This window comes from Nicotiana sylvestris, chromosome 5 (genome assembly GCF_000393655.2).
Source record: "Nicotiana sylvestris chromosome 5, ASM39365v2, whole genome shotgun sequence".
In the NCBI taxonomy this organism is placed as follows: Eukaryota; Viridiplantae; Streptophyta; class Magnoliopsida; order Solanales; family Solanaceae; genus Nicotiana; species Nicotiana sylvestris.
Genome location: NC_091061.1, coordinates 43,241,545 through 43,313,633, shown reverse-complemented (window position 1 = coordinate 43,313,633; position 72,089 = coordinate 43,241,545). Strand labels below are relative to the sequence as shown.

General features: G+C 39.6%; 2 protein-coding genes across 3 annotated transcripts; one reads left to right on the top strand and one right to left on the bottom strand.

Moving 5' to 3' along the window:
* Positions 1–42,576: 42,576 nt before the first annotated feature.
* Positions 42,577–46,302, bottom strand: LOC104221744 (probable pectinesterase/pectinesterase inhibitor 12). Of its 2 annotated transcripts, XM_009772869.2 has the most exons (3): positions 45,314–46,302; positions 42,868–43,389; positions 42,577–42,762 (listed from the first exon to the last, which is right to left on the bottom strand). In XM_009772869.2, the coding sequence occupies exons 1-3, from the start codon at positions 46,266–46,268 to the stop codon at positions 42,701–42,703; spliced, it is 1,539 nt and encodes a 512-aa protein (XP_009771171.1). In that variant the 5' UTR covers positions 46,269–46,302; the 3' UTR covers positions 42,577–42,700. The 2 variants fall into 2 exon arrangements, with proteins under 2 accessions (XP_009771171.1, XP_009771170.1); XM_009772868.2 differs by having other exon boundaries at positions 42,577–43,389.
* A 12,963-nt stretch (positions 46,303–59,265) lies between these two features.
* LOC138868567 (uncharacterized) lies at positions 59,266–60,969 on the top strand. Its single transcript, XM_070146124.1, has 5 exons — positions 59,266–59,546; positions 59,690–59,937; positions 60,077–60,282; positions 60,412–60,468; positions 60,574–60,969. Exons 1-5 carry the CDS (start codon positions 59,266–59,268, stop codon positions 60,967–60,969), a joined length of 1,188 nt encoding a protein of 395 aa, XP_070002225.1.
* The last annotated feature ends 11,120 nt before the right edge of the window (positions 60,970–72,089 follow it).

The window sequence follows — 72,089 nt, the reverse complement described above, 5'->3', positions numbered from 1 at the left end:
TTTGTCGTTGAGTCCTTCCAGGTTTTAGAAAAGGCGGTTGGTTTGGTGAAAGTCTGGCCTCACATTCATACTTCACGAGGTCGAAAGGGAGTGTTCAATTACCTGTTGTTAAGTCAAGAGGTGGTACTCACACTTACTTCACAAGATAAAAGGGAAGCATAGAAATGTCTTCAGAAATTCCTTTGCCGACAGTTCCTGTTTCCGAGGAGAGTTCGATCTCGGCCGTCCTCACGCCCGAGTCCACAACTGCAGAGGAAAATACCTGCGGCTCCGCATGTTGGAAATGCTGGATGACTGGAATAATGGAAAAGAGCCACCAAGTGTTATCCCTGGATTACCTGAGTTGTTCTCCAGGACAAGCGGGACTTCTAACGTCCCCATAAGCTATCCGGCTGCCCCATTCGGGTACCCAGCCATTTCGGCCTTCTCCGCTGGATCGCCCTCTGATTCTTATCCCCGAACGTCAACAACAGATGTAGCTACAAACATCTTTACTGCACCTCCCTATCCAATTGTGGCACAACCCGCTACACACAAGCCAAATTTTGGCTCATCCTCATTCACATTCCAAGCACCATCTTTCTCATTGGAACCAACTCGGTTCGCCACCAGCACTCATCCTCCACAGCCTCAATGCGAGTTTGCACCTGGGCAGGATCAGAACCCCAAAATTGCTGAACAAGATGAGATGGCCAAAAGAATGAGAAGCCTTGAGCAGAGTTTGAAAAACATGCAAGGTTTGAGCGGACAGAAGAGCATCTCCTATACCGATCTATGCATGTTCCCTCACGTGCACCTACCCGTGGGTTTCACGACGGGCACGGCGACCCCATTGCTCATCTCAAGAAATATTGCAACCAACTGCGGGGAGCCGGCGGCAAAGAGGAATTGCTAATGGCATATTTTGGGGAAAGTCTGGTAGGAATAGCCTCAGAATGGTATATGGACCAAGATATATCTCGATGGCATATATGGAATGATCTCGCCAGAGATTTTGTGAGACAATTCCAGTATAACATCGACATTGTACCAGACCGAAATTCTCTGTCAAACTTGAAGAAGAAACCTTCATAAAGCTTCAGAGAATATGCTATTAAGCGGCGCGAGCAGGCATCGAGGGTAAAACCTCCCATGGACGAGATAGAAATGGTCACTACTTTTCTCCAGGCTCAAGAATCAGACTATTTCCAGAATATGATGTCAGCCATGGGAAAGCCTTTCGCAGAAGCAATTAAGATCGGGGAGATGGTGGAGAACGGTTTGAAAACGGGTAGAATCTTAAGTCAGGCAGCCATAAGGGCAATCTCCCAAGCCATCCAAAGCGGGTCCGGAGGAATGGCAAGAGGAAAGAAAAAGGAAGAAACGGCCATGGCAGCATCAGAAGCAAGGGAATATCGTAATCCCAGGCCCCATTTTTCAGAAAGAACCCCACAACACTACTACCCCCACAAAAATGTGACATATGTTCCTCAACCCTACATGGTCATGAACACCCAGCCTTATATTCATCCGCCGCAGCAAGCCAATCGAGGCCAAGCTCCACCTCCCAGAAATCAGCCTCCCTACCGCAACCACTATAATCCCCAGCCTCCTCAAAATAACTTCCGCCCTCAAGAACCACCTAGAAGACGGACTTTCACACCCATCGGTGAACCATACTCTACTTTGTTCCCGAAGCTAGTCCAGTTGGGTTTCCTGCAGCCAGTCCCTCAGACAAGGCACAATCCGGCATCACCTACTTACAAAGCCAGTGTTAGATGCGCCTATCATTCAGGAGCGGAAGGGCACGATACAAATGACTGCTGGGCTTTGAGAAGGGTAGTCGAGAATTTAATAGAGCATGGGAAAATAGTACTAAGGGACGAGGAGGTCCCAAATGTGACTAACAATCTGTTGTCTGCTCACAATAACGGACCGCTGATTGGAATGATCTACAAGGACAAAGAATTTGATCCTGCTTTAAAAGCTATAATCGCCATCGTCGATGCAGGGAAAAGGTCCAAAACCACCCCGAAGCTAGAGAAAGGGGAAAAGAAGGTCAGTACTGTCGAGGGAAAGCCCGAAGAAAAGGTGGAGAAAAAGACAGTAACGATGGTGCCCGTAAGGAATGAAGTTCTTTACGTTCCACGATGTAGAGCAGAGAAACCGCAGAGTTTCGAAGTCAGAAGGGCAAAACCAATGTACGTACCAAAAGGGGCCTATGTGGTCCGGGGAACGATTCAATCACCTCGGCTGAATGAGCCAGTGGTTATCGGACGCGTGCCACAGAAACCGATGACCAACCCATCCACAATGTCGTGGAACTATCAAAGAACGTTGGTTACGTACAAAGGTAGAGAAGTATCGGGAGAACTTCCGGAAAATACTTTCATTGGAAGGTATTCGAACACACAAGAGTTAAACAACGCCACACGGAGACGCTTCCCACCAAAGAAGCCTGTAAGCGTTGAAGAAGCGGAAGTTTTCTTCCAAAGGATGAAAATGCCAGACTACGAAGTGGTAGATGAACTACGCAAGTGCCCCGAGCAAGTGTCCATGCTATCTCTGCTGATGAGGTCGGCCGAACACCAAAAGATCTTGCTCAAGACCCTGAACGAAGCATACGTACCAGTTGAAACCTCAGTCGAACAACTGGAACGAATGATGGAGAGGTTTTTCGCCGTTAACCAGGTTTCTTTCAGCAAGAACGACTTACCCCCAGAGGGAGCGGCTCACAACAAAGCCTTGCATCTGACAGTTAAATGCGAAGACTACTACGTCAAGCGGGTAATGTTGGATGGAGGTTCAGGTGTTGACATCTGTCTGCTCTCTACGCTACAGAGAATGGAGATTGGGACCGGAAGAATCCGCCCCAATAATGTTTGCGTAAGGGCTTTTGATGGTGTCAAGAGGGACACCCTCGGGGAAATAGACTTGGTGTTGACTATAGGACCAGTGGAGTTTGAAATAACTTTCCAGGTGCTTGACATGGATACGTCCTACAATTTTCTCCTCGGCAGACCTTGGATTCATGCGGCAGGAGCTGTGCCTTCCACTCTTCACCAAATGGTGAAGTTTGAGTACGAAGACCGGGAAATTGTAGTCCATGGAGAAGACGAACAATCTATTTATCGGGACCCATCCATCCCATATCTTGAACCAAGGGAAGGGAGCGAGCACACAGTTTATCAGGCTTTCGAAGTTGTGCTAGCAAAGCAGTATGAAGAGGGAAGACCTTGCCCCCAACCTTTCTTGTCTAACGCTTCGATCATGGTGGCTAAAGAAATGATCCGACATGGATTCAGGCCAGGAGAAGGGCTCAGACGAACACTGCAAGGAATAACGGAACCCATCACCTTGCCTTCCACCAAGAAACTTTTTGGGATAGGTTTTCAACCCACTCCAAAAGATGATGAGTGGGCAAAGAAGAAGAAAAATGAGGGTTGGAAACTGCCTCGGCCATTGTCAGATTTATATGAAACTTTTGTCGGACCAAAATACACCGAAGAAGAAGACGATGAGGTTTTCACGGCCAAAGAGATCGAGGAGATATGTGGGGCAATGAGAGAAATGCTCTACGAAGCTCACACGGTTCAACCAGGATAAGGCACAAACACCGCTGAGATGCTATATGTGGGGCCAAACGCCAAGCTTCGAAACTGGGAGGCCACGCCATTCCCGACTAGACAGGAGTCCGGGTAGACCTGCCTTGCCACCTTTCCTGCATCACGAGTTATCCCCAGGATATAACTTGGATGTTTTTCCCTTCAATTATTGTTTTGAATTCCTGAGTTATAAACATTGTTATCTTCCAAATTCCAAGAAAATAAAAATCATTGTTTTCTCATTTTTCCTTTGTTCTGATTTTTGTTATTTTTTTCCTTTATCTTTTCTTTCAGTTATAATAATGCGACTTTAAATAATATGACATGCTTGCGGACTTCATGCCCAGATCACAACGAGCTATTCAATTGTGAAATAATGAACCAAGAACCAGAATATGATGAAGAAGAGGCTTTTAGGGAAATAAATCGAGAATTGGAACACTTTGAGAATAAACCTAATCCGAATCTGAATGACACCGAACCGGTTAATTTAGGAACTCCTGAAGAAATCCGAGAGACCAAAATAAGCATTCACACAGACGAGAAAACGCGAGACGCGATAATTCAACTCCTTTTTGAATTTAAAGATGTGTTTGCTTGGTCATACGATGACATGCCAGGACTAGGTGTTGATCTAGTGGTTCATAAATTGCCAATTCACCCTGATTGTCCTCCAGTTCAACAAAAGCAAAGAAAGTTCAAAACTGATGTCAGTGACAAAATCAAAGAAGAGATCACCAAGCAGCTAAAAACGGGAGTGATTCGGGTAGTCCAGTATACCACATGGTTGGCGAATGTAGTTCCAGTGCCGAAAAAAGATGGAAAGACTCGGGTATGTGTGGATTATCGAGACTTGAATAGGGCGAGTCCCAAAGACAATTTCCCATTGCTCAACATCCACATCCTTGTTGATAATTGCGCCAAACATGAGATACAGTCTTTCGTAGATTGTTACGCTGGGTATCATCAGGTGTGATGGATGAAGAAGACGCCGAGAAGACTGCCTTCACTACACCTTGGGGCACTTACTATTATCGGGTTATGCCATTTGGTCTGAAGAATGCTGGGGCAACTTACACGAGGGCCATGACTGCCATTTTTTATGACATGATGCATCAAGAAATAGAGGTGTATGTGGACGACGTGATAGTCAAGTCCAGGACGCAGGATAATCACATCCAAGACTTGAGGAAGTTCTTCGAGAGACTGAGGAAGTACGACTTGAAGCTAAACCCAGCCAAATGCGCTTTCGGAGTCCCATCAAGTAAGCTTTTGGGCTTCATAGTAAGCAGGAGAGGCATCGAATTAGATCCAACAAAGATAAAATCCATCAGAGATCTACCTCCCCCAAGAATGAAGAAAGACGTGATGAGTTTGTTGGGCAGGTTAAACTATATTAGTCGATTCATTGCCCAGCTGACGAGCACGTGTGAGCCCATATTTAAGCTATTGAGGAAAGATGCAGCGATCAAATGGACGGCTGAGTGTCAAGAAGCTTTTGACAAAATCAAAGAATATCTTTCAAATCCCCCAGTTTTGGTCCCGCCAGAGCCAGAGAGACCACTGTTCTTGTATCTGACAGTCTTGGAAAATTCTTTCGGTTGCGTCCTCGGGCAACATGACATAATCGGAAAGAAGGAACAAGCGATCTACTACTTGAGCAAGAAATTCACAAGCTACGAGGCCAAGTACACTCTGCTAGAAAGAACGTGTTGTGCTTTGACGTGGGTTGCTCAAAAGTTGAGACATTATCTCCAAGCTCACACTACTTACCTCATAAGCAGGCTGGATCCTTTGAAGTATATATTTCAGAAACCAATGCCTACTGGAAGACTGGCCAAGTGGCAAATCTTGCTTACTGAATTTGACATAGTCTATGTCACCCGCACGGCAATGAAAGCCCAGGCGTTAGCCGATCATTTGGCCGAAAACCCGGTTGATGAAGAATACCAACCATTGAGTACTTATTTTTCGGACGAAGAAATAAACACCGTAGAAGTAGTCTCGGAAAACGCTCATGTTTGGAAGATGTTCTTTGATGGGGCCGTAAATGCCAAAGGTGTAGGAATCGGGGCAATTTTGATCTCGCCCTCTGGTCAGCATTATCCTGCTACAGCTAGACTGTGTTTCTTTTGCATGAACAATACAACTGAGTATGAAGCCTGCATCATGGGCATGCATATGGCGATCGATCAGGATGTCGAAGATTTATTGATTATGGGAGATTTCGACCTGATTATCCGGCAAGCCCAAGGTGAATGGGAAACTCGGGATATCAAGCTTATTCCTTACCGACAGCACGTGGAGGACCTCGGCAAGCGTTTTAAATCAATAGAGTTCAGGTATATCCCGCGGTGTCACAATGAACTAGCGGATGCACTTGCTACCTTGGCTTCAATGCTACCCTACCAAGGCAACGCCCACGTCGATCCCTTGGAAATCCAAATCAGGGAGAGACACGGTTACTGTAACGTAATTGAGGCAGGATCGTGTACACAGCCATGGTACCATGATATCAAGAGGTTCTTGAAGACACAAGAATACCTCGAGCATGCTACTGGAGATCAAAAGAGAACCATTAGGCGGCATGCAAGTGGTTTCTTTTTGAGCGGCGAGTTGTTGTATAAGAGGACCCCGGACCTCAATCTACTAAGATGTGTTGACGCTGAGGAGGCGAGAAGGATCATGCACGAAGTACACGCAGGAGTGTGCGGGCCCCACATGAACGGGTATGTTTTGGCAAAGAAAATCCTTCGAGCAGGTTATTACTGGATGACCATGGAAAAGGACTGTTTTAGCTTCGTTCGAAAGTGTCATCAGTGTCAGGTGCACGGTGATTTGATTCATGCGCCCCCACAGAACTGCATCCCATGTCTGCACCTTGGCCATTCGTTGCTTGGGGTATGGACGTCATTGGTCCGATCGAGCCGAAGGCCTCAAACGGACACAGATTTATATTGGTTGCTATCGACTACTTCACAAAATGGGTAGAGGCTGTCACTCTCAAGTCGGTCACTAAAAAAGCTGTAGTGGATTTTGTACATTCAAATCTTATCTGTCGTTTCGGTATTCCTACAACTATCATCACAGATAACGCAGCGAACCTGAATAGTCACTTGATGGGAGATGTCTGCGAGCAGCTCAAAATAACGCATAGGAATTCCACTCATTATCGGCCCAAGGCCAATGGCGCTGTGGAAGCAGCAAATAAGAACATCAAGAAGATTTTGAGGAAGACGATCCAGAGTTCCCGATAGTGGCATGAGCAGTTACCCTTTGCATTATTAGGATATCGCACTACGGTACGCACGTCAGTAGGAGCAACCCCTTATCTGTTGGTTTATGGGATCGAGGCTGTAATACTAGCAGAGGTAGAAATTCCTTCGCTCCGAACCATTATCGAAGCAGAAATTGAAGATAGCGAGTGGGTTAAGACTCGATTGGAATAGGTGACTTTGATTGACGAGAAATGAATGGCTGCGAAGAATGGCCCGTGCTTACAACAAGAAAGTCCGACCCAGGAATTTCGAAGTGGGTCAACTGGTACTGAGGCGCATTCTGCCACATCACCAGGAAGCGAAAGGAAAATTTGCTCCAAATTGGAAAGTCCCATACATCATCAGGAAGATATTGCCGAGAGGAGCATTGTATCTAGGTGATATTGAAGGAAATGATCCTGAAACAACAGTGAATGCGGATGTAGTCAAAAGGTACTATGTCTGAGTTATACTCCAGTGGTCCTGACACATTTGAAATGATGAAGGTTTTATTCCCACTACCCCAAACACTATCAACTATCTCTACAAGCCCTTTGAGCCGGTTACATTTCTTTGGCTACCTATCAAAAAAAAAAAAGAGAAAAAAGAAGAAAACAAACAAAACAAAACAATGATTGAGCCTGAACTACATCTGACTTGATTCCGAAAGGATACGTAGGCAGCCTCTCTCTGAGGTTCAGTCACACCAACAATAAAATCCCATTTACCCTGAAATCGAAACCGGGGCACACCGAACGGCTTAGAAGTTGTAGTGTCATCCACCATTCTTTACCAAGCACAAGTCCTTCGGATCAATTACCAAAGGTAGGGGAGCCAAGAGATATCATGATTGAAGGCCGGTACATTCAGAATTGAGAGAAATAAAATGAGAGAGTCTTGTCGGTGAAAACCTTCGGGCACCGCGAGGTGACGGGAGTAGAGAGACCAAAATGAGAGAGTTTGTTTAGTAAAAACTCGCAAAGAGTACTATCAAGCGACGACAGGAAGAGAGATGAGAGAGGTCAACTAGCGAAAACCCGTAAGGGCGCTGTCGGCCGAGAGGATGGCTCCACCTCAGGAAGTCTCGGCAAAGTTCCACCGGTTTGGAAACATAGATCCATTTTGGTTCATGAGGAAATGCAAGCTCATTGAAGGTCAGGCGTCCAGTCCAAAAAGCATGTCATGTCAATTTAAAGTCAGCATGTTTCCATCAGATAAGTCCATCTTGTCCCGAAAGGGACACCTCTCTTCTAAATTTGCTTTCTCTGTTCTTCGTTTTACTTTTCTTAGAATCCCTTCCATTTTTAACTCCAAGTTCCAGATATACCAGGAAAGAATAGGTGGCGGGACTGGTTTCACGGAATTCCGTTTCATAAGAAGTAAAAAACCCTGCTTCAGTGGTACGTTTGTCCAAACCCGATAGATCATGATGTTGGCTGCATTCGAAGTAGAGCCACACCCATATATATATATATATATATATATATATATATATATATATATATATATATATATATATAAAAAGAGATAGACAGAGAGAGAGAGAGACAAATCCCCATAGGGTTTCCCTTTGTAAAATCTCCACAGAGCCTCCCTTTGTAAAAATTCCCCAAAGAGTCCGCCCCAGCAAATCCCCAGCGAGTCTGCTTTGTAAAAAAAAATCCCCACAGAGTTCCCTTTAGATAAATCCCCACAGAGCCTCCCCTTGTACAAATCCCCACAGAGTCTCCCCAATAAAAATCCCCACTGAAAATCCCCAAGCAGAACGGGATGATATAAAAAAAACCAAAGCCTTACAAGGCAAATCATCACAAAATCTGGAAACGCAAGTCTGAGCAGTCCAAAGGGTTTCGCCTGTGAATCCAATCAATGGCAAAGTTTCTCAAAAGAAATAAGGACTCAACAAAGCAACCGGAACAATCAAGGTCACCGAACTAACCGTCATTTCCGAACTAACAATTGTCCTTTGTTTGGAAATTAAAACAGGTGTGATCCAGAGCAACCGTACAAGAAGCAGGTTGCCACCCAAAAAGAAGAGAAATACATGAGCGCAATAAACGGCTCGGCAAAGGAGTCCGCTCAAAAGGGTAGTTTCCCCAAAATTCTCTTTTACATTTTACTAAAAGAAGAAAACTCAAAAAAGAGAGGGCCGGTTTAGAATCACCGGCATTTTCCATTTAGCCAGCATTAGGGCTTCAACCCTGAACTGAGCGTTTTTCTGTTAGCCAGCATTAGGGCTCCAACCCTGAACTGAGCATTTTCCATTTAGCCGGCATTAGGGCTCCAACCCTGAACCGAGCATTTTTTCTGTTAGCCAGCATTAGGGCTCCAACCTTGAACTGAGCATTGTCCTGTTAGCCAGCATTAGGGCTCCAACCCTGAACTGAGCATTTTTCTGTTAGCCAGCATTAGGGCTCCAACCCTGAACTAAGCATTTTCCATTTAGCCAGCATTAGGGCTCCAACCCTGAACTGAGCATTTTTCTGTTAGCCAGCATTAGGGCTCCAACCCTGAACTGAGCATTTTCCATTTAGCCAGCATTAGGGCTCCAACCCTGAACTGAGCATTTTTCTGTTAGCCAGCATTAGGGCTCCAACCCTGAACTGAGCATTTTCCATTTAGCCAGCATTAGGGCTCCAACCCTGAACTGAGCATTTTTCTGTTAGCCAGCCATAGGGCTCCAACCCTGAACTGAGCATTTTCCATTTAGCCGACATTAGGGCTCCAACCCTGAATTGAGCATTTTTCTGTTAGCCAGCATTAGGGCTCCAACCTTGAACTGAGCATTGTACTGTTAGCCAGTATTAGGGCTCCAACCCTGAACTGAGCATTTTTCTGTTAGCCAGCATTAGGGCTCCAACCCTGAACTGAGCATTTTTCTGTTAGCCAGCATTAGGGCTCCAATCCCTGAACTGAGCGTTTTTACCTTATGGCAACATTAGGAATCCAATCCCTGAGTTGCGTTTTATAGGATAGAGTTTTCCATTCCCCTCATCAATTCTGTAAGTTGTTATGGCGATTAATTCACGAAATTTTCCTAGTGAAACTGGGGCAGAAAAATTTCGTTTGTTGGTTTTGTTTGTCTCAGCAGGTCTGACCTCGAGGCGCATGGATCGAGACGACCTACGGGATGAGTCTCAATCCAGAATAAAGAAAAGAAGAAAAGGACAAAAAGAAGATGTTCCAAGATATTGGAACGAACAAAGGGCGGATCGCTCCAAATTTGATCAAGGTCCCGAGTTTCGCCAATCCCGTCTCACTCAATATCACAGAATAAACAGGCGCCTACAACTTGCAAGCATCAAGATTCAGATCGAAGTCTACAAGCAGAATCAACTAAGACCCAAGGTCAAGTTGCAAAAGAATTATAGATAGGAATCTTGTAACTAGCGATTGACAGGCATAAATAGTTAGTTCAGTTTCAATTTCCTTTGGTTGTAATAAGGCGGTCGGTAAGCAGTAGCGGCAACAGCAGCAGCAGTAACAGCAAACATTGTAATCCCATGGTAGTCCCAGCTACTAAAGTTTCCCGAACTACATTGACCTGATTCCTGTTTAGCCCAAGATATGTAGGAAATCTTTGAATCGAAGATTCGGTCAAATCTTTCAAAATGTGCTTCACACGGAGTATTCCAATAGGCAAAAATCGCTCATATCCGCTCACTTTATCTTTGCACGAAAACTCTTCATGTTTTCGAACAAAGAGGGGCAGCTATGAGCACGTGATTTTTGTTTACGCGACAATCACTCCAAAAGAAATCATAATAATAACAAATGGTCTCGCCGTACAATTTTTGGAATTTACGTGACATTTTTTGGTAGTTATTTGTGGTTCTGTCCATTCTTATTTAGTCTTATCAAACAAAAAATACAAAATATATATGTCGTGTGTAATTAAACCATAATTCGGTTATTAAAAGGAAAATCACAAAAAATATGCATCTTTTATTCTATTTGTCGCCATGGTGTGATTTTACCTATTTAAATATTTTAATATGTGTGTGATAATTGTGTTAAGTGCTAATTAATGGGTGTTTAATTTCATTTTTAATTAGGTTTTGTGTTTTAAAATTAGAAAATAAAAGAAAAGAGTACAAATTGGTTTAAAATCGGATTGGGCCTGTTTTCTTTTTAAAATTTGAGGCCCAAAAGCAGCCCAAGGCAGCCGGTCCAAGCAGCCCATCTCCCAGGCCACCAAAACGACATAGTTTGACACCAAAACTACGTCGTTTCAAGGACAATCCATCTCAGCCGTTCAAACCAGGTCGATCTGATGGCCCTCGTCCCATCTCCCTTACCCATTACTTAACCCGACCCAATGAAACCCGGTTCGATCCATTCCAGCATAAGACCAAACGACCCCGTTTCATATAGTTAAAGTAATCCAAACCGTTGATCTCATCAGATCCAACGGCTTGGACCCACTCACCTACCCCGTATATAAGCCCATCCCTCTTACCCCACGCCCCCAAGCCAGACCCTTCTGCCCTTAGGTCGTCCTCACCAGACCCAAACCCAACGGAACCCTAGCATCGCCCCCCTTTCCCCTCACCATAAACCCGGTGGCAAGGATGTCAGCGACCACCACCTTAACACCCTAGGACCACCTCGACCCCCTAAACACAGATCCACTAATCGTGGGTCTCGAATCCTCCCCCACCATCTCGAATCTTCATTTGAAGATTCGAGCCGGACCTCGACCTACACCAAACCACCCCAAATCCATGCCAGGCACTCCCCTGACCTCCCTCATGACCAAACCAGGTTTGGTTTGGTCCGAATCTAACCAAGACAACCTGAATCCCAAATCTGCCCTTAGGAACCCTAGAAGTCCTGAGTCCGATTTGTGTCCGTTTGAACCAGAAGATTAGGGTCTAATGGACCTTAATCGAAGTGTTCTCAGTTGAGAACACTTCGATTAAAGTCCGTTCAACCCCAAGAAAGGTCGATTCAAATCCGAGCTAGGGTTTTCTGATTTTTCAAGACTTTAAGGTATTTTGTTTTCCTTTTCTTTGTCAGTTCATTTTGTTTGTTATAGTTAAATGTCTGTTCATATGTCCAAATGTTTAGTTGATTTATTTTTGAATTTTTGTCGACTGTTCTGTCCACCTTGCCCGGACCTCTGTATTTGGTCAAGTCCTTCTTCATTTACTGATAGTGTATATGTGTATAAACTATACAATCGACTGAAATTGAATTTGGTCGATTAATTAGTTTCCAGGGCAACTTTTGTTTGGTCAGTACAATTTGAATCACATGATCAATACTGTTGGATTTTGGTCATTGGTTTCGATTGTATGTGTTGTGATTCGCGTAGTCGATTCGATATATGTCGTCAATTAGTCTTAGCCTTGAATGGTAATAATTTGACTCATGTTATTCATTTTCTGCTGAAGCTTTGTTTGAATCCAATTAAAGAATTGAGTATAGCTGCTTGTTAGTGTGTCTATTTGAATCAGAAATCACCTAAGGATTGATTAGCTGTTGGTGTTAGCAAGAATTACAGATTGTAGTTCAATTTAATAGCATGAGTGCTCACTATTGACTCTGGGCAGCATGTGTTTGGTCAGAAATTAGAGATTGGAATAATTGGACAGCATGTGCTGTCAGATTACATTCCTGTTGCCCATGCTTGGTTTAATTTAATAAAATGATAAAGCACTTTAATAATGAAAAGAGTTTGTTTGTCAGGGGAATCTCATGGGAGGGGTTTTATTTTTAAATGGTTGAGTGGAAAAATAGCAGGAAATGGGAGGGATTTTGAATGGTTTAACAGGCTGTAGATAGTCTGGGGGAAGTATATAAAAGAGAAGAGTTTTCCATTAGTGAGGGATATACAGACAGAAGCTAAAAAACTAGATAGAAAAATAGTTCTGAATTAAGAGGTTTTCCAGATATAAAAAACAGTCCTGAAAAGAGAGAAATTCAGTTTTTGATTGGCAACATAATTCCATCAGGCTTTGGTTTTGTTTGAAACCTCAGTAGTTAATACTGTTTCTTTTTGGTTTTGACTCCAATTCGTTGAAACTTCCTCTGCAATCTACTGCTCTAACCTTGGTTTGAGTTCGAGTCCATTTTGAGTTTTTGTATGCTGTTTGTTGCTACCTGGTTTTTCACAAATCTTTCGGGTTTCATTTGAGTTGTTCCTGGTGCACTTGGTTACTGTCACTACTGCTGTATTTATTGTTGTTGTTGCCTTTCCTGTTTGTTGCTGCTGCTGATTTCTCTGCCTTCTGTTTCTTCTGTTGTATTCAACATCCAGGTACACGCTTCTGAAATTATAGATTGATGTACGTTTGAATTGGAAGTTGAGTTGAAGTAAACAAAGAAATGAATCGTTCACCTACTTTCACAATACCTGTGTTTCAAATGTAGCAATAGGATTAAAATGATTCATTTGGTTCGTATTTGCTTGGACTCATTCTAATCGCATTTTTTGTATAAATTGGGGTGTACTTGAACCAATATGGACTGTTGAGTAGTATGTTGTTATATTGGTTAGACATATGTCCATGTGTTTTAGCAATTTAGTTTGGTTGATGATGATAACATAATACAGAATGTTAGCAGGCATTTGTATGTATCCCGTTGGATCTTTGAACTGTTTTGCCATGGCCCGATTCAGTTTGATTTCAGCGCATATGTCAAGCAAATTTCATATCACGTTAGTTAATGCCAATGGATTAACCATTAATGTCAACTCTCTCGTTTGAATTCCTTGTTTCCATATAGGTTTAATAGTGTTAGTTTAATAATTAATGTTAGCATCGGCTCAGCATGTAAATAAAGCGGCTATTAACTCTATAGAATCGGCAGGTTTTTACATATTAGGGAATACGAATCAATGGTGCGGGGTTAAGAGTTTTAATCTAATAGGCATGAATCTAGCAAGATGGCTAAAATTTAGATCTAATAAACTTTCGAATAAACACTAAGACTCGAGGTTGATGTTTATTTTGACTAGTAGTGTGTATTAGATACACTTTGAAAATGTTGAGTGTGTAATATAATTTTCGTCCGTAAAAAGTGTGTAACAGGGATTTGGTCCATAGTTTAGGAGGTAACTTATGTATTTTGCCTTTGTATAATAGTGTATATGAGTGTATAAACACATCTTATACACTATTTACACCTTTATACAAGCGTCTGTAGATGAACTTCTTCCACAATTTTCTGTTGCAATTCTTGTTCAAAACCAGTCCAAATCTCCATTAAATGACTTCAAATTTTATGTACAACCTCCTTATACTATTTCTAACAAGTCTAAATAACATCCACTCCAAAATTCTCACAAAATCAAATTCGAAATTCGAACCCACATGTTTAAGCTTATTAGAAATTTAATTTTCACCATTCAAATAGATTTGGTTTGTTGAACTAATATTTGAGTCACCGTTACTGGTTCGAAAATTAATTTAAAAGTTTTAGCAATCTTTTTTAAAAATTAAATAGTAATTTCTAGAACCTATTGGATTTGGATGTTGAATCTTAGCCTATTATTTTGGGCTAGTTGGTTGTACATTAAAATATGTGCTATAAAATTGAAAAGCATGGAGCTTAGTTGTTTTTATGTGAAATTTTCCTTTCTTTTATTTATATTTCCTCTTGTACCTTTTTGCCATTTCACTCTTTTCTTTTTTTATTCATTTTTTGAGTTTCAATGTCCCCCTAAAATATATAAATCTCATCTGATTCTTCTCTATGTCAGCAACACTTTCTAATAAAGGTTGCACTTTTTAAATTTTTTATCGTCTCTCTCCTTTTCTTTCTCTTTGTATTTTCTTTGATTTGTGAAGTGGGTTTTCTTCACATAGTAATGTTAACTTGTATGGCATAACTCCTAATTAACAATCACGTGTTATGGTAAGATAAATATGATATTTTAACCCTTAATTAGAGGTATCAGGTTCGAGCCTTGAAAATAAAAAAGATCCTGATAGAAAATGCTTCTCCTTTAAATTGACCTTACGACATCCGTCCAAATTAATCGGACCCAATACAAAAATTGAGCACCGGATAAAAACAAAACAAGAACTTACAATAGTACTACATTTTTAGTTTGGAAGCACAAACGATAAAAAAGAAAACAATAGGAGCATCTCAATTACCATAATTTAATCAAAACTGACGATTCGTCACGTATCATGTGATACAGTTGTGGACCTTCACATATAGGATACTTTGCTTTATATTATCTGCTACTAGAGATCTGATAGAAGGGAACAGAAGAGGATGAATTAACTGATATCATAATTTGTACGACTCTTTGCTTAATCGAATTACAAATTGGAGGAATCAAAATATGTCAAGTGACGATAAATCAAAAGAGATGCCTCTTCGACATTCTTCTTTTGAGACAAAAGCGTTTAAAAGAATACATTTACCAACAACAAAAAAAGCCTTACAAATATCATTCACAGAGGAGAAATAAAAACTCCAACCTCGAGTTGAGGGCTGACTCACTTGACGAGCTCCTACAATTGAGTTGGAAGGTTCAAACATCATTAGTAGCTTAGAATTCCCTTTCTTCACCCCCCCCCCCCCATATAATAAAAGAAATTTAAAAAAACTCAGTGTATACGGATAAAATCGGGCTTATCATTATTCCGAGAACTGCTTCGAGGGTCAGACCTGAACACGAAGACAAGGTGTCGAGTTCGGGGATCGAGGCACCCGTCGAGATCGAGGCCTCTGACGATCAAGATCGAATATGATCAGCTTCGAGCGGAACACAATAGCGGAAAGGCGAAATATTCGTAACCTGTCGGAGATCACGGTGGAAATCTCCGAACAGATCAAATCAAGGGCGGTTATTTGTATCAATCATGGGGTTTACTTCCGTAATTAGAATTGTACCTCAATTAGGATTCCTCTAGTATATAAAGAGGGATCCCCATCATTTGTAGGGACCTTACATTCATACAAATCAATGCAATATAATATTTCTTTCTTCTACTCATCAGCTTATACTGCTCTTTAATTATTGTTCTTCAACTGCTGTTCTTTAATTGTTCTTGCTTTATTACTCTCGAGGGTTCATCAGCTCGAGCACACTGTGTAAACGTCGGTTTGTTCTATATTCTTATCAATTTCATCACTTATCTCTAAATTAACCAATTGATATTAAGTGAAATCACGTATCATTAAAACCACATTACAAGTTTAATTGTTACTTGATTTTTAGGGTAAACAGTTTGGCGCACACTGTGGGGCTAAATCAAACTATGAGTCAGTACCCACTAACACCGATACCGGCCTTGGCTTTCACGGCGAAAATGAGCATATAATTGCCCCGAAAAACGGAGTACCTCAATCAATTCTGACGCACCACAGGTCGTGGATCCGGTTGATGTCAATTCTCATGTCACCATTCGTGGAGATTTAGGCGCCGACTCTGAAAATAGCGTCCACAGAGACACTCGAGCAGCTAATTGGAACACACAAAATGGTGAAGAAGGCGTAATTAGCCTTCGAATGATATTTAACTTGCTACAAACTCAGCAGACTGCAATAGCTCAACTCCAGAATCGGACATCAAGAAGAATCAAACTCGATACGTCATAGGAAGTTGTTCATAGGGTCGAGCCTGTACAGGAGAAATTGAACGATAATGGATCGGGAACTGACCCCGCCATCATGAGGATGCTTGAGGAGCTCACTAAACGGATAGAATCAGGTGAAAAGAAAATCGAGGCCAATGACAAAAAGGTAGAGACGTACAACTCATGGGTCGACCAAATACCGAGGGCACCCCCAATCCTAAAGGGTTTGGATTCGAAAAAGTTCGTGCAGAAGCTTTTTCCTCAAAGTGCAGCTCCGAAGCCCATTCCTAAGAAGTTCCGTATGCCGGACATACCTAAGTGCAACGGGACCACAGATCCTAATGAACACATCACTTCGTACACATGTGGAATAAAGGGAAATGACTTAGAAGATGATGAGATTGAGTCCGTTTTGTTGAAAAATTTTGGGGAAACTTTATTAAAGGGGCCAATGATATGGTACCACAATTTGCCGCCCAACTTCATCGATTCTTTCGTCATGCTCATTGATTCGTTCATAAAGGCGCACGCCGGAGCGATAAAGGTCGCAACCAAGAAGTCTAACCTCTTCAAAGTGAGACAGAAGGACAATGAAATGCTAAGGGAGTTCGTATCTCGATTTCAGATGGAACGCATGGACCTACCCCCGTTTACTGATGATTGGGTTGTCCAAGCTTTCACTCAAGCTTTAAATGAGCAAAGTTCGGTAGCATCACGTTAACTAAAGTAGAATTTAATTGAATATCTAGCGGTGAAATGGGACGATGTGCATAATCGGTACCAATCGAAGATCAGGGTCTAGGATGACCAGTTGGAAGCACCATCCGGTTCTGTTTACTCAAACAGGTCCGAAGGCAGGATTCAAAGGGACATCGACAGAGAGCGCGGATCGAACAGAAATCGATACCAACCATATAATGCAGATCGAAGGAATAACAGACCGGGACTTAATCTCATTCGAAATGATCGAAAGAGTGATTGAGGTCAAAGTTCTCGAGGGCTCATGAGTAAAAATGGCTTCGATAAACACGTCGAGCCTAAGGAAGCACCACGGTTATCAGAGTACAATTTCAGTATTGATGCTTCAGGTATTGTGTTAGCCATTGGACGGATCAAGGATATTAGATGGCCCAGGCCCCTGCAAACCGATCCAGCTCAAAGGAATCCGAATCAAATGTACCAGTACCATAAAACCCATGGTCACAGAACCGAGGACTGCAGGCAATTAAGAGTGGAGGTAGCCCATTTATTCAATGAGGGCCACCTTCGAGAATTCCTAAGTGATCGAGCCAAGAATCATTTTAGGGAAAGGGATGCCAACAGGAAAAATGAATAGCCACAACATGTAATTTATATGATCGTTGGAGGGTCGATATTCCACAAGGGCTAGTGTTCAAACATACTATGGTATAAATTACTAGGGAGAAACGAACCCGAGACTATGTGCCAAAAAGCACTGTATCATTCAACGATGAGGAAACAGAAGGAATTTCTCAGCCTCACAACGACGCCCTATTAAATTTTATCTTATTAAATAAAGTTCAAGTTAAGCGTGTTGTAGTGGATCAAAGTAGCTCGGCAAATATCATCCGATCAAGGGTCGTGGAGCAGCTCGGCCTGCAAGATAAGATTGTGCTCGCAGCTCAGGTCTTGAACGGTTTCAATATGGCCAGTGAAACAACTAAAGGAGAGATTATCCTGCCAGTGAACGTGGCAGAGACTATCCAAGATACCAAGTTTTATGTAATCAAGGGCGACATAAGGTATAACGCCTTGCTCGGGAGGCCCTGGATCCACAACATGAGGGCAGTCCCTTCGACTCTCTACCAAATGATGAAATTCCCAACGTCAGACGTGGTAAAAATAATGTACGAGGAGCACCATGCTGCAAAAGAAATGTTTGTGGTCGACGAGGTAATACCGATTTCGGTGCTATCAACATCAGAAGGGTCGTGCACCAAGGATAGATAGGAAGCCAAATAGCAATCACCGCCACCAGCCTCGACCGAATTGGAAAAGCAGGAAATGGAAGAGGAAGAGAAAGATCTCTTGACCCCTCGAACTTTTGTTGTTCCCGAAGATTTTGATGCCACCAAATCAACAGTCGAAGAGCTGGAACCTGTTATATTGATCGAGTACCTACCCGAGCGAAAGGTATACCTAGGAACGGGGTTAACCCCCGAACTCAGGAAAAAGCTTATTCAGTTTCTTATTGATAATATAGATTGTTTTGCATGGTCCCACTGAGACATGACAGGGATCCCGCTGGAGATAACAACACATCGACTAATCCTGGACCCAAAGTTCAGACCGGTGAAACAAAAGAGAAGGTCCCAGTCCGAGGTAAAACACACATTCATAAAGGACGAGGTAACTAAACTTCTCAAAATAGGGTCCATTCGGGAAATGAAGTATCCCGAATGGTTAGCCAATGTAGTCGTAGTTCCTAAAAAGGGTAATAAACTTAGGATGTGTATAGATTATAAGGATTTAAACAAAGCGTGTCCCAAAGATTTTTTTCCACTGCCTAACATCGATCGCATGATCGACGCCACTGCTGGCCATGAGATCCTTAGTTTTCTTGATGCCTATTCCGGGTACAATCAAATTCAAATGAACTCGGAAGACCAAGAAAAGACTTCATTTATCACCAAGTATGGATCATATTGTTATAATGTAATGCCCTTCGGGCTAAAAACTACAGGGGCTACCTACCAATGCCTAGTAAATAAAATGCTCGAATAACAGATAGGTAAGTCAATGGAAGTATATATTGATGACATGCTAGTTAAGTCCCTGCGTGCAGAGGACCATTTGACACATTTGCAGGAAACATTCAAGATACTGAGAAAATACAACATGAAGCTCAACCTCAAGAAATGCGTTTTTGGAATCGGTTCGGGCAAGTTCTTTGGCTTCATGGTGTCGAACCAGGGATCAAGATCAACCCTGATAAAATCAATTCTATCAAAGACATCACCTCGTGGATAGCATTAAAGCCGTGCAAAGGCTGAGGGAGGGATAACTGCTTTAGGTCGATTCATATCGAGATCATCGAATCGAAGTCATATATTCTACTCTCTACTCAAAAAGAAGAACGATTTTGCCTGGACCCTGGAATTCCAACAGGCGTTAGAAGAATTGAAGTGATACCTCTCGAGCCCACCATTGCTTCATACTCCAAAGGCAGATAAAAAACATTACTTGTACTTGACAGTCTCAGATATCACAGTAAGTGGTGTCCTGGTTCGAGAAGAGAAAGGTATGCAATTCACTGTTTATTATGTAACTTGAACTCTAGGAGAAGCAAAAACTAGATATCCGCACTTAGAGAAATTGGCACTTGCACTGATTAGCGCCTCTTGTAACGACCCAACCGGTCGTTTTGAGTAATTGCATCCAGTTTGAAAGTTTGAGGTCACGAGCAACTTCATATTATGTGTATCGACTTGCGTGCAAAGTTGAATTCAGTTAACGGATAATTCAGAGTCAAATTAGAAGAAGGAAACTAGTTTTGGAAGTTTAAACGGTGAGAGTTTGACTTGAATTGGACTTTTGAGTAAACGGCCCCAAAATGAGTCATGGGTGATCTCAACAGCTTCGTATGCTAATTTTGGACTTAGCCGCGCATCCGGATTCAGATTTGGACGTCCGTAGGGTGATTTGAGGTGTTTTGGCGAAAGTTGGAAAAGTTAACGTTTGGAAAATGGAGAGGTTTGACTCATAGTTGACTTTTGTGATATAGGGTTTGGAATGCAATTTCGAGAGTTGGAACATCTCCGTTATAACATTTTGGACTTGTCTGCAAAATTTGGCATCATTCCTGATTGATTTGATAGGTTCCGGCACGAGCTTTGAAAGTTGGAAGGTTTGAAAGTTCCTAAGTTCGATTCATGGTTTGATTCGTCGTTTTGGTGTTTATTGATGTGATTTGTGACCTCGAGCGAGTTCGTGTTAGGTTATATAACTTGTTTGTGTGTTTAGACGGGGTCCCGGGGGCCTCGGGTGGTGGGCTATGGGTCATTTTTCCATTGTTTGGACTGATGTATTCTGCTTCTAGTGTTCCTTCTTTGCATTGCGAACAGCCTATCGCGTTCACGATATGTTGTTTCTGGTTGCCTCTTTTTCCTTCATCACGTTCGCATAGAAACTCCCACGATCGTGAAGGTCTATTTTCCTCTGCTTCGCGTTCACATCCATTGCCCCGCGTTTGCGTAAGCTCCTGCTATTGTTCATCGCGTTCGCGTCCCTTTTTTCGTGATCGGGAAGGGTATTTCTTGAGAACTTTGATTCTCTTCTCCGTAATTGTGACCCAATCTCCGCGATCGCGATGCATAAATCCCTGGTCAGAATAAATAATACTCTATTCCGGGGGTTAGCCATTTTTAACATTTTTGGAGTTCTAGAGCTCAGTTTTGAGCGATTCTTTGTGGGTTTTTCAAGCAAAACGATTGGGTAAGTGTTCTTCACCTAGAATTGATTATATTCCATATATTTGTCTTCATTTTTATCATTTAATTTGTGATTTGGGTTGAGGAAAATGTTGGTTTTTGAAGAAAATTCCTAAAATGAAAAATCATGATTTGAGGGTCCAAATGGTATCGGAATTTAATAAATTTTGTATGGTTGAACTCATACTGGAATGAGTATTCTGATTTTGTAAAATTTGTCGGATTCCGAGGCACGGGCCCGGTTGAACCGATTTTTGAAATTTGTTAAAGATTGAGACTTTGTGATCCGAAATAGTTCCTTATGTGTTTTATTTGTGCTTTGAAGTTAATTTGGTTAGATTTGAGCTGTCCGGAGGTCATTTCACCAGAGAAGTGCATTTTAGAGTATCGGTTTGTCGTCTTTGAGGTAAGTATCTTGCCTAACCTTGTGTGGGAGACTTCCTCTTAGGATTTAAGTCTTCTATGCTAATTGTAGTCTGTGCATGCGAGGTGACGAGTGTATACTCAGACTTATTTGTGGAAAATTTGCTCTAGGGTTCTTAGGTCTTTATGTTCATTATATGGAAAGTATTCCATTATGATTGAGTTTTCTAATTGCTTAAATTGCCTCTATATGATCCATATAATGTTAGTAGCTTTCCTCTAATTCTACGTGTTACATTGACCATTAATTGCCTTAATTGAAGTGGTTTCCTTCCTTATTGTTTTGACACTCCTTGATTGTAATTCCTCTATGACTTCGTGCAAATATGTTATATGTCCAATTGTTGTGGTTACAGGTGTAGTTATCACATGCTTATTATGTCTTGTTGTTTTGTTGACGTTATCGTGCTTCTTGGTTTTTCCGTGACCCTTATTATGTATTGTTGATTCCCTTGCCAGGATGTTATTGTTTCTATTGTTGATTCCCTTACCGGGATGTTATTGTTTCTATTATTGATTCCCTTGCAGGGAAGTTATTGTTCTATTAATTGATTCCATTGCTGGGATATTTTTGTTTCTACTGTTTGGGTGAGAAAGAGTGATAAAGTACGAAGGGTGATGCCGTGCACATTTACATTTGTATTGATGCATATGGTGAGGAAAGAGAGATAAATCACGAAGGGTGATGTCGTTCACATTTATAATATTCATTTGGTGAGTAAGAGTGATAAGGCACGAAAGGTGAAATAGCATAATCCTTGTAATCTCCAAATAATCCTTTTCTTGGACTGATGTCAATTACCTTACGACAAATTCAACGTACAATACTATATGGTGCAAAATCGTCGTAATTTAATACTGCAAAGTGTAACATCATTGTAGTGTAATACTGCGGGATGAAATATCAACGTAATATTGCAGGGCGTAACACATCCGACATAGCCAACATCACTGTCTTTGCATGATAGTCCAAAATAGCACGACACAGAGATAACCAATCTATGCCTAATATCACATCAAAATCGACCATACAAAGCAACAGAAGGTCCACTCGGGCGTCCAAACCCCCAATAGTCACCATACACGACTAATATATGCGGTCCACAACAACAGTATCGCCCACAAGAGTAGATACACGAACAGATGAAACAAGAGACTCGCGGGGCGTATCCAAATAACGAGCGAAATATGATGACGCATATGAAAAAGTGGAACCAGGATCAAATAACACAGAGGCATTTCTGTGGCAAACTGAGACAATAACTGTAATCACAACATCTGAAGCAATAGCATCGGGTCTGGCTGAGAGTGCATAGAAACGGGCCTGACCACCACCTGATCGACCTCCCCCTCTGGGGCGACCTTTAGGTGAATGTCCTCCACCCCTAGCTGGGTGGGCGAGTGGTGAAGTAACTGGTGCTAAAGTCGATGACTGACTCCTCTGCTGAGATGAACTCCCAAGACGAAGAGGACAATGTCTCCACATATGCCCCAACTCTCCACACTCATAAAAAACCCCTGGTACTGGAGACGGGGACTGAAGGGAACCCCTAGCACCAGGATGACTAGTAAAAGAACCTGGCATGGAAGAGCCCTAAACAAATGGAGCACGGGATGAACTCTGGGCTGGAAGGGCACTAAGTGATGAATGAACCTGATGAGAACTATGAGAACCATGGCCCGATGATGCCCCACGATACCCTGGGCGAGCTGACTGAGCATGCCTGAATGGACGGCCTCTGTCGTGCTGAAACTAACCCCCATGATGAGCACCACTGAAACCTCCCTGACCACGAGGCCTCTTGGCCTCCCTCTCAACCCTCTCATGACCACGAACCATCTCAATATGTCGACAACCTCATCAAAGGTAGCACCAGCTACTCTCTCTCTGGTCATGAGCAACTGAAGCTGAAAACCGAGGCCATCTATAAACCTCATGATCCTCTCCCGGTCTGTGGGAACCAACTAAATCGCATGGCGAGCCAACTCGGAGAACCGCATCTCATACTATGTAACAGATCTATCACCCTGACAAAGCTTCTCGAACTGCCTGTGCAGCTCCTATCGGCGAGACTCAAGTACAAAATTCTCTAGAAAGAGAACGGAGAACTGCCAAGAAAGGGGCATTGCGCCAACCGGCCTACGCCTCTTGTAAGCCTCCCACCAAATAAGTGCATCCCCTGAGAACTGGAAAGTGGTGAATGAGTGTCACGACCCGGATTTCCCACCCTTGGGAGTTGTGATGGCACCTACTAATGGGAGCTAGGCAAGCCAAACCTTAACTACTTGCTACACTTTCATTTTTGCTTCTTTTTAACAAACACCAGTCGATAATATGATAAAAGCGGAATTTTAAATAAATAGCGGAAGTCAACAAGTATATATATTAAGGTTACGTCTATTACAACTTTTAAAATCTCAAATACCCAAAACCTGGTGTCACAGTGTCACAGACTATCTAAGAGTCACTACATACAAGGTCTGAAGAAATACAATAACTGTTTCTGAACAAAGAAAAAGAAACAGGAAATAGAGATAGAGGGAGACGCCAGGGCCTGCGGACGCCTACAGTCTATCTTGGGGTCTCTGGGTGGACTGAAAGAAGCACCCCAACTACTGTATGAAAGCTGCTCCTAGATCTTCACACAGTGCAGAGTGTAGTATCAGCACAACCGACCCCATGTGCTGTAAGTGTCTAGCCTAACCGCGGCGAAGTAGTGACGAGTCTAGGACCAGACCACTAAATAAACCTGTGCAGTTCATATATACATACAGCGGAAAAGAAATACAGAAATAACCAATCAATGTGGGAGGGGGAAACATGTTGTGGGGAAGATAATAATTCCGAATAGAAAGGCATCAAGTAAGGAAAGAAACAACATAACTAAAATATCAACAAGGAAGCAGAAATCAACAATTGCACGGCATCACCCTTCGTGCTTTTACTCTCAGCCTTACCAAAGCAGTTATATAATAAAAATGTGCACGACATCACCCTTCGTGCTTTTACTCTCTTTCCTCGCCATATAATCAATAGAATCGGCACGGAATGGTACGACGTGTGGCATGGCATCACCCTTTGTGCTTTACACTCTTTTCTTACAATAACAAACAATGCACGACATCACCCTTCATGTTTTATACTCTTTCCTCACAATAATAAACAATGCATGGCATCACCCTTCGTGCTTTAACTCTCTTTCCTCACCCAAACAACAATCACAAGCAAAGGGGCAAGAGAATAAAAAAAATAGTAATAGAGATCCCGGCAATGGAACAACAGTTAAACAATTAAATCCCGGCAAGGGAACAACAAATAAATCAGCAATAGCCCGGCAAGGGTGACAACATATTTATCTCTTCTCTTTCTCAATTTTACTTCACAATTCATTTCACAACTCGAGCCAATGCTCTAGAGGTTCGATTATCACTTATACTTTCACAATTCATTTTACAACTTGAGTCAATGCTCTAAAAGTTCAATTGTCACTTATACTTTCACAATTTCAATATACAACTTGAGCCAACATTCCTCAATATTCATAGGTCACAATTCTTTCCACAAACTTTATAAAACAATTAGAAATCTTCACCAAGGCATGAATAATACAACAAAATCATGAAAATCACAATATAAGACTCACGGTCATGCTTGACACCAACGTATAGATACTTGTCACCATGCCTATACGTCGTACTCGACAAGAAGCAAATAGAAAATATGATACAACTCCTAATCCCTCAAGCTAATGTTAGACCAAACACTTATCTCGATGCCACGAACACAACTCAAGGTTCAATTATAGCTTTACCCCTTGATTCCACCGCCAATTCGCTCGTATCTAGTCATAATTTACTTAATTACATCAATAAACGCTAAATGAATCAATTTCAAATGCATGAAAATGAGTTTTCCAAAGTTTTACCCAAAAAGTCAAAATTGCCCCCGGGCCCACATGGTCAAAACCCGAGGTTCGAACCAAAATCCGATTACCCATTCCCCCACAAGCTCAAATATGTAATTTGTTTTGAAATCGGACCTCAAATCGAGGTCCAAATCCCAAATTTTTGAAAAACCTAGGTTCTACCCAAAACACCCAATTTCCCCCATGAAAATAATTGATTTGAAGTTGAAATCATGTTAAAAGATGTTAATGATTGAAGAAAACTAGTTAAAAACGACTTACAATTGATTTGGAGAAGAAAAGTTGTTTGAAAAATCGCCTCTTATGTTTTTGGGGTTTTTGAAAAGTGCAAAATAACTGAAAATCTCGTCTATTTACACTCTTCCCAGACTCTCTCCGTGGACCGCATAAAAAAGACTACGATCGCGGAGCTCCACCGCGGACCGCATAAAATAGACTGCGACCGGGGAGCTCTACCGCGAACCGCAAGAAATCGAGCGCGGCCGCGAAGGCTTGGCCTTGCTCACCGCGGACCACACAAATCCCACCGCGGTCGCGGAGTCCCCACCACGGCCGCGAAGCTTCCACCACGAGCCGCGAGACCTGGCTTCAGAAACCTGCAACTTCTCTGAATCTGCAACTTTTTCCTAAGTGTAAAAATATCCCGAAACTCACCCGAGCCTCGAGGGCTCCAAACCAAATGTCATACTAACTCAAAAATATCATATGAACTTACTCGTGTAATCAAATCATCAAAATAACCTCATGAACATCAAATTAAATCTCGAGATCAATGAAATTTTCTCAAAACTTCTTTAAATATAAATTTTACAATTTAAGTCCGAATCACATCATGTGATATCCATTTTTGACCAAATTCCACAGAAATGTCTTAAATCATATATAAGACCTGTACCGGGCACTGGAACCAAAATACGGGCCCGATACCATTATGTTCTAATCAAATTTCTTTAAATAATTTCAGAAAACAATTTCTTTTAAAAATTCATTTCTCTGGCTTGGGACCTCGGAATTCGATTCCGGACATACGCCCGAGTCCCATATTTTCCTACGAACCCTCCAGGACCATCAAATCACGTGTCCGGGTCCGTTTACCCAAAATGTTGACCGAAGTCAAATTAGCTCATTTTATAATCAAAACTTATTATTTTTCATAGATTATCATATTTAAGCTTGCCGACTACGCGCCCGAACTGCACATGCAAATCGAGGTGACTCTAAATGAGGTTTTCAAGGCCTCAGAACACGGAAGTTTCGTTTTAAAACAAGTGATGACCTTTTGGGTCATCACGTTCTCCACCTTTAAAACAATTGTTCGTCTTCGAACGGACAGAAGAAGGAAGTACCTGAGACAGGGAAAAGATGGGGATAACAGCTCCGCATATCGGACTCAAACTCCCAGGTCGATGCCTCAGGAGGCTGACCTCCCCATTGAACATAAACAGAAGGAAAACTCTTCGACCTCAACTGATGAACCTGTCGGTCTAGAATAGCTACCAGCTCCTCCTCATAAGACAAGTCCTTGTCCAACTGGACAGTGCGAAAATCTAACACGTGGGATGGATCGCCGTGATATTTCTGGAGCATGGACACATGAAATACTAGATGCACAGATGATAAGCTCGGCGGTAACGCAAGTCTATAAGCCACTTCTCCCACTCGATCAAGAATATCAAATGGATCGATGAACCTAGGGCTAAGCTTACCCTTCTTCCCAAATCTCATCACGCCCTTCATAGGCGACACTCGGAGCAATACCCGCTCTCCAGCCATAAAAGCTATATTTCGAAAATTGCGGTCTGCATAACTCTTTTGCTTGGACTGAGCTGTACAAAGCCTATCCTGAATAATCCTAACCTTGTCCAAAACCCCCTGAACTAGATCCGTACCCAACAATCGAGCCTCTCCCGGCTCAAACCATCCAACCGGAGATCGACACTACCTAAAATATAAAACCTCATAAGGAGCCATCTGGATACTTGACTGGTAATTGTTGTTGTAGGCAAACTCTGTTAAAGGCAAAAACTGATCCCACGAGCCTTCAAAGTCAATGACACAAGCTCGAAGCATATCCTTCAAAATCTGAATAGTCCACTCGGACTGCCCGTCCGTCTGAGGATGAAATGTTGTACTCAACTCAACATGGGTGCCCAACTCTCATTGTACTGCACTCCAGAAATGCGAGGTAAACTGCGTACCTCGGTCTAAAATGATAGATACAGGCACACCATAAAGACGAACAATCTCCCGGATATAGATCTCAGCTAACCTCTCGGATGAATAGGAGATTGCCATAGGAATGAAATGTGCTGACTTGGTCAGCCTATCAACAATGACCTATACTGCATCAAACATCCTCCGAGTCTGCGGGAGTCCAACAACGAAATCTATAATGATCCGCTCCCACTTCCATTCGGGAAGCTCAATTCTCTAAAATAAACCACCAGGCCTCTGATGCTCGTACTTAACTTGCTGACAATTCAAACACCGAGCTACATATGCAATGATATCCTTCTTCATTCTCTGCCACCAATAATGCTCCCGCAAATCCTGATACATCTTCCCGACGCTCGAATGAATAGAGTACCGGGATCTATGGGCCTCCTCTAAAATCAACTCTCGGAGCCCATCTACATTAGGCACACAAACTCGACCCTGCAATCTCAAAACGCCATCATCATCTAAGGTAACCTGCTTGGCACCTTCGCACTGCACCGTGTCTCTAAGGGCACACAAATGGGGATCATCATACTACCGATCACGGATACGCTCCAATAAAGAAGAACGAGCGACCGTGCAAGCCAATACACAACTAGGCTTAGAAATATCCAACCTCACAAACTGATTGGCCAGAGCCTGAACGTCCAAAGCAAGCAGTCTCTCATCGACCGGAATATAAGCAAGACTGCCCATACTGGATGACTTCCTACTCAAGGCATCGGCCACCATATTTGCCTTTCCTGAGTGATATAAGATAGTGATATCATAATCCTTCAACAACTCCAACCACCTCATCTGCCTCAAATTCAGCTCATTTTGCTTGAACACATACTGAAGACTCTTGTGATCCGTGAACACCTCACATGCCACGCCATACAGATAATGCCTCCAAATCTTCAATGCGTGAACTATGGCTGCCAACTCTAAATCATGAACTAGATAGTTCTTCTCATGAATCTTCAACTGTCGTGAAGCATAGGCAATGACCTTGTCAGCCTGCATCAACACTTCACCAAGCCCAATACGGGAAGCATCACAATAAACTGTATAAGGCCCTGAACCTGTGGGCAAAACCAACACCGATGCCATAGTCAGAGCTGTCTTGAGCTTCTGAAAGCTTGCCTCACGCTCGTCCGACCATCTGAACTAGGCACCCTTCTGGGTCAACCTGGTCATCGGGGTTTTGATAGATGAAAATCCCTCCACGAACCGACGGTAGTAGCCTGCCAATCCTAAAAACTACGAATCTCTGTAGCTGATGTTGGTGCAGGCCAGTTCTTGACTGCCTCAATCTTCTTCAGATCAACCTGAATACCCTCTGCTAACACAACATGACCCAGGAATGCAACTGAACTCAACCAGAACTCACATTTCAAGAATTTAGCATATAATTGACTATCCCTCAAGGTCTGAAGAACCACTCTAAAGTGCTACTCGCGCTCCTACCGGTTGCGGGAATATATCAAAATATCATCAATGAAGACTATCACGAATGAGTCCAAATAAGGCCTGAACACTCGGTTCATCAAATCCATAAAAGCTGTTGGGGCATTGGTCAACCCAAATGACATGACTAGGAACTCATAATGCTCGTACCGAGTGTGAAAAGTTGTCTTAGGGGAATCGGATGCCCTAATCCTCAACTGATGGTAGCCAGATCTCAAATCAATCTTTGAAAACACCTTGGCACCCTGAAGCTGATCAAACAAATCATCAATCCGCGGCAATGGATACTTATTCTTGATTGTAACCTTGTTCAACTGTCGGTAATCAATACACATTCTCATCGATCCGTCCTTCTTCTTAACAAACAACACCGGCGCACCCCAAGACGAAACACTTGGCATAATAAAACCCTTCTCAAGCAAGTCTTGCAACTGCTCCTTCAACTCTTTCAATTTAGGCGAGGCCATACGATACGGCGGGATAGAAACGGGCTGAGTGCCCGAAGCCAAATCAATGCAAAAATCAATATCCCTGTCGGATGGTATACCCTGCAAGTCTGAAGGGAATACCTCAGGAAACTCACAAACAACGGGCACAAAATCAATAGAGGGAACCTCAGCACTAGAATCATGAACATATGTCAAATAGGCCAAACACCACTTCTCGACCATATGCCGAGCCTTCACATACGAGATAACACTGCGGGTAGAATGACCAGGAGTGCCTCTCCACTCTAAATAGGGCAAATTTGGTAAGGCTAAGGTGATCGTCTTGGCATGACAGTCCAAGATAGCATGGTAAGGTGATAACCAGTCCATCCCCAATATAACATTGAAATCGACCATGTCTAGAAGCAACAAATCCACATGGGTCTCAAGACTTCCAATCACCACAATACAATAATGATGGACTCGATCTACCACAATAGAATCACCCACCGGTGTAGACATATAAACATGAATACTCAATGAATCACTAGGCATGACCAGATACAATACAAAATAAGATGACACATACGAGTAGGTAGACCCTGGATCAAATAACACTGAAGCATCTCTATCACAAACCAGAATAGTACCTGTAATGACTGCATCTGAAGCCTCAGCCTCGGGCCTAGCTGGAAGGGCGTAACATCGGGGCTGGGCCCCACCACCCTGAACTACATCTCTAGGACGGCCTGCAGTTGGATGGTCTCCACCTCTGGCCACCTGAGCTCCACCTCTAGTACCTCTACCCCCACCTCTAGCTGGCTGGGCGGGCTGTGGAACACCTGGTACCTGTACCATAGCACGAGAACCCTGATGCTGAGAGCTACTCGGTGCTCGAGGGCAAAACATGGCAATGTGACCCGGATCACCGCACATGTAACAACCCCTCAGCTGCTGAGACTGCTAGCCCTGACGACCTGAATAACCACCCCAAAAACTCTAAAGCGGCGGTGCACTAATAGGAGCAGGCGGTGCACTATAGGACTGCTGATCGGAATACTGCATCTAGGGACCACGACCACTTGAAGTACCGTGATAAACCTGGAGCGCTGACTGAAAGGGCCTAGGAGAATGGCCTCTACATACGAATCTCGACCTCCGGATGAGGTACCACTGAATCGGCCTAAATGATGGGGCCTCTTGTCTGACCCATAACCGCCTCCTTATGACAGAACCATCTCAACTCGACGGGCTACATTGGCCGCTTCCTGAAAAGTAATCTCACTCCCAGCCTCTCTAGCCATCTAAAGATGAATCGGATGAATACGACCGTCAATAAACCTCCTCACCCTCTCTCTCTCGGTGGGGAGTATGATGAGAGCATGGCGAGCTAAGTCGATGAACCTAGTCTCATACTGGGTAACAGTCATGGAACCTTGCTGGAGGCACTCAAACTGCCTCCGATAGGCCTCTCTCTAAGTAACAGGGAGAAACTTCTCCGGGAATAACACTGTAAACTGCTCCCAAGTCAAGGCTGGCGATCCAGCTAGTCTCGTTAAGCAATAATCCCTCCACCAAGTCTTGGCGGATCCAGACAAGCGAAATGTAGCAAAATCGACCCCATTGGTCTCAAAAATGCCCATGCTCCTGAGAACCTCGTGGCAGCTGTCTAGAAAATCCTGGGGATCCTCAGTAGATGCACCACTGAAAGTAGAAGTGAAGAGCTTGGTGAACCTATCCAGTCTCCACAAAGCATCGACGGACATAGCCGCTCCATCAGCGGTTTGAGCTACCACACCCGGCTGTACTACTCCAACTGGCTGAACCACTAGAGTTTGAATCTGAGGAGCAACCTGTAGATATGTGATTTTTGACCCTCCCCGAGATTTCACCCATTTTAGCGTAAAATATTTAGTTTAGGTCTAATATCGATATTTCAATTAGTTTTGACTCTTTTACTTTATTTTATCAAAAATGAAAATTGCAAAAAAAAAAATATTTCTTCTTTTTAGTTGCTTTTAGTTTAAATACCTTTCGTAAAACTAAAAAAAATACAAAAAAATAGTACCTTTTTATTTTATTTTATTTTAATATGATATTTGAAAATACAAAAAAATAGGTTTGTCTTAACGATTAGTCTTATTTTAATAGTTATTTTTCCTTAAGTAAGTTTAATTAGTAAATAAAGTAGTATTTTAGTCTTGTTCACGGAAAACTATTTGGGCTCAAACAACCATTTTTAGGCCTAATTTTGGACCTAGCCCATAATTCTCAAGCCCATAATTCCTAAGGCCATATCCCTTAACCTAAAAAAACCCTACAAATAGCTAGACCCTAGACTACAAAAGGGGAGACCCTCTCCATCTCTTCAGCGGCACACAATTGGGAAAGGGGAAAGAAGAGGGGACTCGGACATTCTCAGAGAAAAGAGAACAAGCTTCAATCCCTAAAAATTTTGAAAAAGAACGCACACCATGGAAAAGAGGAGTCGCTGCTCATCTTCTTTTTCCTCAAAAATCAATCAAACTGACCCATAAAACTCCACTAATCTCACACTTAAGAGAAGCTAATTCCTCCATTTCTACGGTTTGGTTGAAAAGATTTGTATGGTTATAAGGATAGCAGCCATTTTTCAGCTCCACCGTAGGACAACCGCGATTCCGTCCCTTATACAAAAAACGAAAAAAAACATTCTGGTTTTCTTCTTTCATTTTCCGACTTTCGTTTCAAAACCAGAGGTGTTGTCCTTTGATATTTGTTCCAAAATGGAGGTAATTTGATTTCGTGTGTGGATTCGAAATTGATTGTGCTGATTCGAGGTTCCGTCGAGGTCCGAACTTTGGTGCGATAAAGTTTCTGTTTGGATATCTTGTACGTCGGCTCGGATTGATGAGAGGTTTTGTTTCCCTCTTCTTAATTTCTGTTGCTATTGCTTCCATAACAAATTTTGTCAATTTATGAATGTTTTCAGTTGAAATAATGTTCTTGCTGGTAGCTATTTGTTTAAGGACTCTGTTGTAGTTGATGGATAACAAATTTCCTAAGATCTGGACGTGAAGACTTTAAATTCCATAGCTATCTAGTTGATCTGATGATATTTATAACAATTTAGGATAATCAGTCTAAAAAGCTACCTTCTTACTCGTGAAGTATTTTGAAGATTGAAGTTTGCCAATGTTTTAAAAAAAATTTAACATTTGAGGATCGAGCTTTGATCCAAAAAAAAAAAGAAAAGGAAAATTAGTAAATATTTCTCTTCAGAAACTAGGTTTCTTAAACTTCAGTTCAAAACGATTTTCCTTAAAAAGCAAGTTTTATGAATGGCCAAACAAATAGATATTTCTAATTTGAGTTAGTGGCTTTTTCAGCTTTGACCATCTTAGCCTAATTTACTTTTTAATTGTTTAATTCTTTAAAGGTATGAATTACTAAGTCCAAGTCCTGGGTTCTTTGGCAATATTAATCTAGTTAATCAATTAGTAATATTATATGTATTTACTTGCCGTATATTAATTAACTTAGTATTTGCTAAATTTACCATCGTGATTGCGTACACATTCGCGTGACGTAATTACGATTCTAAAAACAAAACTGGAGTATGCGTTCGTGCAACTTCGGCCAAACTTTCTTAATAATAATAAAGCGTTACTAATTGTGGACACGTTCGCGTGACATGATTTTCGACGCGCCAAACAAATGGGTACACGTGCACGTGACCCGTTTCAAGATAATTTTCTTAATTTAAAAGCGGTAAAGGGTAAATGCACATAGGTTCTAAAATCAGTAATTAAACAATTTTTAATAAGCCAAGTATGATCAAAGCGACCGTGCTAGAACCACGGAACTCGGGAATGTCTAACACCTTCTCCCGGGTTAACAGAATTTCTTACTCAGATTTCTGTGTTCGCAGACCGTAAATAGAGTCAAACTTCCTCGATTCAGGATTTTAAATAGGTGACTTGGGACACCATAAATTATCCCAAGTGGCGACTCAGAATCTTAAATAAATAATCTCGTTTCGATTGTCACTTAAATTGGAAAAACTCCCTTATACCCGCCTCCGGGGGTAGGTAAAAAGGAGGTGTGACACTACCTGCTCCGGAGTGCGAGTAGTAGGAGTCTAGGCCCCTCCTCCAGCTTGAGAGACGGCTAGTGCTACCAGAAGCAAGCATGCCCGGGTGATACTCTCCATGAGGCCAACTAATCGGACCAGAGCATCCTGAAGAACTGGGGTACCAATAAACACCTCTGGACATGAGCTGGGCCCACCGGAACTGCTGGAGCCGGAACCTCCTCATCAAAATCAACCTGAGGCTATGTCACTGGGCATGCTACTCGGGGTTGAGATCTGACCCTACCTCGGCCTCAAAAACGGCCTCGGCCTCACCCTCTGCCCCTCATGGGAACTGCTGCTGGGGGCTCGGGTTGCTGAGTGGAGGATGAGGAAGCGCGTGTTCTCGCCATCTGCGAAAAAATAGAGTAGAAGTTCAATTAGCATTAAGAAACAAAATCGCACGACAGGAAAGAATGAATGTGAAGTTTTTCCTAACTCTGTAGCCTCTGAGGGATAAATACAGACATCTCCATACCGATCCCTCATACTCTACTAAGCTTGTCTATGAACTGTGAGACCTATATAACCTAGAGCTCTGATACCAACTTATCACGACCCAGATTTCCCACCTTTGGGAGCCGTGATGGAGCCTACTAATGGGAGCTAGGCAAGCCAAATCTTAACTACTTGCTACACTTTCATTTTTGCTTCTTTTTAACAAACACCAGTCGATAATATGATAAAAGCGGAATTTTAAATAAGTAAGCGGAAGTCAACAAGTATATATCTTAAGGTTACGTCTATTACAACTTTTAAAATCTCAAATACCCAAAACCTGGTATCACAGTGTCACAGACTGTCTAAGAATCACTACATACAAGGTATGAAGAAATACAATACACTATTTCTGAACAAAGAAAAAGAAACAGGAAATAGAGATAGAGGGAGACGCCAGGGCCTGCGGATGCCTGCAGTCTACCTTGGGTGTACGGGTGGACTGAAGGAAGCACTCCAACTACTGTCTGAAAGCTACTCCTGAATCTGCACACAGTGCAGAGTGTAGTATCAGCAAAACTAACCCTATGTGTTGGTAAGTGTCTAGCCTAACCTCGGCGAAGTAGTGACGAGGCTAGGACCAGACCACCAAATAAACCTGTGCAGTTCATATATACATACAGCGAAAAAGAAATACAGAAATAACTAATCAATGTGGGAGGGGGAAACATGTTGTGGGGAAGATAATAATTCCGAATAGAAAGGCATCAAGTAATGAAAGAAACAACATACCTAAAATATCAACAAGGAAGCAGAAATCAACAATTGCACGGCATCACCCTTCGTGCTTTTACTCTCAGCCTCACCAAAGCAGTTATATAATAAAAATGTGCACGGCATCACCCTTTGTGCTTTTACTCTCTTTCCTCGCCATATAATCAATAGAATCGGCACGGAATGGTACGTCGTGCGGCACGACATCACCCTTCGTGCTTTACACTCTTTTCTTACAATAACAAATAATGCACGGCATCACCCTTCGTATTTTATACTCTTTCCTCACCCAAACAACAATCATAAGCAAAGGGGCAAGGGAATAAACAAAATAGTAATAGAGATCCCAGCAAGGGAACAACAGTTAAACAATTAAATCCCGGCAAGGGAATAGCAAATAAATCAGTAATAGCCCGGCAAGGGTGACAACATAATGATCTCTTCTCTTTCTCAATTTTACTTCACAATTCACTTCACAACTCGAGCCAATGCTCTAGAGGTTCGATTATCACTTATACTTTCACAATTCATTTCACAACTTGAGCCAATGCTCTAAAATTTCAATTATCACTTATACTTTCACAATTTCGCTATACAACTTGAGCCAACGCTCCTCAATGTTCATAGGTCACAATTCTTTCCACAAACTTTATACAACAATTAGAAATCTTCACCAAGGCATGAATAATACAACGAAATCATGAAAATCACAATATAAGACTCACGGTCATGCTTGACACCAACGTATAGATACTCGTCACCATGCCTATACGTCGTACTCGACAAGAAGCAAATAGCAAATAGGACACAACTCCTAATCCCTCAAGCTAAGGTTAGACCAAACACTTACCTCGATGCCACGAACACAACTCAAGGTTCAGTTATAGCTTTACCCCTTGATTCCACCGCCAATTCGCTCGTATCTAGTCACAATTTACTTAATTACATCAATAAAAGCTAAATGAATCAATTTCGAATGCATGAAAATGAGTTTTCCAAAGTTTTACCCAAAAAGTCAAAATCGCCCACGGGCCCACGTGGTCAAATCTGAGGTTCGAACCAAAACCCGATTACCTATTCCCCCACGAGCTCAAATATGTAATTTGTTTTGAAATCGGACATCAAACGAGGTCCAAATCCCCAATTTTTGAAAAACCTAGGTTCTACCCAAAACACCCAATTTTCCCCATGAAAATAATTGATTTGAAGTTGAAATCATGTTAAAAGATGTTAATGATTAAAGAAAACTAGTTAAAAATGACTTACAATTGATTTGGAGAAGAAAGGTTGTTTGAAAAATCGCCTCTTATGTTTTTGGGGTTTTTGAAAAGTGCAAAATAACTGAAAATCTCGTCTATTTATACTCCTCCCAGACTCTCTCCGCGGACCGCATAAAAAAGACTGCGACCGCGGAGCTCCACCGCGGACTGCAAGAAATCGAGCGCGGTCGCAAAGGCTTGGCCTTGCTCACCGCGAACCGAACAAATCCCACCACGACCGCGAAGCTTCCACCGCGGGCCGCGAGACCTGGCTTCAGAGACCTGCAACTTCTCTGAATCTGCAATTTTTTCCTAAGTGTAAAAATATCCCGAAACTCATCCAAGCCCTCGGGGCTCCAAAGCAAATGTCATACTAACTCAAAAATATCATATGAACTTACTCGTGTAATCAAATCATCAAAATAACCTCATGAACATCAAATTAAATCTCGAGATCAATGAAATTTTCTCTAAATTTCTTTAAACATAAATTTTGCAATTTAAGTCCGAATCACATCATGTGACATCCGTTTTTTACCAAATTCCACATAAATGTCTTAAATTATATATAAGACCTGTACCGGGCGCCGGAACCAAAATACGGGCCCAATACCATCATGTTCTAATCAAATTTCTTTAAACAATTCCAAAAAAATAATTTCCTTTAAAAATTCATTTCTCGGGCTTGGGACCTCGGAATTCGATTCTGGGTATACGCTCGAGTCCCAATTTTCCTACGGACCCTCAGGGACTGTCAAATCACAGGTCCGGGTCTGTTTACCCAAAATATTGACCGAAGTCAAATTAGCTCATTTTATAATCAAAACTTATAATTTTTCACAGATTATTATATTTAACTTTCCGGCTACGTGCCTGGACTGCGCGTGCAAATCGAGGTAACTCTAAATGAGGTTTTCAAGGCCTCGGAATATGGAAGTTTTGTTTTAAAACAAGTGATGACCTTTTGGGTCATCACAATGAGACCCCACTGGTCTCCAGAATACCTTCGGTCCGAAGCATCCTCTGACACTTATTTAAGAAACCCTAGGCATCCTCACCCTTTACATCATTGAAAGTCAGAGGCTGAAATCTACCAAACCTCTCCAATCCGTGCTGCTCATCCTCTGGCATAATAGGAGCTACATAGTCTTGAGCAGCCGCAACCAGCTGGGCTGGAGGTGCCCCCGGTATCTGAAGTCCCTACACGACCTGCTCAGGTGTGCGAGCGGTAGGAGTCTGAGTACTGCCCCGACCTGAGAAGTAGTTGCGGCTGTAGTAACTGAGACCGCCTAAGTAGGCCAGTGCACACTGATAGAATCTAGGTCAGGGCCTCCTGAAGGCCTGGGATAACAATAGGCATAGCCGGTGTCTGAGCTGGTACCACTGGTGCATCCGTAACTGGGACCTGATCCTGAACTAGGGCGGCTAGTGGATCTGGAGGTGCCGCCTTAGCTGCTGTGCGGGCTACACCCCTTCCCCTACTACGGCCTTGACCACGTCCACGGCCCCTAGTGGCCCTAAGTGGTGGTACTGGTGGTCATCCATCCTGGCTGGTAGCACGTGTCCTCACCATCTGTGAGAGAATAGAATAATAGAAGTTTAGTTACCAGAATCAACAGATTCGTACGATAGGAATTCAAGAATGTGAAGTTTTTCATAAAGGTTCTGCAGCCTCCCGAGGATAAGTACAGTTGTCTCTGTACTGATCCGCGAGACTCTACTAAACCTGCTCATGAATCGTGAGACCTATGTAACCTAGACTTTGATACCAACTTGTCACAACCCTAAAACTGACCCGGTCGTGATGGCCCCTATCGTGAAACTAGGTCAGTCGACACAATTCCTGAATCGAACCACTATTCTATAAAAATCATTTTTAAGCCATTAATTAACAGAAATATCTCACAATATATGTTTAAATAAGCAATGCAAAAATATAACACAAGCCCGACATCGGGGTGTCACCAGTCATGAGCAACTACAAACCCGTCTAAGAACAAGAAAGGCTAACATAGTCCGAAAATAAAATACTAAGACAATCTGAGTAAGGTAAGAAGGAGAAGTGCAGGGCTGTGAATGCCAAACAGCTACTTAACCAACTCCGAAAACCTGCTGGAAGACTGATCAGCACTCACTATCGTGTCCCGAGACTCCTGGATCTGCACACAAGGTGCAGGGAGTAATGTAAGTATGCCAACTCAGTAAGTAATAAAAGTAAAAGCAGTTGAGAAGTAAGAAAATAGGTAATTCCACGTCATAACACTACATCAAAACAATATATGTCCAGAACAATACAGAAAATCAATTAACTCGTAAAAACGACTCAGTTTCAGTAAAACCTTTTTAAAACTTCTTTCAATAGTTTCAAACAAGTGGTGAAACAATGAGTAAAAATGACAGAAATGCAAACAGCCCCTCGGGCATAACATGTACCATAAACAGCCCCTCGGGCCAAATATCAATAGAACCAGCCCATCGGGCTACCTCACAGTCACTAGTAATCAGCCCCCAGGCAACAATATGAATCAACAACAGCCCCTCGGGCTACATCACATCACTCACACTGGGTACCCGCGCTCACTGGGATGTTCAGCCTCCGGAGGGGCTCTTACAACCCAAGCGTTATCATAAGCCATCTCGTGGCATAACAAATCAGGCCATCGGGCTCTCATATATCACAAATCAGTACAACGTGCTGCGGTGTGCAGCCCGATCCCATAATATCCTCACAACACAGGCCCTCGGCCTCACTCAAATAGAAACCTCTCAAGCCACTCGGGCAACTATTAAAACATGATGCTCAGCCCAAAATATTATTTTAAATATCAAAACAGAGTAACTACGGCTGGGTTGTGAAATCAGTAAAATACAACATGACTGAGTACAGATATTAAGTCAAAACAGTAAGGTATAGTAGTAAAGGGCCCCTAAGGGCCCAAATAGTTGGCACGAGACCCAAATATGGCATTCAGCCCAAAACATAGTAATACTTTCCAATACACAATAGTATCAAATAGTTTTCAATCAAATACGCGACTTAATAGTCATACGGGACGGACCAAGTCACAATCCCCAATAGTACATGCCCCCACGCTCGTCATCTAGCATGTGCGTCACCTCAAAGTAGCACCACGATGTGAAATCCGAGGTTTCATACCCTTAGGACAACATTTACAATCATTACTTACCTCAAACCGGTCCAGACTCTAGCCCGTGATGCCTTTGCCTCTCAAATCGGCCTCCAAATTCTCCGAATCTAACCAAAACCAGATTCATGCCGTCAATATAAGGTAAAGGTAAAAAGCCCACGCGAAAATAATCATATTACATCAAAAATCCCAAAATTGGCAAAACCCGACCCCAGGGCCCACGTCTCGGAATCCGATAAAAATTACATCACAAGAATCCTTATCCTCCCAAGAGTCTATACATACCAAGAATATCAAAATTGGACCTCAAATGGCCCCTCAAATCCTCAATCAAAGCTCTCCATTTAGAAGCCCTAATTCTCCAATTTTAGCCCTTAAATCCCACTAATTTCATGTCTAATTAGTTAGAAATCACCACAGAATCGAGTATTGAGTTAAAAAATCTTACCTCCGAGCGTTACTCCTTGAATCCCTTTTCAAATCCTCTCAAAAAGATCCAAACCTATCTAAAAATGGAGGAAATAAGCTGAAAATCGCGAAGGAATGCTTATATAGTTTATGCCCAAGCATTTCCGCACCTGCAGCCCCAAACACGCACATGCGTGACCACACATGCGGTCCAATAGCTCGCACCTGCGGAAGTCACTTATCCGCCCAAAACTGCATCTACGGTCAATTACCCGCATCTGCGGCTCCTGCCCTTCTCAACCTACATCTGCGGCCCTTTCTTCACTTCTGTGGGCCCGCACCTGCGGTCCCCAATCCGCAGGTGAGGTTATGATAGGAACAACAGCTGAAGCTGCTCAAGCTCAATTCCAATCTTTCCGACAACCTTCCGAAATGTTCCCGAGGCCCCGGGACCTCAACCAAAAATACGAACATGTCACATATCACCATTCAAACTCATACCAATCCTCGGAACACTCAAAATAACATCGAAACACCAAATCACCCTCGGATTCAAGCCTAAGGATTTCCAAACTTCCGAATTTCGCAATCAATCTAAAAACCTATCAAACCTCATCTGAATGACCTGAAATTTTGCACACTTGTCCCAGATGACATAATGGACCTATTCCAATTTTTGAAATTCCAATCCGACCCCGATATCAAAAATTTTACTACCAATCGGAAAACGCCAAAATTTCATTTTCGCCAATTCAAGCCTAAATCTACCACAGACCTCCAAAATACATTCTGATCACGCTCCTAAATCCCAAATCACCTCACAAAGTTCTCTGAACCATAAAAACTAAGTTCCGAGATCATTTACTCACAAGTCAACTTCCAGTTGACTTTTCTAACTAAAGCTTCCCAAAAAGATACTAAGTGTCTCATTTCTTTACAAAACTACTCCGAACCCAAACCAACCAATGCGAGGCGATGAAATGTAGCTGGACAACACATAAAGAAGCAGAAATGGGAAAAACAGAGCGGTAACTTATGAAATGATCGGTCGGGTCGTTACAAACAATCATAGTGAAATAAGTACAATATCTTTTTAAATTTGAGGCGTTTTTAAAGCTTTTTTCCCGTAATTTACTTGTATTGTATAGCTCCCACTTTATGGAGTAATTGAATAGCTTACATGCTTGAATTAGATCATATTTCACAACTTTCTGAAAATTAATAAAAGAAAGAAAAATAAGAAAAAAGGTGTTTATTGATATATAGAAAGTATGTGAAGCCCTTGTCCTTAATTTATACCACTAAGTCAAAAGAAGGAGAGAAGACAAATCCTTGGATTTGAAAGCATAGACTTTTGAAACTTAGATATAGGTTAGTCAAACTTTTCCTGATCACATAAGTGGGCCTTTGTCCCACCGCCGTAGTTGTCCAAATATCTTCTACTATTTGTGGCCTTCATCAAATCTTAAGACATTCTAGGGGAAGTGCACGGCATGTATTTACTTTTAAGTTACCGTTTAAAATGTTATTAATCTTTAGCCACTATTTTAATAAACTTTAACTGTCCGGACAAAAATACCCTTCTGCTCATGTCCTTAACTTTTGTACTTAACTTCGGGACTTCAGGAGTTCAGGACTACATGTCCTTTATTTTTGAACATGGAAATCTAAGTTCAGGACTTTAGGACTACATGTCCTTAACTTTTGAACCTATAACTCTAAGTGCAGGACTTCAGGACTACATGTCCTTAACTTTTGAACTTGAAACTCTAAGTTCAGGACTTCAAGGCTACATGTCCTTAACTTTTGAACTTGGAACTCAAACTTCAAGACCAAGCGTCCTTAACTTTTGAACTTGTAAGTCAAAGTTAAGGACCTATTGTCCTTAACGTTTGAACGTATAACGGTAAGCTAAGGGCTGTCTGTCCTTAACTTTTGAACTTGGAAATCAAAGTTAAGGACCTATTGTCCTTAACTTTTGAACTTGTAACTATAAGTTAAGGACTGTTTGTCCTTAACTTTTGAACTTGTAACTATAAGTTAAGGACTGTCTGTCCTTAACTTTAGAACTTGTAACTGTAAGTTAAGGACTGCATGTCCTTAACTATTGAACTTAACTTTAGGATTTCAAGACTACATTTCCTTAACTTTTGAACTTGAAACTCTAAGTTCAAGACTATGTCCTTAAATTTTGAATTTAACTTAAGGACTTCAGGACTACATGTCCTTAATTTCTGGGAAGGAATTACATTACCTGTTTACTCATCACTCTTTTTCTTATATTCACAACTTTTAGATCTAAAAATAAATTCAAGGAGCTAAGAGCAAATAAACCCTATTACATTAGACTCACTAGAAAGAAAAATAATCAGCACATCGATTCTGCCACAAGAGAAATGGCAGAAGCGTAATAGCTTCTTGAGAAAGTAAAACAGTAGCAACGTTTTCTTCGGAGGAATCTCATTTGGAGGCCAAATTTATCTTGCGCGAATCACAATCATGACAATGAAGACGATAGCAAGCCCAAAAGTAAGAAAAATCCCGCCGATCATAAAAACTTAGAAAGGGTAATACTGTCTTTTCATATTTTAATAGATTAGTGGCTACTATTATTAAGCATTAAAAATGTTGGATAAAAAGTAAATATTACTTTAAAAAGTGGCTACCCCACACAATTTTTACACATTCTATGTGAATTGAAAAGCCCACATGAAAGCTTTCAACCGAGAAAATGAATGCTTTGTGGTTTGGGCAAATCCGAAATTTAAATAGAAATTCAAAATATTCAGTGATTAATCCGAATTTAAAAAATTCGATCCACCTCGAGCATATTTGAATTGTTATTTCTTCAATGCAAAAACCAAAAATCCAACCTGAAATTTTTATATCCATCCAAACTGTCTGAACGTCCATCCTACGGTAGAGACCATGCACTAAGTCCTAGTAGCCACCCTTAGAGCGGATGGAATTCAATATTTTTGCAAAACGAATTTTATATATGTGTGTGCTTGTTTGTGCGTAAAAAGAGTAATTTTAACAGATATTACATTTTGAGTTCTTAATTTCAAAAGTATAATAGGTTCAATGATAATTGATAAAAACCTAAAAATTGAACATAAATCAAATTTAATTCTAGATCCGCCACGGCAGGCAACCAATGTCCACATGTAACTTCCATTCATTAATAACATTTAGCCTGTTACAATGCTGCTTTTGCAGCTCATCAATAAATTGAAATTTGAGAGCTCTATTACAAACTTTACAGTTTATTGAGACAACATATCCTATACTCCATCATCATAAGGAAAAGAAGTAGAATCCAACCATTCTTCTCCAGTAATAAACTCTGAAACAGTAAAATTAGAAGCATCATAATAATCCATTATGTGATAACCTAACCATGTAACTCTATTATCAGTCACAGATGCAGGACCAGTATTATCAAACTCACCATAGTACAATGTATTCAAACTTTGATTTCCTGACCATTCTTTCCACCCTTCAGGTTCAATAAAACCGTCTATGTACGACTCAAGGTATACTGTTCGTGAATAATTTCTCCACGGTCTTCCTAAGTAACTATTGATACTACTAGAATTAGAGTATAAATCCTCTGTAGCTAAAATAGAACAATTTTGTATCGAGATACCAGTATACTCCTCAGGGGAGTCGCGCGATTGAGCTGTAATGACTGTGAATTGGCCTGGCATTGGCATTCTTGACACGATGTTACATCCTTGGAAAACAACTGCTGCATTTCCGAAAATGTAATCTACAGTCCCGTAGATGTCACATTCTCTGTAAAATTGTCGAAATGAATGCGCGTATAAAGTGTCCTGGAATCCAGTTATGGTGCATCTATAGATAGCCGCTAAATCTGCATTGATTCGAAGGGCAACTGCTTGGTGCTTCTCTGGTCCAGCTGTGTTCTCAAAAGTAATGTCACGAGCCAAGAACCCTTCACCAGAGACAGCTGAAATCAATCAAAGAGCATAATTATGTTATCCATACAACATTAATAAATATATACTCCTGAAATCAATCAAAAGAGCATTATGTAATCCATACAGCATCAATAAATATATTCTCCATTTTTAAATCAATCAAAGAGCATTATGTTATCCATACAACATTAATAAATATATTCTCCTTCTGTTCCGTTTAATGTGGAACTTCGAGTTTTTGGTCAATATTGTCCCTTATTTTTTATAGTAGGTCTATTTTGGTCCCTCAAATATAACTCTGAGCATATTTAGTCCCTTAAGTATGCTAAAGTGGAGCACATTTAGTCTCAATGACAGAATCTGCCCAAGATCAATTACGGGGTTGGTTTCGGCACTCACTGTCTTTTTAATTAAATCATCAAAAATATTTTATAAACCAACACTCACTAATAGTACAGAGCTGATAAATTTAAAATTTTAACGTTGAAACTTTTACTTTTAAAAATTTCGGTTGATTTTTCCAAAAAGAAAAGTTAAAATTTGAAAAAATAGAGCTGCCAAGATCACTTCTAGGCATATTATTGAAGCAAACGAATAACCGGATTGTATTATCACTTTTAGCCCGCACCAGAAACTATTTACATCCGGTAGCCGAAAAAAATACATAAAATTTGTATAATTTTTATATATTAACATACAAAATGTATATATATACAAAATAATATACAAATTTATATATTTTTTCGACTATTGTTTTTACAGCGGCTATACGGCGTCATTTTCTCATTGAAAACTGGCACAGAAGGGGATATTTTTAAGGTCAAAATTTTAGAAGATATTATCTAAAAATGAGGAATTAAAGTGATAATTTGCGTTATCCAATAAAAGGAGAGGAAACGTTTTGTTTCAGAGTAGAAGATTTGCTTCATGAATCAGAGTTGGTTAACAGCGTTAGTTTTTGAATACATTCTATCAGTGAGACTAAATGTGCTTCACTTTAGCATACTTAAGGGACTAAATATGCTCGGGGTTATATATGAGGGACCAAAATAGACTTACCCTCAAAGATAAAGGACAATATTGGTCAAAAACTCCGGCGGGGTTTGTAATACTAGTAGTTTGACTACTTAACTTTTGGTATGAATTCGAACATAAATTCTTCAAAAAAAATTATAATAATATTTATACATCTAAAAATTATATATAAAATATGATAAGTCATAATAGTTTATAATTAAAATATTTTAAGAAGTCATCAGAAAAGAAAAATGTCCCTAATAACAACACTTGTAAAAGTAAAGTCATCATAGAAAAAAGCACATAAAACATAAAGAGAAAAGTTTTAAGTGATTGAATTTACCAACAGTGGCAGATCTATTTAGTATTATTGTTATACATAGCAAATCATAGTATTAGCAATATTATATTTTTTTAATATATGAATAAATATGTATAAAGACAAAACTAATATTTCAAAACCTTTAATACACCAAATCAAACAGTTGATGAGAAATAATGCCAACATAATTAATCCCAGCATAACATTATTATTCCCAATATTACTAATACTTCATATTTAATATTCTCTCCGTTTCAATTTAAATGATATATTTTTCTTAATAGTTCGTTCCAAAACACATTTCTATATTTGAAAATAATTTAATTTTAAAATTTTTTATATTACTCACTTTACCCTTAATGAGAAGTTTTCACAGCTACATAAATGTCATGGCCCCACGAAGCATTTGCCTTAAGTTTCTAGGACCATATGTTTCAAAAAAATTCCATTTTTTCTTAAACTCTATATGCTAAATCAAACTAGATGATCTAAATTGAATTGACGGAGTACTATTTTTAGAGACCCTACCAAACGACCCCTAAATGTATCACATAAACTTGAATAGAAAAAGGCACATAAAACACAAAGAAAAAGTTTTTAAGTAATGAATTTACCGACAGTGGCAGATCTGAAAGTAGTCCAACCATCAACAACATTTCTATCACCAGTTACCACAGTAACATCACTCCCATCTCCAAGAAGAACAATGTTACTCTTCCAACTTGGTATCTCTACATTTTCTTCATAAACCCCTTCTTTAACATAAATGAAAATTCTGTCATCACTGTTATTCGGTGCAAAATCAATAGCTTCAGTAATAGTACTGAAATTTCCAGTTCCATCAGCTGCCACTGTGAATGCCACCTCATCATTCGGCTCATAATCACTCTGCAATATGCGCCTGTCTTTCCCACACAGCCACCTCGGCGGCGTGGACAAAAGCCGACGCCGCCTATTTCTATTCCCTTGTTTTTTAATAGAGTATTTTGAGAGCATTGACAAAGAATTACTAACATGCTCGTAAGTACTGCTGAGAGAGTTAATAAGTGTGGATTTTAACGGACCAGTAGTAAAATCTAGGCCTTCTAAACAAGTGGCTTTGTTCGTCAGTGCTGCACTGAGAAAAGCTTTTGCATCAGCTAATATTTTAGGGTTATTAGCTGATGAGACAGTATTGATCCGAGAGAGTGATTTCTTTATTGAAGATATTGTAATTTGATGAAGCTCTTTGCAATCTTGAACGATACCTTTTTGTTTTTCGACAAGATTTGAGCCTCCAGCTGATGAGAATAAAGTTGTGAGATGTCCTGTTTGGGATAAGGCTGATTGAAGAGATTGGAGGAGAAGGTTTAAGATGTTTGGGCTGATATTAATGGAGATTGATAATTTGAGTGAGTTGAAACAGGATTCTGGATATGGAGTGGAGTTGCATAAGGATTTTAGAGAAGAAATATGAGTAGCGTTCAAAGTTGGAGTATTAGATGAAGAATTAAAAGCAAAAGTTGTTAGTATGAAAGATGCTGAGCACATCATGAGCAAGAGAAATTTCGTAATAAAGGAAGAGCCCATCTTGACCGCGTTTGGTATAGTGAAGAGAAATGCTCCAAGGAATTTCACTTCTTATATAATAAAGTCTTGAATTTCACTTTTTATATAATAAATTCTGTTTGAAAAGCCATGTGTGATTGTGACGACCCAAAGGGTCATCTTCTATTTTAGAACTCGAATCCGTGTTTCGAGGCTTTAAAAACCTCATTTTATCTCTTTTCGATTTGTGTGCCGCAGTCCGGGCGTATATCCGGAAAGCCCTTATGTGAAAAATTTAAGAAATGATGATTTTTGTTGACTTCGGCCGACGTTTTAGGTAAACGGACTTGAACCCGTGTTCCGATTATCCCGGAGGGTCCGTAGTAAAACATGGAACCTGGGCCTATGCCCGGAATCGAATTCCGAGGTCCTTAGCCCGATAAATGAATTTTTGAAGGAAAATTGAAAAGACTGAAAATGTAATAATTTAAAAGATTTGATCTTGTTGGTATCGGTCTCGTATCTTGGTTTCGGAGCCCGGTACATGTTCATTATGATATTTAAACCTTATCTGTGAAATTTGGTGAAAAACGGAATTCATTTGACGTGATTCAGACCTTTGGTTGAGAAAATAGAAGTTTTGAAACTATCTTGAAAATTTCATGCAATTTGGTGCTAAATTCATAGTTCTGGGTGTTATTTTGGCGATTTGATCACACGAACAAGTTCGTATGTTGTTTTAAGACTCGTGTGCATGTTTGGTTTGGAGCCCTAAGGGCTCGTGTGAGTTTTGGATAGGCTACGAAGTGATTTTGGAACTTAGAAATTTGCTGGTGTAACTGGTGTATGTAGCAGGCCTCTGATCTTGCAATTGCGAGATTAGGCTTCGCAAATGTGAACCAAGCAGGCTTGGCAATTGCGAGGTATTTATCGCAATTGCGAAGAAAGCCTGGGCCAGCAGATTTCGCAAATGCGAACAAATCTTTGTAATTGCGAAGGGGATCTGGGGAAGGGCATGTTAATGCGAATATTTACTCGCATTTGCGAGGGGTCAGAGATCGTAAATGCGATACTTTCCTCGCAATTGCGATGGCAGCATGACTGTGAAGGGCTTCGCATTTGTGATAGCTTCTTCGCATTTGCGAGCTTCGCAATTGTCGCAATTGCGACATCTGCAGCTGAGTAAAAGGGTCTTAGACGGGATTTTTTATTCATTTTCCCATTTTTTAAAACCTAAACTTCAAAAGGCGATTTTTCCAAAGGCTAGTTCTTCCTCAAATCATAGGTAAATGATTCTTAATTCATTTCTTTCAATCTTTTACATCTTTTTATAAGATTTCATTCTAGAATCTAAGGTTTTTCATGGTGGAATTGGGGATTTTTAGGTAGAACTTAGGAATTTCGAAATTTGGGGATTTAGACCTCAAATTGAGGTTGGATTCCAAAACCATTTGTATATCTGGGCTTAGGGGTGAATGAGTAATCAGGTTTTGATCCGAATTTCGAATTTTGACCAAGCGAACCCAGGGTTAGTTTTTGACTTTTTGGGAAAAATATTGGGAAACTTATAATTATGCATTGGAATTGATTTCTTTAGCGATAATTGATGTTATTAAGTTATTTATGACCAGATACGAGTGGATTGGAGGTGGAATCGAGAGGTAAAGCGGTAATTCAACTCTGAATTGCCCATTGGCTTGAGATAAGTGTTTGGTCTAATTTTGACTTGAGGGATTAGGGATCCCCGACTTAATTGCTATGTGAAAATCCATGTGTGTGGCGTATAGGTGAGGTGACGAGTACCTATGCGCCGCTAAATTATCTATTTAGCCTATTCCCTTCCTCGTTCCTAGTATATTGTTTTCCTGTTTTAACTGCTACTTGCTTATTGATGCTTCCATGTTTAATTGATTCTTGTTAAATGTTGTTTTCTCTATTGAAGGTATTAATTGTTCCGCAGTTTCATTATATTACATTGTTGGTTTAAGTTGGTTTATTGGTGCTTCATGGTACACTTTGGTTGGTCTCACTGTGTAGTATTAACTGATGAAATTTCATAATTGTATAGATTTCCCGTTGTTTTGGTTTGAGGTGTAAATGCTGCGGAGGGTTTTGAGCTAAGTTGTGAAATACTTATTCTTATTTTGTGATTGGTACTGATATGGTGGGATCGGGTTGCACGCCGAAACAGGAGGAATAAGGGTAAAATGTGATTGTCTGGTGGGATCAGGTGGCACACCGCAACAAGGAGTAATAAGGGTGGATAGGTGGGATCGGGTTGCATGCCGCAACAAGAGCAATAAGGGTGATATATATTGAGGAGTAATAAGGGTGGATTGGTGGGATCGGGTTGCACGCCGCAACAAGGAGTAATAAGGGTGAATGTTCATATTGTTACTTGTTATATGGTGGGATCGGGATGTACACCACATCATTTTGTTGTTTATGTATTCTTCCTCTGTTGGAATTTTATTCCGTGGTATTGTGACTCTCTTAAGGATTGGTTATAGCTGAGTACTGTAAATTATTTGGGTTCTGTATTTATTTTTTTGCAAGTTACTCTTGTCGCGCCCCCTTTTTCTCGCGAAATCGGGTTTATGATATTTGGTATAGGACAACTCGTTCCTTTTAGGAACTGGGTTTTGTATTTTGAAGAGTCGTCACCTAATGATTTAAGGTGCATTAGGACACCAATAAGGTTAAATTCTAAGTTTCGTTGGAATAACCAGAGATAGGGTAAGGGCTTGAAATTATCCTAAGGAGAAGGTGTTAGGCACCCCTCAAGATCCACTAGTGTGGTTCCCGTCCAGATAGTTTATTATGAGTTTAGCAATTAGACAAGTATGAGCTCAAATATTAATGGATTTAAATTTAAACATATAAAAGAAAGAACAATTAAAAGAAGAGTTTTAAAAAAAGGAGTTTGTAGATAAAGGAAATGGGGTCCTAGGTTTATATTTAATATGGATCACATCAATGCGATATCCGATATGACACTCCTCAAAAGAGGGGATACTCGTGGTATTAGCGCATCGGTCATCATATTCATATCTACCCTTCCCACCCCGTTAAGGTGTTAAAGCGCGGATTAGTCTCGATTACTATTGCATGCTATTTACCCGTCCTATTTCTATCAGTCTCAGAAGAGCTTAGGACTACTATTCCTAAAGGGGGAATATTAGGCTGATTTTTGGTTTCAAAGGGTAAAAATCTAAGGCGACATACAAAACACATATACTGCATGTTGGGGAAGCATATAAACAGGTAAAGGCCCATGTACACCTCCTCAAACAAAACATATAAATAGCATGACTTGCACATACTTTTTTAGGTCTGATTAAAATACTAAAGACGAGGGGAGTTTGATTATTGAGGCAGATCTGTTTATTACATAATTCAGATAAAAAGTCTGAATCAGACCTGCTGGTTGTAGCAATTAACAAAAGCGGATTCAATTTTATGGTTATTACTCTAAGGCTTGCCTAAGTATTTTAGGTGAGGTCCTATAGACATGATATCTAATTGATTCAGAATGTGGAGAAACAGTAACAACTTAAAGCGAATTGTTTGAAATCCTATAGGCATGCTTGCTAAACCTCGTTAAATAGAGAAGGAAAGTTGTTTAAAACTGGTTCAGAATCGAACTAATTTTAAATTGAACTAGTTTCAGATTCTGTAGGCGATGGTATCTAATATTGCTGATTTTAATCTCTATAGGCATGATATCTAACATTGAATGTGAATAGAAAATGAACCAGAATTTTACTTGGGAATCCCTATAGGCATGATTTCTATATGTTATACTGATTTCAATCTTATGAGCATGATACTTACTTATATCCGTTTAGAACTTAAAGCATGATATCTAAGTGGCATGCAGAATTTAAATAAGTCCTATAGGCAGATTATCTAAGTGTGAAGTTGAGCATGAAGAAATTAAGATAACCCTATAGACATGGTGTCTAAAAATGCAGAATTGAACATGCAGAAATTTAAGAAAAACAGTCCTACAGGCATGCTTTCTACCCTTGAGCATACATGATCACCTAACCCTTTTTACTATCCAACCCCAAATGTTTATTACAAATTATTACAGACCAGAAGTAATGAATTATACCAGAAAAGTACAAAGAAACGTTACAACCAAAGGAAGCCTGATTCTTGACTTCCTCTTTGAGTTATGGAATAAACCACCTCAAATGTCATTGATCCAAAGCCTTTCTCAGACTTGAGTGTGTCAAAGTTCCCTAAGGGTCTCAAGAGGACCTAGGGCAGTGCTCACACTCAAGTTACATAACCAGAATAGAGATGAGTATAGTGTGAAAATACCAGCCCTTATGTGTCCAAGTTTAGAGGGAGCTCATGGGTCCCAAGGCAAGGCTCACACAAGGGGGGCAGAACTTAAGTTCTAGGAAGATAGTGAAAGTGCAGGAACAGAGTTTCAAAACTGAAGTGAGAGGGAGACAGTAATCAATAACATATAGAGTTAATAACTTCATACAAAGGGGGCAAGGGTTGGGAATCCATTGCAAGGAGCCTATATACTTAGGCATGGGTTAGCTTTGGGCATGCACAACAATGGGAAGCGCTGACATGCCTGTAAACTAATAAGAACATACAACATATAAGAGAAACATGGAGCTTATGATCCCAGGGGAATTAGGTTTGGGTCATGCACAGCAATGTCCCATGTTGTCATGCCCCAAATTAACCACAACACATTGGGGTAGGGGTTTAAGATTCACATGTCATGATACATTAATTCTGAATAGGAAAAGGGGAAATTACAGCATGTTTAATAATGGTACTGAGTTAAATACAAACAGTAGACAAACAAGGATGCAAGAAACAGTAAATAAGCATGTTGTTGTTGGTGCAGAAGCTTAATTAGAACATACCAGTAAGAAATGCGAATGCAGAAAAAAATAAGCAAGTTTCCCACAGCCGAGCCTTGGCTTTCAGCCGGCTAGGTAAGGCAGCAATACAAGTAGTAACAGAGAAAAAAGAGAGATTTGGTGGGGTGTGTGTCTGAACTCAAGTGTTTTATGCCTTGTGTTCGTGTGTTTGAAAGAAAAGAAGTGCGGGGTATTTATAGCTTTCTGAAAACGAGTAAGAGAGAAGTAATAAGCTGCAAACATGGAAATAATCACAATTTAGAATCAATTATACAAGTGATTGCCTTTAATTAATGGATCACTTACTTAACGGGCAGTGACAGGTTCAAAATAAGGAAAGAAATCAATTTGTAAGCAGGCTGACAATTGTCGTAAAAGAAGTAGTAAAACATTAAGTAAGCAATCGAGTATAGGTACAGAAATATTCTAATTTCGGAAAGGATTCGGTAAGGCAAAACATGAAAAGAAATCAATTAACCTTAACAGGCGAGTGAAACCAGAATTTCACAAAGAAAAAGTTTGAAATCAGTCACAAGTTTGGAGATCAATCAAAGAAGGAAACTTAGCATATAAATAGAGTGCACAAACACTATACATGCGAGGCCAAGCCTATTGGCAAAAGGAAATAGCATGCAATAGTAGCACAAAATTCAGTAGATGGCAACATTCGAAACATGATAGTCCGGTAGGTCAAGTCACATTGAATCAGTAGTGAAGAAAATATAGAATATCAAAAGCATGCGAAGATTTCACAGTAGAAGGTGAAGAAAGCCCCTTTAAAAAAATTAGGGTTTCGAGCATAATCGAGTTTTAGAGAAGATAGAAACCCAGAATCAGAAAAATCACACAAAGGGATAAGAGGTTTTGAAATAAAGAACTTCAAATCGAGTTAAGTACTTAAACGAACAGTCTCAGACCCAAAGCCATAGGATATTCAATAATAGAAGATTTTCAAAAGAGGATAACAAACAAATTGGACAAAACTCAAGCAAACAAGCATTCATCTAATAAACAGTCAAAAGAAATTAGGGCTTTTAATATGCAAACTTAGGTAGAAGAACGATATGAGCAAACATAGCAAAACATGTCAAAAAATCAGAGAAACGTTTTGAAATAACTCAACAAGAAAACCCTAATCGGAAAAGATAAAAAGTTTTGAAAGCAGAGTTTTAAAAGAAACTTCGAGAAAAACACTTAGAAGTTCAAAGCAAACATGGATCTGAAGCAGATCTAAAAGAAGTCGAAATAACCTTAGAGATTAGGGTTTTAGAAGAACCCAAGTGATGAGAAAGGCCTTGAAAATAATCGATCTAAGCAGAAAAGTCAAAAGTCTGACTCGAATAGCCATGGCTGGACGGAGAAAGGTCAGAGACGACCGGAGAACAGTCATCGAGCAAAAATCGGACAAAATCCCCTTCAGGATCTGGTCATGAAACCACAGAAATCAACACGTAGAAGCCATGGGAGGATGATATAGGTCTTTGATGACTTTGGAAGGCCATGGATTAGGGTGGCGGCGGCTAGGGTTTGAGAGTGTTGTAGAGAGGATTTGAGAGAGGAGGGGGATTCAGAGGCGGCGTATGGTGGAAAATGGTAGGGTTAAAGGGGTCATTTGGGATTAATTAAGGTAAGGGGGTCTGGTGGCCGTTGATCATTTTGATCAACGACCTAGATTGAACGGGTAAGTGGGGCGGTTTAAAGAATAGGATTTGGGTCAGTTCAGATTGTAATTGGGCTTCAAATTGGGTTCAATTGGGGTTCGAACTCAGGCTACAATTGAAATAAAATGGGGCTAACATTTAAATAGCCAATTTTCCTATTTGATTTATAAAAAATAATAAAATAGTTTATGTAAATGAATTAAAGGTACTAAAATGATTTATGGTACATAATTATAAAATTAAAAATACTGAACTTAATATTTATAGATATAAACACAATTAAATCTAAAAGAGGCTAGGATTACAATTATATGCAATTTAGCTTTAAAATACTAAATCAATTATAAAAAATATGCAAAAAATATCTTAGCTATATTTTAGTATAAATATGAGAATTAAATAAATGAATCACCAAAAAATGATAATTTTAGAAATATTATTGGATTTTTTATGAGTAAAATAGGGGAATAAATTAGTTTTAAAATCTTTAAAAGATTACGAAAAAATAATAACACAATTGGACATACTTATATATGCCTACACATACTGTTTTGAAAGTATTTTGCATATAAAAAATATACAAAAAAAATTAGGTATCAACAACTATTCTGTTTTGTTTCGTATTTCCTTTCTGCTTTATTATATACTGTTGCAGGTTTTATTGTATATGCACCGCCGTTGCCTCGTCACTACCTCGTCGAGGTTAGGTTCGACACTTACCAGTACATGGGGTCGGTTGTATTGATACTGCACTCTGCACTTTCTGTGTAGATTTTGAAGCTGGTTGTGGCTGATCGAGAGGTCGGTTACAGGCATTCATCCAAGAGACCAAGGTAGTCCTACAAGCATCTGTAGACCCTAGCATCCCCTCATATGTTTTCCTCATTTCTATTTTATTTTCTTTCGAGACAGATGTATTTTTCTTTCAAACCCATACTTATAGTATTCATAGAATGTTCGTGAGTGGTGACACCAGTTTCTAGGTGGTAACCGTTTCTGAGTTGTTAATAGTATATATAAAATTGGTTTAATATGTACTTTCGCCTTTATTTCTGTTCGAATTAGTTTTGTTAATTTTAAATTATAAAGATGTAAAGGAAAAGGTGAACATAACTATAACGTTGGCTTGCCTAGCGAGTGCAATGTTAGGTGCCATTACGGTTCCGACGGTGGAAAATTCGGATCATGACAGTAATTATATGATCATATAATAAAATGATTTGTAATTATACAAGATAGTTATTATAAGCTGTTTGTTTATTATAATTTAATTACAATATAATTTACACTATCATATTTGGTTGTGCAAATGTAATTACATATTTAAAAAAACTTTTTTCAGATTAACATATATATATAAGATTTACTATATGATAAACATATAGTATGTAGATAAGAAATATTAATTATTAATTTTATATGAGGTATTTAAAATAAGTATTATTTTTTTTTGTAAAAATATATTAAATAATCTTTTTGTAAAAATATATTAAATAATTATATTAAAAATATCACATATTAGTTTATTATAGAGTTCAGAAGAATACACCAATGAAATTATTATTGGGATAGTAACAATCTGATGAAATATTAAAATCTTATATACAAACCAATTATGAGTTATTCACGTAGCGAGAGAAATATGTCATATTGTTAGCATAAACTGCATATTCACATAGTTGCTATATGTGTATTTTAAAAATGTATAAAATAGAAAATAACTTTCAAGAATGTAAATATAAAAAGGCAAAGATTTGATGCAATAACAAAAAAAAAAAAAAAAAGGAAGAAGTACTGCCCGGAGCGGAAAGCTGCTGGTGCTAACTGTTAGCCCCTTGACAAAGGTCCTCGGCAGGTGTGGGTTGTGATAAGGATTTTCATGATGGCCTTGGCACACAACCTGAAAAATGGGGCAACATCATAAAGGGATGCTCGGCATGACGGACAATGCGGGGTTCAACAAACGCACCTTGAACGGAAGCAAGGCGCATTTTACTTAGATGTGCGGGTTGGCAAAACAATGGCAAGGCAAAGCCATATCAAGCAGGGGCAAAGACATGGCAAGGCAAGGCAAGGTAAGGCGGGACAAGCAAAGGCAAATGATACAGACATATTTGATCAAGTCGGGGGCGACTTGACATGGGCGGACAGCTTTGACAACGAACGTGTGCAGCTAAGTCAGTGGGTAGCGAGCCGTGGCAATGACATTGGCGCGGAGCAGTGTCAAAGGCAAGGTTGGGCGCAATGTCAGCCTTGGCACAAAGCAGTTGGGCGAAAATCAGACCAAGTTGTGCACAAGCAGCAGTTGGAAAACATGTGCCAAACACATGGGAAGCAGTTGACAGTTGCAACCTCTTCCAAGACATGCTGATCATGGCCTAAAAGTGTGCCCACATTTTTGTACTTTGTCTTAACTTGTTGCCCATCAGTTGGGGACTTGTCAACTGATTGTAGCCTTTAAATACTTGCCTAGGCTGTCCAAAACGGGGCAGAAAACTTAGTGTAAGGCATTGTGTATCCAAAATTCGTCTAAGTTATTTTCCTAAGGGTGGGAAAACCATTTTGGGGCAGGGAATTAGGGAATTCTTTGTCTTGGCCATAGGGTTGGCTATTGTGTTCTTGTATTCACTTATTAATACAAGTTGGGAAGAAATTACTGTATATCGTGTGCCTTTATTTACAGATTTTGCTGCTTATTTTCATTCTAAGTTCAAACGTCCCTAAAAATAAAATTAAGTGTTGGAAAGGCTGAAGTCAAGGCTGGGCTTGACTGCCGCACGGAGGTGAACCTCGGGCTGAGTTCGAGTGACACAAATCACCCCTGTGACAACTGGTATCAGAGCGTGGCTGGATCGGGGCAAAGACACAACGTTCAGTGGTTGAATTTTGTGAAGAATGGCTGGTGGCAACGCAGAACTGAGGGAAAAAGTTACTGCATTAGAGGCACTCGTCGGAACTGTTGATGGGGATCAATTTCTGACTATCCTGACTCGTCTCACCTATCTTGAGGCCGAGATGAACAGACTGAGCAAGGAGTGCCCAGATCTGAAAACGGAAAATGGGTTGCTGCGTCGTGCTGTTGGCAATGATGAAACACAGCGTGGGGCAGATCGTACCAAGGTCAGAATTTCGGAGCCTAAAGAGTTCAATGGCGCAAAGAGTGCCAAGAAACTTGAAAACTTCCTGTGGGATATGGAACAGTACTTCCATGCTGCCAAAGTGCAAGATGAAGACAAAGTCCCCATTACGACTATGTACTTGGTGGATGATGCAAAGCTATGGTGGCGTACGCACGTGGCAGATGATGTAAGTGATGGTAGGCCGAAGATTGACTCTTGGGAAGGGCTGAAGAAAGAGTTGAATGATCAATTCTTTCTTAGCAATGCGGGCTGGATTGCTAGAGATCATTTAAAGAAGTTGAAACAAATTGGAATGGTCAGGGATTACGTCAAGGATTTTAGTTCTTTGATGCTGGATATTAGCAACATGTCTGAGGAAGACAAGCTGCATAATTTCCTTTACGGGTTGCAGTCGTGGGTGCAAATGGAACTCTGAAGGCAAAATGTGAAAGATCTTCCTAGTGCCATTGCTACTGTGGATGCTTTGGGTGATTTTCAGTTGGGACAAGATGGTTCTGATTTCTCTACTACTTTAAAGTCCAAAAACGGGAACAAGGACAAAGGAAAAGAGTGGAGGAAAAACGGAAATGACAAGGGTAATGCTATTGAGGGCAATGGCAATGAGAAGGGAAAGCAATGTGCTGGACCTTCGACAAACAAGGGACAAAACAGCAAGTTTGATGGCTGTTTTATTTGCAAAGGGCCACACATGGAGAGGGATTGTCCAAAAATTGAACGGCTTTCAGCGTTGTTTGATGAAGGAAAGAGTGAAGATGAGCAAAACAAGGAAGAACTTGGGAAAGCAACAACATATTTGGGACCTATGGTGGTGCTGAAAAATGCGGAAGCTGCTTCGTCGAGGACGACGAATTCTTCTAGTGGGGGTGGTTTGTTAGCCCCTTGACAAAGGTCCTCGGCAGGTGTGGGTTGTGACAAGGATTTTCATGATGGCCTTGGTACACAACCTGAAAAATGGGGCAACATCATGAAGGGTTGCTCGGCATGACGGACAATGCGGGGTTCAACAAACGCACCTTGAACGGAAGCAAGGCGCATTTTACTTAGATGTGCAGGTTGGAAAAACAATGGCAAGACAAAGCCATGCCAAGAAGGGGCAAAGACATGGAAAGGCAAGGCAAGGTAAGGCGGGACAAGCAAAGGCAAATGATACAGACAGATTTGATCAAGTCGGGGGCGACTTGACATGGGCGGACAGCTTTGACAACGAACGTATGCAGCTAAGTCAGTGGGTAGCGAGTTGTGGCAATGACATTGGCGCGGAGCAGTGTCAAAGGCAAGGTTGGGCGAAATGCCAGCCTTGGCACAAATCAGCTGGGCGAAAATCAGACCAAGCTGTGCACAAGCAGCAGTTGGAAAACATGTGCCAAACACATGGGAAGCGGTTGGCAGTTGCAACCTCATCCAAGACATGTTGATCATGGCCTAAAAGTGTGCCCACGTTTTTGTACTTTGTCTTAACTTGTTGCCCATCAGTTGGGGGCTTGTCAACTGATTGTAGCCTTTAAATACTTGCCTAGGCTGTCCAAAATGGGGCAGAAAACTTAGTCTAAGGCATTGTGTAGCCAAAATTCGTCTAAGTTATTTTCCTAAGGGTGGGAAAACCATTTTGGGGCAGGGAATTAGGGAATTCTTTGTCTTGGCCATAGGGTTGGCTATTGTGTTCTTGTATTCACTTATTAATACAAGTTGGGAAGAAATTCCTGTATATCGTGTGCCTTTATTTACAGATTTTGCTGTCTATTTTCATTCTAAGTTCAAACGTCCCTAAAAATAAAACTAAGTGTTGGAAAGGCTGAAGTCAAGGCTGGGCTTGACTGCCGCACGGAGGTGAACCTCGGGCTGAGTTCGAGTGACACAAATCACCCCTGTGACACTAACGTTGGAAACTTGGCAGGAGTTTAGTGTGTCAAATTACCCAAAACGTAATTAAATAAAAAACAATATGCTAGAAAATTTAGAAACTTACTATTAAAACTAGTAAAATTAAGTATTACCTCCTTTTAAAGAGTTTAGAACGGTTTATACGTATAAAATGCAGTAACAGAATTATAAAAGAGTTTTGCATCAAGCAAGGGCTTTATTTGCAAACTGCAATGACTCTGAAGAAATAAATTATAAATAAATCAAAAAATAATATAATAACAAAATTGAATATACCCTAAAGAAAGCACAACCAAAAGAATCAAATAAAAAATAAAAATTAAAGAATTTGAAAGGTTACCTTATAACTACACCCTAACTCTTTACCCTTTTTGAAAGTTGAGAAGTATAATTGATTCCTCAAAAATTACACTCAATTCCCACCATTCAAATAATTACTTGCCAAATAAACAAGCCAAATTGTGTAATTATATCTAATTACACCAAAAAATAATTCCCCTGTGGTTTTCTACACATGCTCTTATTTTTAAAAGGTAATCTGATAACAATATAGTTAGACAGACGGTGTTCAAAAAAACGACAAATCGTACAAAATCAGTAATTTGAATCAAGTCGGGAAAAAAATCGACTAATGATTTTGTTTGATTTATCTATTTTAAAAGATGTATATAATTAATTTGATTTTATAAATGAAAAAATCGACCAACCCGGCCTATGTAGATTCTTAGTAAGACATAACTTAATAGTATGAAGGAATTCATATTTTTTAAAATTCAATGAGAATCGCTATAAATGGTCATTTATACTAGAATTCAAGTTAGCATAATTTGGGAAATTATGGTGCTTGGATTTGGGAATAAAATGTTGAGACTGGTAGTTAGTTATAGTGGTGTAAGGGAGTGTCCAGTTGTAAATGAGTTGTCACTAGTATAGAATTAAGTTAAGAAGTTAGTTAATTAGTTAGTTACATGTATAAATACTTCATTTCTAGATGCTTCTGTAATTTAGCTTTTGATTTAATGTGAATTCATTCTTCTCCTTCTCTCACTCGCTCATTTTCTCTCAATGCATCTCCATGGCTGACCTCCATTATAATGGTATCAGAGCTTAGGTGAAGCTCCCGTATCTAGCAATTAGGAGAAGGTTGATGCGAAGAGAAGCTGAGTAAAATTCTCACAAATTGAGCTCAATTAACTCGATTTCACTCTGTGTTTGAATCTGTTATCTATAGAGATAATTCCTCTGTAATTCGATTTTAGTTGTTATCATTTCGTTGTTATTGATCCCTACAATGGCTGCTGACGGAACTTCCTCTACTACAGCTGCTCTTACACCATATTAGAATGTAGATCCGGTTCATCGCCATCATCCACTCTACATTCACCCATATGATACACAAGGTACAGTTCTCATCTCAATTCAACTTCAAGGTCCTGAGAATTATTCACTGTGGAGTAGATCTATGAAGATTGTTTTGCATGGTAAAAATAAGTTAGGCTTTGTGCTAGGAACATGTAGAAAACATATGTTTGATCCTATTTTACACGAGCTATGGGATAAGTATAATGCTATTGTGTTGGCCTGGATAATGAACATTGTGGCTCCAAATCTGCTTAGTTCTGTGATATACGTTTCTGATGCTCACAAGATTTGGGAAGATCTTCGTGAGAGATTTGATAAAGTCAATGCATCTAGATCCTTCTACTTACACAAGGAAATTGGGAAACTAACACAAGGTCTATTGTCAGTGCTGAATAATTTTGAAAATTGAGAGAGTTGTAGGATGAATATGAGGCTTTAGTTCCTCCTCCTTCATGTGGTTGTCCAGAATCTAGGAAAAATGCAGAACATTATTAACTTAGAAAATTGTATCAGTTTCTTACTAGCCTAAATGATACCTTTGATAATATCAAGGATCAGATCCTCATGACTAGGCCAGTACCTAATATAAATCAGGCATATGCAATGATCATTAATGTGGAAAGTCAGAGAAGGAACAACGCTACTGTTGGTGTTAGTGATCCTACAGCCCTGTTGAGTAATAGAGCTCCTACTGATGGTCACAATCATGGCTATAAGCCCAGAAATAACCTTGGAAAGTCCTCCCTTCAATGTGACTTCTGCTATCTTAAAGGTCACACTAGAGAAAATTGTCACAAACTTCATGGCTACCCCCACTGATTTTAGAGGCAGGAAAGGAGGATGAGGTACTCTTGATTCCAAAAGTGCATATGCACACACTGCTAGCATAGCTTCTGATTCACCTCATTAAGGAAATGCTACTAATGTGGTCCCAACATATGGTTCAGCAACTGATAGCTCTCCAGCAATAACAGGTGTCTCTTCAGCACCTTTCTTTACTCAGGATCAATACAATCAAATCTTGCAAATGTTGAACAAAGGAAAGCAAGTTGACACTATGGCTAATTCCGCAACAATGAATACTACAGGTACTATAACAACTCTCATGTCTCATCTAGTGAGTAATAATTACATTATAGATACATGTGCTACTAATCATATGGCTCACAACCTCAATTTACTGAGCAATATTAGAAAGCTATCAGATATTGATCAGAACTAAATTCAACTTCCTAATGATGAAAAGGTTATTATCAGCCACACTGGTGATCTATCATTGTTTAAGGATAAATCAGTACATCATGTACTTTATATTCCAGATTTCAAGTTTAATCTGATGTTAGTGTCAAAAATCACAAAAGAGCTAAGATGTCTAGTGGTCTTCTTTCCTGATTTCTGCATATTTCAGGAGCTCTTCACTAGGAATGTGATGGGGATTGGTAAAGAGGAGCATGGCCGCTACATTCTGAAGCACAAAGAACAAGATGTTCCCGAGCAGTTGCCAGATTCTAGGCCATTTCACTCAAGTTCTTTTGTAAATACTACTAGTAGTGAATTTCAAACAAATAATGCTAGTATTGAAAATAAGAATACATCTGAGTGTCCAGATGAAACTGTTTTGTGGCATAAGAGGTTGGGTTATGCACCACTAAGGGTTCTAAAAAGGATAGAAAGTTTAACAAATGTTCAATTGAAGGACCATTTCTGTACAGTTTGTCCTGTTGCTAAGCAAACCAAAATTCCTTTTTCCTCCAGTAATAAATGTTTTATTAATGCATTTGATCTCATACATGTTGTTGTTTGAGGGCCATACAGAGTACCTATTCACAATGGTAGGAGGTATTTTATGACCTTAGTGGATGACTACTCAAGGTTTATCTGGCTTTTCTTGATGAATGACAAGGCAGAATCTATTGCGATTCTAAAAAACTTCCTGTTATTAGTCAAAAATCAGTTTCATTACAGTATCAAGTGTTTAAGGTCAGAAAATGGCACAGAATTATTTAACAATCAGGTAACAGGACTTCTACAAGAACATGGCATAGTTCAACAAAGTTCTTGTGTATACACTCCTCAACAAAATGGCAGAGTTGAAAGAAGACATAGATCTATCCTTGATATGGCTAGAGCCTTAAGGTTTCAGGCTTGTGTTCCTTTAAAATTTTGGGGAGAGCGTGTTACTATTGCAGTGTACATTCTGAATAGGTTGCCCACTATTGTATTGAAGGGTGTATCTCCTTTTGAAAGACTATTTCACAGGTCCCCTTCCTTACAACATCTCAGAGTCTTTGGGAGTCTGTGTTATGCAACCAACTTGAAGAAAACTGATAAATTCTGCCCTAGAGCTATTCCTGTTGTTCATCTAGGCTATTCCTCTAGTCAAAAAGGTTATGTTCTGTATGATCTGAGCTCTAAACTCTTCTTTATTAGCAGGGACACTGTATTCAGAGAAGATATCTTTCCATTCAAATACCTACATACAACTTCATCTCCCTTGTTCCCAGTTCTAGAGTTTAGAGATGCTAAATTTCCTAATCTGTCCTCTACTGATGTCTTCACTCAATCTTCCTCTCCATGTCCTTCTCAACCTCCCTTTAATGTTCCTCCTAGTTCTCCCTTTCCTTCTCCACTCTCTGCTGATCATTCTCCTTCTTCATCGTCTACTTCTCATTCTTTCTCTCCTTCCCTTCCTTCACCTACTCATGCTGATTTAAGAAGATCTTCTAGAGTATCTAAACCTCCTATATGGATGGAAGATTACATTGTTATGTCTAATCCATCTTCCTGTGCTCACCCAATCTCACTGTGTGTATCCTATAAGTCAATCTCATCCACCTGCAGGGCATCACTTGCAGCTTATTCAGCTGTCACTGAACCAAGGACTTATGATGAGGCCAAGACAGATCCCAGGTGGATTGAGGCTATGAAGGCTGAGATTTCAGCCTTAGAATCTAATCAGACTTGGACTATTGTTAATTTTCCTCCTGGTAAGACTCCTATAGGATGCAAATGGGTCTTTAAAGTGAAATACAAGTCTACTGGTGAAGTGGAAAGGTATAAGCCTAGACTAGCTGCCAAAGGATATAGTCAACTTGAAGGACTGGATTACAAGGAGACATTCTCTCCAGTTGCTAAGATGGTGACTGTTAGGTCTGTGGTGGCTTTGGCTGCAGCATCTGGGTGGTATATTTTTCAGATGGATGTCCACAATGCTTTCCTTCAAGGTGATCTTCTTGAAGAGGTGTACATGCACATTCCAAATGGCTTTGCCAGCCAGGGGGAGTTACAGAAGGTTTGCAGACTTCATAAGTCACTGTATGGGCTCAAACAAGCTCCCAGATAATGGAACTTGAAGCTGACCAGTGCACTGACTAACATGGACTTTGTTTAGTCACACTATGACTATTCTCTGTTCACTTACAAGGCGGGTTGTGATCTTGTAGTAGTGCTGGTATATATGGATGATTTGCTAGTGACAGGAACTAGCTTAGCACTTATTCACCAAGTAAGGAAAGACCTACAAGCCAGATTTAAAATGAATGATCTGGGAGAGCTGAAGTTTTTTCTTGGCATTGAGTTCTTGAGATCCAAGGAAGGAAACTTGATGGATCAAAGAAAGTATCCACTTGAGCTAGCGTCTAAAATGGGATTAGCAGGCAGTAGAACAACTGCCACCCATCTAGAGTTTAATCACAAGTTGTCCTCTGTAGAACTAGACAAGTTTCTGCACACTAATGAAACTTTAGTTGACAAAGAATTAGAAGATAGAAGCAGCTACCAAAGTCTGATTGGTAGACTGTTATACCTAACCATGACTAGGCCTGATATTGCGTTTGTAGTTCAGGTACTTAGCCAATATATGCATGATCCTAATCAGTCTCACATGGATGCAACTATGAGAGTAGTGAGATACATTAAGGGCATTGCAGGGGTTGGGTTGTTTATGCCAGTAGATGGAAGCACAGAACTGTCAGCATTCTGTGACTCAAATTGGGGAGCATGTGTAGAAACCAGGAAGTCAGTAACTGGCTATATAGTGAAGTTTGGGCAGGCCTTGGTGTCTTGGAAATCAAAGAATCAAAGTATTGTTTCCAGAAGTTCTGCTGAAGCAGAATTCAGAATCATGGCATCAACTGTAGCTGAGATCACTTGGTTAATTGGACTGTTTAAAGAGCTTGAGTGAAGGTGAATTTGCTTGTGCAACTATTCTGCGACAGCAAAGCTACAATTCAGATTGCAGCTCATCCCATCTTTCATGAGAGGACCAAGCACTTTGATATTGACTATCATTTTGTGAGAGAAAAAAATTCAAGATGGGCAAATACAAACATAGCACATTGGAACTAAGGAGCAGCTAGCTGACTTGCTTACAAAAAGCTTATGCAAGCCACAACATGATCATTTAGTAGGCAAGCTGGGAATGAAGAATATATTTCATCTCTCAGCTTGAGGGGGAGTGTTGAGACTGGTAGTTAGTTATAGTGGTGTAAGGGTGTGTCCGGCTGTAAATGAGCTGTCATTAGTGTAGAATTAAGTTAAGAAGTTAGTTAGTTAGTTAGTTACATGTATAAATACTTTATTTCTAGATGCTACTGTAATTCAGCTTTTGATTCAATGTGAATTCATTCTTCTCCTTCTCTCACTCACTCATTTCCTCTCAATGCATCTCCATGGCTGACCTCCATTAACATAAAACAAAAGATACCTCAAATTGAAAGAAAGAAGAAAATATTTTAATTGTGGTAATATTGGATCTTATTCACATGCTGAGAATCTTTCATGTCACGCAGAATTATTTTTATCTTGTTGCGTTTTTTGGGAAGTAGTCAAGATGCAGATAATGGTGCAATTGTTTATTTTTGTTCGAGAATTACTGCCTCATTGTACATGTGACTTCAAGTCACATACGCCAAAAAATTGGAAGTTGTGTCTGTAAAAAGGATGGGGGATGCTACTGTCTTTTTTTCTTGTTCCTCTTTAAATTTTGCTACAATAATATTGAGGGATAAAGAATGAAAATGAGAAGAATTAAAATGAAATTGAAATCATATATTAGATTATAAGTGCGGTCGGTGTTGCTGTTATATTTAATTTGCAAGATATTATCATTGATTTAAAATTGTCGCTCAATACCAGAACAAGTGTCATTTGTACATCATGCCCCTTTACAATTTTAAACTTAAGAAAATGATTTTTAGATCTCTTATCTATAAAATACATATCTCTTACGTATAAAAGTAAATTTGTGTTTAAAAAAGAAAGAAGATAGGGTTAAAAAACTAAAAACAAATTTGTAAATAGCAATGTAACCAATTGACCTGCTATAAGGGGCGAAGCGAGCATAGGAGCAGAATTCAGTAACTTTGGATCGTTCTCTATATATTTTTTAAGAGATTTATATATACAATATATAATATATCTTAGAATTTTTAAACGTTAAATTCAAACTTAAGAACTTCAAATTCTCAATGCTCCTTTTGCCATGACTAGTTAATATTATAGCCTCATAGGAATAAGATGGACCGAGATTCCATCACAACTACTTCTCTTTTTTCCCCATAGCAACTTTTTGTTCATGAAAAAAATTTACATTTTGGAAAAAATTGGCCACATAATTCCATATTTTATGAATAATAGAGTATATGTATACATCCAACGTTTGCACTGCTAATTAAAACACTGAAAATCTAAGTATTGAAATTTATAGTCTATTTGGCCAAACTTCTAAAATTTATTTATTTTGAGAAGTACTTTTTCCAAAAAGTATTTTTGGTGAAAATTAGTTTGTGTTTGGCTAATCAATTTGAAAAGCACTTTTCAGCAGTGTAGACAATAAATTTGAGTCGAGAAAATAAGATCAAGACCGAAAAATATTGCAACAATCGTAGTATTTTATTTCAAATATTTGAGTGCTATAATCTCTATGAATCCTCTGATTCTTCTTTTCAATGGTAAATAAATTCAAGGGCCTTTGAGCTTGATCTTGAATCTATGTTTGTTGCCACGAACGATGATCTTGTTCTTGAGCTTTGAGCTTGATTGCTTAGACTTGAACTTGATTTGGTCTTCGTTCTTGAGTTTGAACTTGATTTGTTCTTCGTTCTTGAGCTTGAACTTGATTTCTTGAAATTGAACTTGAAGCTTGAAACTTGTGGAGGAATTTGTAGCGTTTGATCTACGAGCTCTTTCTTGCTTCTTGTTATAACTTCTGGTCGCTTTTCTGAGTTATGAAGACCCTTATTTATAGTTGTGGAAGGGAGGAGTTTTGATAAGAACAAACTTTTTCCGACCAATCAAATTGAAGTGTGACATGACTGCATTTGATTGGCCAGAACATGTCACTTGCACACGTGGCGTGATTTCATTGGCCTTTTAGTGTGACTGGACATGCCTTGTCATTTTGACACGTGGCATGGTCCTATTGGCTCTTCCGCTTGACTTGGCGCGCCACGTCATTTGACACGTGACACCAAACTGGGCCTCTAGGAAGATGTCATCTTGGGCTTAATGAAGTGGACTCATCACTTTAGCCCAATTAAATAGGCTAGCCCAATAGATTAAGACTTATTTATTTAATCCATATATATTGGACTTATATATATAATTCCATTATATTAGCTCATAATATTTGTTTGGACCAATATATCTTGAATTTAAAATATAGTCCAAATGATTTTATCGATTTAGATTCGATAAAATTTAAATGCTTACAAGCAGCAATTAGTGTTTGGCCAAACTTTCAAAAAGTGCTTCTAAATGTATTTTCTCAAAAATACTTTTCAAAAAAGTGTTTCTAGGGAAAAGCTATTTTTTCTGTTTCTCAGAAACTATTTTTGCTTCTACTCAAAAGCACTTTTTCTTTCAAAAAGCTTGGCTAAACGCCTTAACTTTGAAAAAAAAAACTTTTGACAACACAAAGAAATACTTTTGGCCAAGAAAATAGCTAGGCCAAACAGGCTATTAATTATTCCCTCCGTTTCAAATTAGATGAGGTACTTTCATTTTTAGTCTGTTCCAAAATAAATGACACAATTCTAAATTTGGAAATAATTCAACTTTAAACTGTTCATTTTACCCTCCATGAGAAGCTTTTATAACCACACAAATGTCATGACCCTAAAAGCTTTTGCCCTTAAGCTTTTAGGATCACAAGTTTTAAAAGTCTTCTTCTTTTTCTTAAATTCCGTACCGAGTCAAACTACATCATCGAAATTGAAACAGAAAGAGTATAACTTAAAAGTTACAGGAAGATATATATATATATAGGGATAGATTCAAATGTGATCACGATTCAAATTTGGGCCCAGGGGCGGAGCTAGCATGTGAGATGCGCGTTCGACTAAATCTATTAGCTTTGGTCCAAATTTTATATTGTTTTAAGAAATATATTAAATATATACAAATTACTAATTTAGAACTTAGTAACTTAAATAAATTATAATTCTAAACCTATAACTAATAGGTCTAAGATCTTAGTTCCGCCTCTGGTTAAACCCTGTAGGAACCATAAAAGTATAACTAATAGTAGGTCACAAAACATCAACATAAAACAACTGAAAAGAAAGATAATGGGCTCCCACGGTATGCATTCGCAACTGTTAACTCTTGAGTCACAAGATCAACTCCTGCATTTTGTAAAATCTAAAATAAGGAGTATAATATATGAATCTACCCAGTCCTCAACAAGTGTTGTTCGCATTCTTTTTTGAGACACTTAGCTAAGGCTTATAACATTATGCATTCGAAAGCTAAAACATACGTAGCATACTACCATTTTGCACAAATCATTTGTACTTTCAAGTATCATATCAAATCCTTCTTTTTGAGAAGGAAGTACTCTCAAAAAGAATCATGATTTCGACGTGGCTGCCACATAATCAAAATGGTCATGAGTCTTAAGATTCTGTTGATGTGGCATGCCACATCATTACAGTTACGAAGGTTCAAGTCGCATTAATTCCACTTCGGCATTACCGTCATTTACAATGTTCTTTTCACATAGCACATCGGCAAACTATTCAACGCAATTTGTGGCACCTTTTTCTCCATCTTACTTTTTAGTATGGAATATTTGCGATAATATCCTACATATTACGACAACTATATTCACCACGATGTCTATACGATTGGACGATTATTTTCAGACGTAACTCTATATTCCATGTTTTGCAGTGCTGATTAAGATGGCTTTGCAACTACACACCTTATTTTGCCTTTATGATTTTTCTTGTTTTGTCATATATAGATTGACTTAGACAACCGCAGGATTTGACTCCGTCTGATCTCTCGCTCTTGCTATATTTAATTTGCCTTGTCACAAATATAAAGAAATGAATAAAATAGAATATTTTTATGACAGTCGAAATCACGGAGTTCTTCTGAGAATTGAGTAGACACAAATGATCGAACAGTTGAAGGGAAGCCAAGAGGTAATTAAATAGTAGCAGCTTAATAGAAAAGCACTTCCACGTGAATTGCTTGTTGCAAAGGGCTTTATCGTGGAAACCGCGTAAATTCGTCTTTTTCTCTGAGGAGTAATCCTTTGAACTTTATGGGTGTCCATTCCAAATCGCAAGTTGCCAACCCGTCTTGATTTGATCACCTATTTTATAATCTAGCTTCTTCTTCTTCTTTTTTTTTCATTGGATGTGCAACGTCCATTTTGAAACTTCAACCAATCTGAATTCGTATTACATAAGGGACATTAAAGTAAGGGAAAAACATTCGCTGCCGGGATTTTTTTTGTCTCATGGCTTAAATCTGAAATCTCTTATTAAGTGTAGAGATCATAGCCATCACATCACAATTCTTGATGGATATGATCCACTAAGTGCAATGCACCTCAATGGATAATCAAGACAAATACAAATTAAGATGAACATTATCTAGAAATGGAGACATATGCAGCCATGACTCTTTCACGTGAATTAAAATGAATGATCTATTGTGTAATTTATTGACTTTTCACAGCTCTATATGCACTTAAAAATGAATAAACTAAACCTTTTTTACGACTTAGACGATGGCCTTGTACGTAGTATTACTACTTATGTAGTAGCCACAAACTTGAGGAGCTTGGGGTCGTCATGCTCCACGTTTTACCATTCCATTGGTTTCTTACTGTATCCCAAAATTGCATATACGTATGGCTTAAGATCTACGAACAGAAGAGCTGTAAGATTGCTCAATTGAGATGAAGCATTGGAGAACAAAGATGAACAACAGAGAGAGAAAAGAAGTTTTTCGATATTTTCTCATTTGTTGCAGAATCTCTACAGTGCACGTGTATATATTTAACTACGTGTATATATTTAACTAACTAATTTGACAGTTGTCAACTAACTAATTATGTTTAACTCTAGTTAACTAATAACAGCCGACTAACTACAGTTAACTTAAGTAACTCCACATATTATCTCATTAATCTCCTCCCTGTTGGGATATACTATTAACCATGCGATTTACACATAGTATTTGATTGTATTCTTTATGGAACAATTATTTATTTAATTTATTTAATTTATTTAATTCAATAAAGTACTAGTTTAAATAGATCATGTATTAGATGTGTGTCCTTTTAGTTATGTAGTAGACAATTTAATGTATGGATTCTTAGGTCATGCACATAAGATTAAATTGTCATTTCTCATAATTAATAAACTATGTTCGCAATCAAAAATATTATTGGACAAATTATCTTGATGATTGTAGCACATGATTACAGTATATTTTGTCTTGATTATGGGAGTGGTTTTAATTTACTCCGAGTCTCCAACTTCTTGTGCTAGTATACTTAGTGTATATTGAACAGACCAAGTAGAGAAAAGATGTTTTTGTACTGAAACTATATAAAATATTTTCTCTAATTCATTAAATGAGCTTATACTCCTAATCTTAATATAATTATTATAATCAATGTAATTTGTTTATTGTTTTGATTTATCAAAAGGTACGACTCTATTCAGAGTTAGTGTATGCCTAATAGATTGGACAATAACGAATAACATTTGTGAAATAATAATTAGTTGTTAGAATCCAGGACTCGGTTTTGAGTTTAATGATACCCCTTTATGTAAGCTTATAAGTTTTCATGTGATAACCCGGCCGGTGGATTTTGTATCCGTCACATGAAATAGTTTAAGCGGAATTCTAAAGGATTTAATTAGTTGATTAAATTAAATTTTCAGTGATTTAATTTAATTAGTTGGCATTTGAGATCTTAACATGGGGCAATTAAAATAAGTGTTATTGAATTTTCAAATTCATATTGAGGAGTTCAATTGCAGGGTTTTAGTGGAATAAACTGCAATTAATTATAGTAAGAATTAATTCATGCTAATTCCGAATTAATGTTATAATTGGTAGCCTCTTATTATTTCTGTAGTCCCTGCTATATCTAGTAAAAACCTGGATTTGACTTGGGTAAAAAATGACTTGGGAGAAAAGTCATCTGGTAGAGCTGGAGTAGGATTCTACTTGTGAAAGCAGAATCCTACACGTTTTTGGAACAGATTTTCGGCCAAAAACTAGTCTACTTAAGGAAGACTAATTTCACCCAATAACTCACTTGTTTAGAGTTGTATTGTTCTTGCCCACGCAAAATAAAAATCGTCCAAGGTTTCACTAGAAATATAGCAGAAGACTGCAGCCCCAGATTCTTGTTGTGTGGAGGATTTGTGTAACTATTTTAAGAGGTTAGTGCTTCTAATCTAATAACTATAGCATTGTCTAGTTTACATGTATTTAATGTCTGATTTGTATGCTTGCTTCTAATGCGCATGTTCTAACACTCCCCTCCAAGCTAAGGGGCATGAAGATGTTTTTCATGCCTTTGGATAACAAATGAGTATGCTGAGGTCTCCCAAGACCCTTAGTGAGAAGGCTTGCTTGTTGATCAGCAGTTGCAAGATATAGAGTACTAATGAGATCATTTTGCACCTTTTTCGGATAAAGTGGTAATCAATGTCGATGTATTCGGTGCGTGATCACACCCAACTATGCCTTATAAAAGACAAAGCGGTCGTTGCAAATATAATCCGGTTTACAAGTCTGGAGTCGAATCCTAAGGGAACTAACCTATCTATCACAACTCTTAGCAATGCTAGTACAAGCTCAAACAATTTCCGGATGCAAGATTTTTATCAAGAAATATTGGGTTTTGTTTAACTAAAGTAAAACGATATTAAAACTAACAATATTCTATATCAAAGATAATTCAATGGTAAAACGATCTAGGGTATTGATTTCCCCAATTTCTAGATTAATTCTTAACTCTTTTGCTATAATCTCGCCATAATACTCTATGAGGATTATGAGCTATGGGTTACCGCAACTATCTCTCGATCGACTACGATAATTTACTAGAGCATTCTCTCGAACTACTCTAGCTGCTAATTTATGCAGCTCTGAATTATCCCACCGAAGTTTCGTTATCTCTATCCCCACTTTTAAATTCAAGTAATGAATCTCTTCAATTACCCAAAAGTGGTGTTGTTCAACAACAATCTAACCTAGTATTCTTTCTCAAGCAACACAAGGCGATTGAACACGATTAATTAAGGGTCCATTTAATTAATCACCATACATAGTTGAACAATCATATAATAAACCTGGCTCCATTATAACAAAACTAAGTCAAAACTTCATCTAACAATTGGCTCCATCAACCCTAGATTAAATGTTTATCTACTCATGTTAAAACAAGAAAAAATCATAGAATTAGTCATAATTCACAAAATAATGATAACAAGAAGAAGAATGAAAACTCTAATGGTGTCTTGATCTTCTCACACTTGTTCTTGCTTCCACAAAACTATAAAAACCTTGATACCCTCTCTTTGGGCGACTTGGGCTTCTTATATGTTAAGGAGAGTTGCCCCCAAACTTACGAAATTACCCCTGAAAATAAGGTTCAGCGATTTGATGAGCGCGGCCGCACTTGGGCCGCACATATTGTGTTCCATTCTGTCTGGACTAGCGTGGCTGAAGCGCGCCCGCGCTAGTAAGGTTCCATTGTTTTCTCCTTTTCTCCTTCTTCTTTCACGTGCATTAACCTCCAAGTGGCTTTCCTTGCTCCAAATTAGCTCCAAAAGCTGTTCAATGTCTTCATAATCAACACTTGCTCCTGCAAAGCACAAAAAACCTCAATTAGAGCATTTTGTTATCATTCAGCACTTAAAACCTCAATAAAGTATGGTTAACTTCGAGCATAAATAGAACTTATATCGCATAATATAGGCTACTATCAACACCCTACACTTAAATTGTTGCTAGTCCTCAAGCAACAACACCACACTCTATAGGCCTAATCATCACTGGGTCACTTCCCTACTCCTTATACTAAAAATAATTCCCATAGATAGACCACCTTAGCATAACATCCTAACCTCAAGAGTGGACTCTCTCTCTAGCCACGTAATGTCCCTAACCGGCTTTCATACACTCAGTCAGAGGTCCAGACTTACCTTCCCTTCATGAATCACGTGCCTACTCACCACAAAAGAGACTTTCGCCATGGTCATTGTAATTCACATACTGAGGAATTCAAATACGAAAGATTCCACTCACCCTCAGAAAGAAATTCTTATGCCGCAAACAACACACCATAAGCTTGCCCGTAGTGTAATACTCGACTAATCGAGCTCATTTGATCTAGAATCAAGTAGGACTTTATTTGGTTGTAATGTTGGATGTGGGACAGGTAGGATACATATGGGTATAGTGACTACACCTCCCTAAACATTTCAATACATATTTCACTTTTAAGCCAATACCTTTGTCAAACCTCCATTCCACTTTTACATCATTGAGTTAAACCCCCTACTTCTTTAAGCATACTTATATCAAAAGCCACCACTTAGCAAGTAATATATATATGTATGTATGTATGTATGTATGTATATATATTCAATGCAAGTGGCTCTT

What these genes read in the sequence shown, in the direction of transcription:
- LOC104221744 (XM_009772868.2), bottom strand. Translation starts at nt 46,268, where the DNA reads ATGGGCTCTTCCTTTATTACGAAATTTCTCTTGCTCATGATGTGCTCA. An exon ending in TTTCAGATCTGCCACTGTCG is followed by an intron (nt 43,390 to 45,313) that starts GTAAATTCATTA and finishes GATTGATTTCAG; the next exon opens with CTGTCTCTGGTGAAGGGTTC.
- LOC138868567 (XM_070146124.1), top strand. Translation starts at nt 59,266, where the DNA reads ATGAAGATTGTTTTGCATGGTAAAAATAAGTTAGGCTTTGTGCTAGGA. An exon ending in CAACTCTCATGTCTCATCTA is followed by an intron (nt 60,283 to 60,411) that starts GTGAGTAATAAT and finishes AATGATGAAAAG; the next exon opens with GTTATTATCAGCCACACTGG. An exon ending in AGGATAAATCAGTACATCAT is followed by an intron (nt 60,469 to 60,573) that starts GTACTTTATATT and finishes TGCATATTTCAG; the next exon opens with GAGCTCTTCACTAGGAATGT.